Here is a 69,750-nt window from a genome sequence, read left to right as displayed (position 1 = left end):
TGTCCCTTCCAGAGGCTGCTCTTCATGGCAGTAAAGAAATCCAGGTGCTCCAGTCTTGGGAGGAAATCAATGACTGGGCTACCAGCAGCACCTCAGAGCAGTCCAGCCCAGGCAGTGAAACAGGTCCTGCCACACTGGAAGATGTTCTCCTGGAGAAGCTGGATGACTTGGATTATCCCAAATTCTTCATCGACCTCAACGCTGGCCACATGGAGGATGCTGATGTCTTTGACCCCATACTGACCTTCCTCAACCAAGACAGTTTTGTGCCCAGTTTTCAAAGCTTTTATGATCTCAGCTTTTCCTTTCTCCACTCCACTTTTTATGGCTTCTCTGATGAGGATGAACTGGTCCTGTACCTCGAGACCTCCCGGAACTGGGCCAAGAGGACTCGTTCAGTTTGGGCTCACGTCAGGCTCTGTTTCCTCTTGGGAAAGCTCTGCATCAAAAAGGTCAAATTCTCCCAGGCCCGGGTGTACTTTGAGGAAGCCATGAGTGTCCTGGACAGGGGCTTTGGGGACCTGCCCCTGCTGGCAGCGCTGCACGGGAGCCTCGCCTCCATCTACCTGAAGCAGAACATGAAGCACAAGTTCTCCTCCCTGCTGGGGAAGACGGTGACCCTGCTCGTGTGCCTGCCTGGCCGCTCCTTCAGCTCGGAGAACGAGCTGGAGCTCCTCACCTACATCCTGAGGGAATCCATCGCCGTGGGCAACGCCCCGCTGGAGGCCCGGATCTGCTTCCTCATTGTCAAGCTCTTCCTGCAGCTGGGCAGGACCGAGGAGGTGCTGCCTTTTTTGGAGCATCTCCAGTGTCTCAGCAGCACCTGGCTCAGCCCAGGCAGCCGCGCTGGGCCCCTGGATGCCGCTGCCACCTTGGGCTACCTCTACGACAAGAAGTGCCTGCCGAACATCGCGCTGGCCTCCATCAGGTCCTTTGTTCCCAGCAGCACCAAGGGGACGCCGACCCCCGTCTGGCGAGCCGGCTTCATCCTCCAAAATGCTTCCAAGCTCCTGGGGAGGCAGCAGCTGGACAGGAGCAGCATCCCAGCAGTTGCTTGTCTGTACCTCAGGCAGGCTCTGCAGTTCTGCTGCGAGAGCAGGGCCGTGCCCATGCAGAGGACGCTCTGTGCCATCCTGGCCAGGACGTACCTCCAGCACGGGCTGCTGGACGGGGCCGTTCCCTACGCAGCCAGGGCTGCAGCCCTGGCCAGAGTGCTGGGGGAGGAGGAGGCTTTTGAGTCCTCGCTGTGCCTGGGCTGGCTGTACCTGCTGCAGCGGCGGCCGGGCCCGGCCGGGCAGCTCCTGCGGCAGCTGCGGCGCTGCCTGCGCGGCGCGGCCTGCGAGACCCCGCGCGGCGCCGTGCACAACCTGCTGGCCATGGCCCTGGCCGCCCAGGGCCGCCTCCAGGAGGCCGCGGAGAACTTCCTGAGGGCCCTGCACAAGGCCAAGGAGGCGGGGAGCAGGAGGAACCAGGCCGTGGCCCTGGCCAACCTGGGCCAGCTGAGCCTCTCGTGCGGGGCCGCCCAGCTGGCCGAGCTCTACCTGCTGTGGGCCGTGCGGCTCTATGCCGAGCTCCAGGGCCAGCGAGAGCTGGACGCCGAGCTGGCACAGGTGCTGCTGTGGCTGGCACAGGCCATGGTGGACAGGCAGAGGAGGGAAGATGCCAAACTGTGCTACGAGCTGGCGCTGGGCTTTGCCCTGAAGTGGCAGAACCTGAGGAGTGAGTACAGAGGGGAGCCGGGCAGTGTTCCACCCCGCCAGGTTCCCAGCGCCGTCCCCTGAGCTGTCCTTCTCCCTCTCCCTGTCCCACACAGGTCAGCTGCACGTCACGGAGCGTCTGTGCCATTTCTACAGCAGAGTGTGCCCCGACCTGCGGGCCTGCATCACCTACCACGAGCACTGGGCGTCCCTGGCACGGCGGCTGCAGGACAGGGAGCTGGAGGCCAGCGCCAGGCAGGCCCTCAGCCAGCTCTACCAGGCTCTGGGCACACCTGAGTGAGTGCCTGGGCTGTGGGATGCTGCCAGGGTGCAGTGGCTCCTCTGGGGTGTCCCTCGAGCAGGGTGGTGTGGCTCCATCTGCCCCACAGCTCTGGTTCTGAGAGCTATGAGCTGTCACTGTGCTCTGAGAAGGAGCAGCTCAATGTCAACCAGAGCTGGCAAACATTGTGCCAGACAGAGCTGGAGTGTGGCCAAACACAGTTTTCCAGGACACATCCAGGCTTTAGCAGAGTGACAGGGAATTCATTGCTTCCTTTGGAAGCTTATCCCAATAATTAATCACCATTCCTCAGCAAGAACAGGCTCCTTATCAGCTCTTTGAGTAAGTCTGGTTTCAGTCTCCAGTTGCAAAGGCTGCCCTTCCTATATCTGCTGTGATATTGTCCCCAGGGAGGGCCTAAAGACCCACAGGAGGTGCTTAAAACCAGTATCAGCTCACCTTTAATCCCTGCCTAATACTGTGTGGGAGAGGAGAGGAGAGGAGAGGAGAGGAGAGGAGAGGAGAGGAGAGGAGAGGAGAGGAGAGGAGAGGAGAGGAGAGGAGAGGAGAGGAGAGGAGAGGAGAGGAGAGGAGAGGAGAGGAGAGGAGAGGAGAGGAGAGGAGAGGAGAGGAGAGGAGAGGAGAGGAGAGGAGAGGAGAGGAGAGGAGAGGAGAGGAGAGGAGAGGAGAGGAGAGGAGAGGAGAGGGCTGGGACAGGCCACAGACCTTGAAGGCAATCAGATCAAAGAGTGGAGAGCCAGTTCCCAGTCCCAGAAGGACAAATGGGCAGGGCTGTCCCCAGCTGGGATGTTCACCTCCCCAGCCAGGTCACGGTGAGTGCAGGGGGAAGGTATTCAGGGAGCAGATGTCTGTCATGTGAACGGGGCTATTTAGGATCACAAAGCACCCCATTGCCTGGGCTCCCAGGACAGCTGGGACCTGCCTGCCAGCAGGAGAGACACCAAGCAAACAAACTGCCCTGGACACTGCTGGCTCTCCCTTCCCCACAGCTGACTCCATGTCCAGCCCTCTGGCTCATGCCACTGCCTGGCCCTGTGTCCTGCAGTGACCAGGGGCTGGAAAAGGGGCTTGGACATGCTGCCAGAGATCTCACAGGGGACAAACACCAGGAAAAGGTGTGGGTTTGGGTGCCAGGTGCTGTCTGGGACATGTAGGTACAAGCATTCCCTGCCTGTGCTCCCACGTGGAGCTGAGAGTGACTTTGGGACTCGGTTTAGGGAGACAGATTGTGTTCAGAGGTGCCCTGGATGAAGCTCTCTCAATCACCCAGGGGTGAGGAGCAGCCTGAGTGGGACCACTGCTGTCCTGAACTGTCCTAAGGTGGCCAAATGCCCATTAAACCTGAGCATTAACCCATGGAGATGTCCATGATCCTACCAGGACACCTTGCTCAGAGCTGACCGTGTCCTTTTGTCCCCAGCCCATGGTAGCTTCAGGAGGAGAGGGCAGGGGGTCAGTGCCGTGGGGAGGTGGCCTGGGGACAGCTCTGTGACTCCTCTGAGGTGGCTTTTTGCCTGTTGCCATCACAGGGCTTTGAGACAATCCCTGGACTGCACCAAGCAGAGCCTGAGGATCTTCATTGACCTCCAGGAGGCTGTGAAGGCAGCAGAGGCCTGGCTACAGGCAGGAAAACTCTATTACCTTCTGCAGGAGGATGAGCTGGTGGAAATGTACTTCCAGGTATGGGGGAGGTGGTTGGAGCTGTGCCCTGCATTCCCATCACAGCCTTTTGGGGCTGGGAAACCTGGAAAGGAAAGTTCTGAGCACTGTGAACCTGCTGCTGGAAGGAGGAGCTCTTGCCTTACCCTCAGGCACTGAATTTCCTCTCTTTGTCTCCATCCACTGAGTTTAGAGGATTTTGGGGTGAAAATAAGTGAATTAATTGAGTCAGAAAGTGATGTGGGAGTGCCAAAAGAAGCTGGAGGTGCCAAGTGAGCAGTTCCCATTGAAATATCCATAAATAAGGGATAAGTGCTTGGAGTTGAAGACTTCTGGCACCTCTCCATCCCCAGCATTATTTTATCAGCTGAGCTGCAAAGTGGAAGAGCAGCTCCTAAAATCTGAGGTTTATTTAATCACACCAGTGTCTCTGCCTTTCCAAATGTCACTCCAGCCCCTTTTTCCTTCCAGGCAGCCATCCAGACTGCTCTGAAAGGGGAAAACTTCTCCTTGGCCATGGACCTTTATGAGAAAGCAGGTGACACCTTCTTCAATGGCAGCCGGAACAGGGCCCGTGCAGTGGAGTTTTACAGGGTATGGAGCCCTCGGAGCATTCTGTCCCTGTGTCCCCACTCTGGTGGCTGGGAGGGCTTTGCCCCAAGCATGGAGGGTGGAGAGGGATGGGGTGATCCCAAGGGTGCCAGAGTGGGAGGCTTGGAGCACAGGTTTGCAAAAAATCTCAGAGATCTTTTGGGGTTGGGAATGGGCTCCTTCCATTACAAATCCTGGTGGTGTTAAGTGTGAGCTGGTCACTCCTGGGTACACCCAGTCAGAATTCAGGCACCCAGGGAAGGGCAGGGATGTGAGTTTCTGGGTCTGAGAGACTCTGGCATTTAAAACTAATTTTCAAGGGACTAAAACCTAAACCTACAGTGCCCATCTCCAGCCTTGGTCCCTGTCCTGCTGCTCTGCCACCCCTCTCAAGCAGTGCTGATCCTCCAGGAACATCCTGAGCTCACCATTCTCTCTCCTTAGGGAGGAGCTGTGCCCTTGGCCAGGAAACTCAAAGCCACCCAGACAGAGCTAAGGCTGTTCAACAAACTGGCAGAGCTGCAGATCAGCCTGCAGGGCTATGAGAAGGCTCTGGAGTTTGCCACCCTGGCAGCCAGGCTCAGCCTCAGGGTTGGTGAGTGATTTACACCCAGAAGTTACTGGCAATTACTGGGCAGTGGGTGATTTTTTGGGGGAGCCACTGAATCTTGTGGATGAGAACAAGATCCATGTGAAAAGGGGATCTCCTGCTTTCCTAACACTGCTGGATCTGCTCTTACCCGAAGTCATGACAGATTTTTAAGGCCACTTCCCCTTTTTTCAGCTATTGGACAGCAGAGAGTTTTTGTTACCCCAGAGCACAGGAAGTCTGGTGAAAGCACGGGACTCAGCAGTTCCTCTCTGCCCTGGTTCTGCTAGAAACTTCACCCCTTCCCATTACAGAAATAGTTTGGATGGGCAAAATGCCAGCTAAAGTGTCTGGGATGGGATCAGTCTCGTAACAGCCCCTTCCAGCATCCCAAAAAGTCCCCTGGCTGAATGATACTCCTGGGCCAATCTGTCCAGCTGTGGCATCAACCACCCTGCCCATGGCTGTGCTTTCTCTCAGAGGTATCCATGCCCCCAGGCTGCTGAGAAAGTGCATCCAGAGTGGCTCAGCAGGGCTGGGGATGGATTGAGCTGGATCAGCAAGTTTTCCAGGAGATCCATGGCAGGAGCTGGTTAATTCCACACACCTTTTCCCAGATCCATGGCAGGAGCTGGTTGATCCCATCCCTCTCTTTCCCAGGGGATCAGCTGCAGGAGCTGGTTGATCCCACCCCTCTCTTTCCCAGGGGATCAGCTGCAGGAGCTGGTTGCCTTCCACCGCCTGGCCACAGCCTATGACTTGCTGCACATGCACGAGATGGCCGAGGATTGCTACCTGAAGACCCTGGCCATGCGTCCCCCCGTGCTGCAGAGCTCAGCAGAGGCCCTGTACTACTGCAAGGTCTACTGGCACCTGGGCAACCTGGCCCTGCACAAGCTGAAGGTAGGAAAGGAGCCCTCCCATGGTGCTGTGGCTGGGATGGAGGGCTGAGGGTGGAGGTCACATGCTTTTGTAGGGGGGAAGGTGATTTGGAAAGAAGTGCTGGCACTTAGCACCATTCCAGTGAAATCATGTGGCCCTGGGTCCTGCCTGGACCCCCAGGCTCTGCTCCAGCTCCCTCCTGCCCCGTGAGCTCCAGGGAAGCCGCTTCCTAACTCCTGTCCTGTGTTTTCTGCTCAGGATGAACAGGATGCAGCCTCCTACTTCCTGCTGGCCCTGGCTGCAGCCACCGAGCTGGGAGACCGGGAGCTGCAGGCCCTGCTCTGTGCCAAGCTGGGTGCCATCCCCGGAGCCCCAGGGGGACCTGAGGGCACCCCAGGCTGTGCCACGGACCGGCCCCGGTGGCTGAGCCAGGGTGGCCACGTGGTGTGACCCGTGTGCCACCCTGGGGACGCCAGTGGAGCCATCCAGCAGCACCGGGAGAGGTCTGTGTGCCCGCCAGGACCGGCCCAGGAGACTCCTGCACCACGTCCTGAGGAGCTGGAAGGGTTTGGGCTCCTCCTCCCAAGCACTTGGGACCCTGCCTTTGTTTTCCAGGAGCAGAGCTGTGCCCAGAGCAGAGGTGGCACAGCCAGGGCAGGGTGAGGCCCCTGCAGTGGTGCTGGAGCTGGGGGTGCAGCAGGGCTGAGCTCCTGGGAGGTTCAGGAGTGCCCTGCCCAGGATGGGGACTGGGGAGTGCTGCCATGTGTGTGTCCCCACAGCTGCCCCACACCTTGGAGCAGCTCAGCCCGACCCAAACGTGTTTAGAATAGCAATTCCGTCATTTACACCTGGTTTTTATCCTCATCTGCTCCACAAGGTCTGTGGTGACATCTCTGCCAAGCCCCTCTCCTGTAAAAAGCACCACCAAAGCTTTTGGCAGTGAGGGACAGAATTAGGGAAGTGAGGAGGAATAAAGGGGCTGGTCCAGCCTCATCTGGGGCAGAAAAAAACTGCTCAGGGGGAGGCAGAGCCCACCCTGACCCCGGCCCTGCCGCCCAACCTCCAGGTCCCGAGCAGGAACACAAGAACGGGGAGCTGCTGGAGTCCCCATCCCCGGAGGTGTCAAAGCGTGGATGTGGCATTTGGGGACACGGGTTAGTGCTGGGGAACGGTCGGGCTCGATGACCTTAGAGGGATTTCCCGGCCCGAGCGGCTCTCCCGGGCACAGGAGGATGCGCAGCTCTGCTGCTCAGCCCGGCTCGCCACCAGAGAGCAATAAATGCCCATTTTTGCAGCGGGAGCGGCTTCCCCGCATAGCCCGAGCCCGGCTCTCGCTCCGGGCTGGAGCACAGGGAAGAAGGAGAGCTTTTCCCAGCTGATGTCTTTGCTTTGGCAACCAGTGGCCATCTGGGCTTCACAGCCAGACCCTGCTCCCAGTTCCTCCAGCTCCCTGCCCGTGCTGCCCTGCCTGGGATCGTTAAATACAGAATATTTATTTCCTCCCTGCTCTCTACAAATGCCGAGTTCAGCTTCCTCTTGCAGTCCCTTCGCGGCGTTTGTCACCGAGGCAATGGTTATTTACTGCTTGTTTACCGAGCATTCCTGTGCTGCTGCCGGCCAGCCTCACACCCAGCCCGGGGCAGGGGCATCTCCGTCCCGGGTGAAATCCAGCCAGCTCAGAGCTGCCCAAAACCTCCCTGCTCACCCCACCTGATGGGCTGCCTGCTCTCAGCGCAGCTGGTTGGTGCTCACCATGCCAGGGCAGCGTGTTTTCTGCAGTTTTTCAGTCAGTTCTCCTTTTCCTTTTGGTCTAGATGGTCTGTAAGGACCATTCCAACCCCTTAACATCCTGTGGATCTTTTCACACCTTTGTGCCAGGAGGAGGATGGGCAGTTGGAAATCAGGGTGTGGAGAGGAGCTGGGATGGCTCTGGAAGCCCTGAGGGCTTTGTTTAAACACACAGGCTCCGTGTCTGAGCTGGCCTGACTCAGCTGAGCTCCAGGAGTCAAACAGAGACTCTGGAGCTGCTTTGGAATCAAATGTATCCTCCTTAAATCACAGCAAAACAAATTTGTGGTGCCTGTGGTGGGAAAAAAGTCTTCCTCCTTGGGAGCATCCTGTAAAATATCATTTTCCCTGTCCCTCACCTGCCTGCCTGCTCCCACATGCTGTGATGAGTGGGATGAGAGCTCAGGGCGGGCAGGGCTAATTAAAATTCACAATGCAGTGAAATTAAAAGCTCTTGTTCATGTGCAGCAAGTCCTGGGTCGGTGCCCAAGGAAAGATGAGGATATTCCATCCCTCCAGTCACCAGCTTTGTGAGCAGAGAAATGTGGGGACTTTGTGCCAGAGGAGGTCACCAGGTGGTGGCTCAGCTCCTGCAGCTCCCGTCCTCCTCCTCCTGTGGATGGGGAAGTTGTCCCTCGTTCCTGGGGCATTCTGTGGGACACTGCAGGAGGGATGCACCTGAGGGCTGCAGAGCCTGGCCAGGACTGTGCTGCTGCTCCAGGAGAAGGCTCTGGGAAGAGAAGGAATGTGGGAACAGAGGAATTACCTTGCAGAAAGCACCGACCACCAGCGTCCTGCCCCGTCACGGCAGAAATAGGGGAAAGGGAAGGGCTGGATCAAATCTCCTCTGACACCAGCGGTGCCATGGCTTGTGACTCCTGCCCCAGCCACATGTGACTGCCTGTTCCATGCCCAGGCCAGGAGTTTTCCTTCCTCCCTGCAGCCAGACAGGCTGGAAATAGGCCTGGAGGGAGCCACGTGCAGCAGAACGAGCTGCTCAGAGCAGCACCTTCCTTCCCAGCGCTTCCAGAGGGTGCTGGGAGCTGCAGACACATCCCTGCTTTGCATTTGGTGCTCCAGTCCTTGCCCAGTGTGGCCTTCCAGGCACCAGCACTCCCAGTCCTGGCACTGTGATCCTGATGCCTCAGGGGGCCATTTAAGGCCTGGAGTAAGCAGGGGCTGGAGTTCTCTCCCATATGTTCATTCTTGGACAGTGGAAATACCACGACAGGAATAATTCTTGCATCATCTGAGCTCTGCTGTGAGCCTCCCGTGGAATGGGGAGAAAGGAAATGCTGATAAATGGAAATGCAGATATGGACAAAGAGCTGGATTTACTGGGATTTTTGTGGAAATGACTCGTTTCTGCAGAAATGCAGCACCCAACAACAACAGTTGTTATCAGCAGACATTTTTTCATCATTCCTTCGTGGCACACTGGTGCTAACTGGGCTGGAGGAGAGACCTGGCGTGGAGGAGCAGCGAGGCTGAGGCAGAGATAAACCTTGAGCTCAGCTTATCTCAGAGGTGGCTGCTCCTCTCTGGGCAGCATCTCCTGCTGTTGCCTGGCTCAGTAATGAGGAGTTGGTAAACACCAGCTGTTCTGCTAAGCAGAGCTGGGGGGAGTGTGTAAACTGGGTAATTTAGATTAAAAATCATTTATTTGCACAGCAACCTGCTTGTTCAGTGATAATTGGCCTCATAAATATGTATGGAGAGGAGGAGCAGGGGCTGAGGCTGAGCCAGAGCCAGGAGCCACCAACTGTGGCTGCAGGGGCTTGAATAAACTCTCCCTCTGTGCACTGGGGTGTGTTGGGATGAAAACACCTGGAACAGGCCTGGAATTCCTGCAGTGCTGCTGGGCCTGCCCTGAGAGCTCACCTTGCTCCTGGGGGAGGGCAGAAGGGGCAGAGGAGCAGCAGGGAAATGACTCTGGATGGGGAATAGAGAGGCCAGGTGTAAAAATAATTCCCAGCAGGGATTTGGAACTCTTTGTGCTGAGGTGGCATCAGGCAAGGGGCACTCCTGGAGCTGTCACCTCTGCTGGCACTGCCCACCGCCACCTGAGTGTCCCTGGCACTCCCCGCCTGGGATGGGCATTTCCAGGGAGAGCATCCCTGTGGGCATGGAGAGGGCAGGGAGAGCAAACTGGTCAAATGGGGCAGAAAACACAACCCAAGCATCCAGCTGGTGAAACCCCAGTGCCAGGGACATGTGGAAGTGGCTCTGCTGAGTGCCAGGGGATGGTGACAGATCCCTGCTCCTGCCTTGTCCTGGGTTAGGAGGGGCCAGGGTGAACTGGGGGTCACAGGGAAGCTGCTCAGAGCTCCTGTGGGCTGTGCCAGGAGTGACAGCTCCACACAGAAGGAAACAGGCAGGAAAGAGGCAGGAAAAAGGCAGGAAAACTGGCAGGAAAGAGGCAGGAAAGCTGTGAGGAAACTGTCTGGAAAACTGGGAAGAAACAGATGGGAAACAGGCAGGAAATAGGCAAGAAACAGCTAGAAAAACTGAGAGGAAATAGGCAAGAAAACTGGGAGGAAATAGGCAGGAAAAAGGCAGGAAAACTGGGAGGAAATAGGCAGGAAAACTGGGAAGAAATCAGCAGGAAAACTGGCAGGAAAGAGGCAGGAAAACTGTCAAGAAACTGGGAGGAAAACTGGGAGGAAAACTGGCATAAGAGTCTCTTCTCCCCACAGCACTGGGGCCAAGTGTAGGATGCAGCACAAGTGCCAGCAATTCCTGTCACACTGCAGGAGAGGGGAGGGAAATGAAAAAGACTCCACATTTGGCTGTGGAGACTCTTGGAATGCAGTCCAGGAATCAGGATGAATACACAGAAATGAGCTCCTGAGCAGCAGATGGGTTTTGAGGAAGGAAGAATAAATCCTTACATAACCAAACTCCCTCTGTGCTCTGGTTATGGGCTGCTTGTTTTCTTTTGCTGTTTTGTTTGGGGTTTTTTCCTTTCTTTTGCACCTGCTCTGACCGTGGCACTGGGGCCACACAAGAGCATAAACCCACACTGGTGATAAATTCTGTGTCTGCAGGATTTATGGGCTGGTTCTGGGGTTTAATCCTCCCTGGAACACCCTCAGCTCCTTGCAGCTGATTGTTTAATGGCAGCATGACTTTTCTTCCCCTGTCTGGGATTTAAGCCAGGCTTGATCCCAAAGTATTCCTACAATATGAATCAGGTTAAAAACCCCTTCCTCCAGCGCTTTGGGAAGGATTTCATGAATTCCTACATGACTCCAGAGCATCAGGAGTCTCCCCCAGATTTGCCTGACCCATCAGCTGGGTTTTGCTGTTTTTATCTCATGGTGTGGCAGAAGGATGAGCTGCGTGCTCTGTGGTGGTTGTGCACTGAGGGGCAGGGATTGGCACCCAAGGGAAGCCAAACCTGACACATTCAGAGCCATCTCTGTCTCCTGTGCCTGTACAACACCCATTCTGGGAGTTATTTGGTACCCCAGAAGATTTGGGGGGTGTCCCTGTCCTGCCTTCTCTCAGTCCTTTCTTCCTGCATCACCTGAACTCCTCCTTACAGATCCTCTCCTGGCCTTGACAGATTTTCTTGTGAAATCTTCTTGTTGCTGTTTTGATAAACTCCCAGGCATGAGCTGCTTTGTTCTCAAATCCTTTCCAAACCTGCCCTAAAAACTGGCACCAACTACTTTTTGTGATGTATCCCTCTTCTCCCTCTGGATTCACCTCCAGCTGGAAATCCCTTGATCTTCTTGTATTTCCACCTGGAAGGACACAGCAGCCTAAGGGACACTGAGGAAAGACTCTGTTGGACACTCTGCAAATCCTACCGGACCTCTGGTGATTTATTTTTTGGCAGGAAGGCTCTTGCCTGTGGAATTCAGCAGGTGATGCCCCAGCAGCTGAAAATTCCACCCAATATCGCCCTGCTCACACTTTTATTTTGGGTGGCCGAGGTGCTGCCAACACCCTCTGGCCCAAACCCGTGCGAGTGCAGGAGTGCAGGGCGTGGGTGTGAGAGAACCTCGGCTCTAATTAACAGCTCGTTAACATTTCCCGCTCTCCGGGCTGAAGGTCGGTACCTCGAGCATCCTCCCGGGCACCGCAGCTCTCAGCATTCCCAGCCCATCCCTGCCAAACCGCAGCTGCCGTTCCTGAGGGATTTAGGGAAACCAGCCCTTTCCTTTTCCTTGCCCTCAAACAAGGGCGAGAGGCTTGGCTGACACAAAAATAAACAAGAACCACGATGGGGACAAAGGGGGTCCCTGGGCCTGCTGCTGCCGTGGGAGTGCCTGTCCTCCCCTCCCCAGTGAGAGGAACAGTGGGTTTGTCTTTCCAAACCAGCTGTGGGGCTGCTGGTAGATAAAACCAGCTCTGGGAGATAAAAGAAACAATGGGAAGGGTTCCACTGATTGATGAATGGAAAAAGAGATTTGCTTTTACAAATGAACTTTAGGTTTGCTGATAAACGAAATTAGACATTGAGAAATGAAAGGAACAATGAAGAAGAAAAACCCCTGAACTCTGTAAGAATTAAAAATGAAAAGGGAGGGTTGTACATTAGAGGGGAATCTTTGGTATCAGGTGTTTTGGGAAGTCTGAACCCCTCAAGTACCTCAGCCAATGGGGAAAGAGAGAAGGGGAATTGGGATAAAAAGGAGGCTGCATCCTTCAAATATCTGAGAGACCCCAGGGGAATGCCCCATGGCCTCTCCCTTTACTGGAATAAAGCCAGAAAGGCTCCTCTGTCTCCTTTTTGTACGTAAACCTCTGGTGTTTGTGGATTAACTTTCCTAACATCAGAATCTCCTGCAAATCCTCTGCACCCCTGCAGAGTGGGATTTCTCCCAACATCTGGATTTCTGCCGTGGTTTGGGTTCACTTCCCAAAACCTGGCATGGAGAGCAGCACTGCAGGAGAGGAGGGAGAGGGAAGCAGCAGGAAAGGGGGCTGGGGTCACTCCTGGGAGCTGTGTGAGTAATGCCATGATTGACTCTCACAATTAACAGGCAAATATCATGGATATAGGTTAAGAAAAGTTTTATAGATTTATAGTTATGTTGTACCCGCTTGTGTGGTTATCAAGGGACAGCTGGGTTGGGACATCTGGGAGGGCTGGCTTGTCACTGTGGTGACACCTGGCCTCCAGTCAGGATTTGAAGAAGAGATCTCCACCACTGGACAGCCAAGAAGGGGTTGATGGACAGAACTTTGCGAGAGGCTAAAGGGTTAAAAAGGGTAGAACCTCCGGTGTGAGAAATCTTTTGCTCCCGGCGCCTTTTTTCTTTATTCAGTCTTCTGTTGTATTTTTGATAAGGTTTAATGAACCTTCCTAAACTATGAAAAGTGAGGAGCTGTTTCTGACACTGGGTACCCCAGGAGCTGAGCCAGCTGTGGGGAGGGACAGCCCGAGCTGCTCAGCTCGCTGGAGCCCCTTCCCTGCTGCCTGCACCTCCAACCCAGAGCCTGCCTGACAGAAACACGGCCAGGGTGGGCAGGGGTTACCGTGGCAAAGAGCTGCTCCCAGTCCCTGCATCACTTCCAGCCCAAGGTGGAGCCTGCAGAATCACCCCCAGCAGCCAGAGCTGCTGCACGCCCAGGCACACACCAGCTGAACCTGTTAATTCACTTTTAGTTACACAGTAATCACATGTTTATAAAAAAACCAACAGATTAACAAGAAAATCTGATATTCAATGACTGCCCAAGAGACAGGGATCGATTTCCTGCTCGTTAGACAATCTATTATTATGATTATTATTATTATCATTATGCATCATTGGATTGAGTTTCACATACAAAAAGTGATGAAATCCAGAGGGATGAACATGAGATACCTGTAACTTAATTTATGTGGAAGAGCTTTATTAGCTGCAAGCCTGGAACATTCCAGGAGAGTTTTTAGCCACATCCCCCCCAAAAAAAGGGTTTAAAAAGGCCATGTCTCACTGCCCTGAGGAGGGACACACTCCCAGAGAAGAAGCACTTTCTCCCACCCCTCCTTCCCGCAGTGGCCACTTGGGAATGCAGGAGAACCCAGGGGGTTAAAGAAATTTGAGTGTTCCCGAGCGATTCTCACTTTCCAGGTGCTCCCATTCCGGTGTTTGTTACCACAACCCCTCGGAAATGCTGTCAGGGAAACGCCACACTCGGTGGCCCTGTCCCTCCCTGTGGTGTCACAGCCTCATCACGTCTCATTAGTTAATTAGAGCACAGAGGAAGAAGCCGGAGCAGCCGCGGAAGGTGTGAAAATGTTCAGCGAGCTCAGGCAGCAGCGCCAGAGGTGCTGCCCTGGGTGACAGCCACGCCTGGGGCAGCTTGTCCCTGTCACCGGAGATCAGCAGGGACCAGAGGTGGCTGCTGGTGACAATCCGGGGCAGCTCCGGTGGGAACAGCCACCCAGTGCAATGGGAAAACGAGGCGGTGTAAATGAAACCAAAATAACCAAGAGAGTGTCTCAGGGGAGGGACAGAAAAGAGAAAATTCACATTTTGCTTCCAGCAGGCAGAAGGAAGGGATCATCCCCAGAGCCCCCTGTGGCACACCCTGCCCACCCAGGGCAGCATTCCCGGGTGATTCCCGGCTTTTCCAGCCCTGGGGTGCTGCCCGAGGTGCTGCCTGCTCTGCCCCCTTTTAGCTCGAATTCTTCCTTTCATTTATTTGCCAAACCCAGCATTTCCCAATCTCTGCAGGCAGCACAACCAGAGAGCAAAGCCCCAGCTCTTGGCCCCACCAGCACTGGAGGAGGACACAAGGAAATCTGAATTTCCTCTGCCCAAAGCAGCTGGAAAAGTGGAAGATTTGAATTTCCAGCAGCGCTCTCCTCCTGCAGCCCCACCACGGGCAGGGAAGAAAGGCAGGAGCGACTCCTCCGTGGCAAATTCCCAGAATTTGCTTTTCCAGGTCGATTTTTAAAGCCCCTCTGCTGGTTATTTACTGCTGAGCTCTACATTTCGGGAGTATATTGTACCTGACTCATTTTATGGCCTGCCTTGCCTTTTATCTTGCCTGGCTATTAATTTAACCCAGCAAATCTCTGTGTTTGTCAGCTCTGATTCCTGGGGTACCACAGGACTTTGTTTGGAAATTGATTTGTGCTTCCTGATGCTTCAATAAAGCCATTTGGAATAAACACAGCTCTTCATTTCCCTGCCAGTACGTGGGGAACAGGCAGGAGCTGAGCACAAAAATAGACATTTATTTCACAAGTGGACCAAGGGGAGGGCAACAGGGACGGGGTTGCCTCTAAATAAGGTGAAGATTGCAGGGCAAATGAACCTGGATTTATCCAGCAGGACCTGCTGGGTGCAATATTCTGATTTTTTGCTGTCTGCTGTGCCCAGGGAAGGAGTTCTGGTTCTCGCTTGTCCTGGTATTTCCCACACCAGGGAGGGGAAGAGGGAGCTCGATCAGGAATCCAGGGAAAACAAGGCAGAACTGGAAATGGGGTTGGTCCCTCACCTTTGGAGAGATCCCAGACTCCCTGCTCCTTCTCCCTACTGCACAAATCCCAATTTTCCATGTCCTTTTTCTCCATTCCCTTCTCACACCTGATTTCTCACCAGTCAGGAGCCCTCAGTGTGGCAGGAGAGGACAGGCGGGGATAATTTGAAAGGGGTTAATTTTAATTTTTTTTTTCTTTTTCTTTTTGCCAGCACTTTCCCCTCTGTGTTATCCTGCAGGATGCCGAGGCTGCAGCTTGGAGAGCTCCTCATTCCCACCCTGCCCACGTTTCCAGGGGGATGGGGGAGCTTTGGCCAGGCTGGAAGGGACCTAAACCATCCTAAACTTCCACCACCCTTCAAATGAGAGGGGAAATTTTATCATGAAGCCAAAGAGAAGCTGAGCAGAAAAAGGAACTCAAGTGGCTGATTTACCAAAATGCTCAATTTTTCTCTGAAATTAATTAGCTGAACCCTGACAAAACCTGCTATTAAAAGAGCACCCTTGTCTTTTTAATCATCTGAGCTGTTTATAAAGTGCAGCCAGAGGCTGGAAATCAAACCCTCTCCTCCAGCTCTTTTGTTCATTTCTATCTGGGGGGGAAATTCATTAAAAAATTACTGGCAGCCCTGAGCCAACGGCAACAGGCATCTCAAAAAGTCCTGTAATGAACAACTCTGTCAAATGGCCAAATGAAAGGAGAAATAGGACAGCAAACAACAACTCGGGCAGTTGGCTGCCAGCGGGGGTGCAATTAGGAGCTGTGTGATTCACACCCCACACTCGCCCACCACTGCTCTTTAGAGGATGATTCAAGGATTGCATCACTCCAGTTCCCTGGGACCTTCCTTTTGGCGCTGGAAAAAAGGCAAGAAGGGCTGCTCTAAAGCTGCAAATGCCACTGAAAATGGAAAAGTGGAGTTGTGCTGCTTGTTGCGTGGTCCCAGTTCAGCTCAGAGTTCTGGAGTGGGGTGGGCAGGGGTCCAGGGGAGGGGGCTGAGCCTGACCCTGGGAATGGAGAGGGCAGAGGGATGGGGGGAGCATCCCTTGGTCCTGGGTGAGGAGGCACCCGGGGATCAGAGGGATGGAGCAGCTCTGCTGGGAGGAAAGGCTGGGATTGTTCAACTGGAGAGGAAAAACTTTGGGGTGACCCAATTGTGGCCTCCCAGTTCCTGAAGGGGCTGCAGGAAACAGGAGAGAGAGGATTTACAAGGGATGGAGGGACAGGGCACAGGGAATGGCTTCACACTGCCAGAGGGCAGGCTCAGGTGGGATGTTGGGAAGAATTCCTCCCTGTGAGGGTGGGGAGGGGCTGGGATGGAATTCCCAGAGAAGCTGTGCCTGCCCCTGGATCCCTGGAAGTGTCCAAGGATGGGCCTTGGAGCCACAGGGAAGGTGTCCCTGCCCATGGCAGGGGTGGCACTGGATGATCTCTGAGGTCCCTCCCAGCCCATCCCAGCCAGGCACCCTCTGGTGCTGTGGTCTCTGTTATCAGCAGCCCTGAACCTGTGGGCTGTGCTCTGTGCTGCCACAGGGCCCCACACCTACCCAGAACAGCCTCCTCCGTATTTCCAGGGCATGTGGGGACCCTTCCCCGGTGGCCCATGTCCTGTGTCACCCCCGTGTGGTGACATGGCAGGAGTGGGCACAGCACCAATATTCATCTCTCTGCAAGCACAAGCTGCTGCTGGGAGTCACTCCAGACGATTCCCATCGATCCAGCCCCAGAAATGACTCAATCCAATGTTCTCCAAACCTGTGCTTAACAGGAAAACTTGATTGGATTTGCTGCTGGAGATTGGCTTGGTTTCAGTTCCTGGGGATATTTTCCTTTTTCCCTGTGGAACACGGTGTGGTTTTACAAGTGAGGAATTCCCATGTGGCCTTTGCATGGAGCCCTGCAGCTCTGAAGGACTCACACCCAGGGTGACCACACAGCTGGGGCAACACCCGTGCCACTGTCACCTCCAGGTCCCCACAGCCACCATGGGCAGAACAGCCCCTGCAGCTCCTGCACCCCTGCAGTTCCTGCAGCCCCTCCACCCCTGCAGTTCCTGCAGCCTGGGCTGGCCCTGCCCAGGAAACCCAGGCTGGAGCAGAGGGGACAGGACAGGCCCAGCGAAGGCAGAGGATCCCCAAATCCCTCTGCTTGTGGCTGGCATCCCTAGGGACAATAACAGTTGGACAATGTGGTGCTTGTCCTGAGAGAGCTTCCTGCCTTCACAGAGGAATTCAGAAGACAAAATGCAAGAGGGGATGGAGCTGATGTTTCAAATTTCCTTTTGGCTGTGCTGGGAAGAAATCCCATAAACACCAGTGCAATGCAGTGCTCTGCCTTCCAGATTCCCATTGGGAATCCATCCATCCATCCATCCATCCATCCATCCATCCATCCATCCATCATCCATCCATCCATCCATCCATCCATCCATCCATCCATCCATCCATCCATCCATCCATCCATCATCCATCCATCCATCCATCCATCCATCCATCCATCCATCCATCATCCATCCATCCATCCATCCATCCATCCATCCATCCATCCATCCATCCACTGCCCATCCCTCTGCACCTCACATTCACTGTTAAATAAAGATCTCTGCTGCTGACTTTGGGTTTGTTTGCACCTTAATCAGGGCAGAGAAATCTCTCTAATCGTTTTAATGACCACATTTTGACAGTGGGGACCTGGAGCCTGCCCCAGCCTGAGCTCTGTGCCTGGGCAGCCAGTTGGGAGCTGTGGAGATGTTCCTGCTCTCCAATCCCTGTGCCTGAGAGAAGCTGGACAGATAAAAGTGACCTGCAGGTCCAGGGCTGCATCTGGTTGGGCTCAAAGAGATGAAATCCATTTTGGGATCCCTCTCAGTGGTGTCACTCTGCTGCCAGGATTTTAAGGGCACCTGTCAGGGATATTTTGGGAAGCAGAGGCTCCTGCCTGTGCCCCTGTGCACAGAATTCCATGTCAAACGAGGTCTGCTGCAGCAGGGCTCAGGGGAAGGTGTGGTTTAGTGGGAGGCCAGGATGAGAACGTGGCTTCTGAGCCCCTGTCACACACAGGGCCAGCCTGGGCTCTGGGCTGGGCTTTGGCCTCTCCTGTGCACCACTGTGGGGTCATCCAGAGCTCTGCCCAGCCCCAGGGACAGGGAGAGGGCTTTTCCCAGGGATCTGCCAGGCTGGGAAGGGAAAGGAGCTCAGCATCTTCACATGGATCCTGCCCCCAACACGCTGAACCAGCTCCAGGGCTGGGCAAGGCACAACATTCCCACAGAAGTTCCCACCTGACCATTTGAGGTTCAGGGGTGGCTTTGGTGTCAAACCCACAGAGAAGCTGAAACCCCTGGAGCTGCACGGCCTGAAGGACCCAGCCTGGCTCTGCCCCAGGGCTGCCCACCCCCAAGAGCTATTTTTGGAACAAACTCATTTTTTATCTCCTTAATTAGGTCACAATTCCCCTGATTTTTGAGTGGCAGCACCTAAACTGACCACAGGCACCTTGCCATGGGCAGCTGGGCTTTGGCTCCACGATTTGCTTGGATCATGCTCAGGAAATATGGGGAAAAGCACCCACCAGAGGGACAGAGTGTGTGCTCAACCAGAAGCCACAACAGAAGATGCAGCAGCAGGAGGAATCCTGGAGCTGCAGAAGGAGCCTGCTGTGATTTCTGCGTGCACTGAGCTCCTGGGGAGGGATGTGGGTGTGCTCTGCTGTGCAATCAGCAAATCTGGCAGCCAGGAACACATTTGCAGGATTATGTTGCAATTAATGTGATTTAATGTCAGAGCCTCCTTATTGTTCTTGTCCCACTCTCTCCCTGCAAGACTTCATCAGAGCAAAACTTTCTCTTCAGGAATCACAGAATTATGGGATTTTGGGTTGGAAGGGACGTTAAAAATCATCTCATTCCATGGACAGGGACACTTTTCATTATCCCAGGTTATTCCAAGCCCAACCTGGCCTTGGGCACCCAGGGATTCCCTGGCATGAGGGGAATGATCGCTTCCATTAATTTCATTTATTTATAGCAGGATTGAAAGAACTGTTCTTCAGCCCCAAATGCAGCAAATGATCCTTTTGCTTGTAAATTCTCTGCATCAGCAGAAGTATTTGATGTTGCTGAAGGCTGCATTAATCACTAAAAGACAGGACTCCATCTCCCACTGGGATTTATCCCTGTGCCTGGGCAGGGAATGCAGACACAGCTCTCTGGAAGGAAACTTCCCACTCAGAACTCCTGGTGATTTTCCATGGTTTGGTTGAAGACCCCTGAGGATGGAGGGAATTGGGGAGAGCAGGGATGTCAGCGTGGGTGGAGCTGCCCAGGTGCAGGAGGGAGCAGGTGAAGGTCACAGGCCAGGAGTGAGGGACACTTCTGTCACCACAGAGACACCTGGCCAGGGCAGGAGGGAGTCAGGGCACTGCCCTGGGGGGTTAATCCTGAAAAGCAGGTGGAAAATCAGCCCTGCAGTGAGTCTGGAGGGAATTCCAGCTGCAGGTGCAGGGCAGGTGAGCCAGGCTCTTTATCTGCCCTCCGATAGTCCCCTAAGAAGGGGCCCTGGGAGGTCTTGGGAGAGGATTCCAGGGCAAAGCAGAGCTTTGGGATCTCTGGAGAGCCTGGCTGTGTGTGAGCCCTGCAGGGGCTGGAGCAGAGCAGGATTTACAGCATTTAAACGAGAAGGGACAGCCAGTTTGGATTCAAGAAACAGCCCCAAAAAAACCAGGAAGAAGGGACATTTTCTGGGCACAGAAACCCCCACCTCAGAGTCTGCTCCAGAAGAAAAGCCAGGCAATAAATATTGGGAAAAGCCATGAATCATAAACATAATTATTGTTCCCAGTGCTGTGAGCATCTTGCTCTGGACCTGCTCCACCCCATCCAGCCTGGCCTTGGGCACTGCCAGGGATCTAGGGGCAGCCCCAGCTGCTCTGGGCACCTGTGCCAGGGCTGCCCACCCTCACAGGGAGGGATTTTTCCCCTAACATTTTAATCTAAATTTCCCAAGGGCTCCAGCTTGGCCCTTCATTTCCCCCAGAGTTTGTGGCTGAGCAAATCCCAGCCCTCTCTTGAGCATTTGGGGCTCCTTAATCCTCCCTGCCCTCAAGCAGCTCCAAAAATAGCTCTGAGCTCCCTCCAAGGGCAGCCTCAAGGACAGGTGATGCCCTGGAGGGGCTGCTTGGAGCCCTCTGGAGTTTCTGTGCTGTTTTCCCAGCAGGAGCACCTGGGATGCAGCAGAGCTTGGGCTGGAGGTGGCAGGATGGGAGAGCAAGGAGGGGCTCCCCCTCTCTCACCTGTCCTGCCAAAATCCTGCCAAAATCTTGTCAAAGTCTTGTCAAAATCCCGACAAATCCTGACAAAATCCTACCAAGATCTGCCCTGTTCCCAGCTTTCCATGGGATGTGGGATGTCTGTGGCTCCACCCCAGCTGGGATTCTCCCCCTCTTTACCAAAACCATCAAAGTTTGCACAAGGACCAGCAGGAAATACCCAAATGCAGCCACAGCATGGAAGTGCCACTCCACCCTGCTTAGCCACAACTTGGGGATCAAAGAGCCCAATTCCATCAAATCCATCTTTTTTTCTCAAAAGAAAAAAAAAAAAATCTGACTACACTTTTTGGGGGAGGCTTCTTAAACATAGAAAATTTAATTTTGGATTGACGCATTCGTTTCACTTTGCTGTGGGTGATAAAAGAAAAGTGGAAAATTTAATTTCCTCTTTGTTTGCTCTGTCCTGGAATGCGCTTGTGGAGATGATGCCCAGGGTGTTCTCATTTCTCCCCCACCCCCCTCCTTTGCTGTTTAAAACCCATCAAAATCACAAACCCTCTGCAGCTGAGGGAGGGGAGAAGGAAGTGGAGCAATGCCTGGGTCAGTGCACTCCCCTCACCCCTGCAAAGGGGAACAAAGCCACCGTGGAGCTGGGACTTTGTTTTCTAGAAAGAAACCTCTGAAATGGCTTTTCAAAGCTGACAAACAACACACAGACATTTCCCCCAAAGCTGCTGGGTGTGGAATTCCTTTCTGGCTCCACAATTTTTTCTGATGTTTCTTGCCAGGCTCCCAGCCCCAGTGTCCAACCTGGACTTGGGCACTGCCAGGGATCCAGGGACAGCCCCAGCTGCTCTGGGCACCTGTGCCAGGGCCTCACACCCTCCCAGGAAGGTATTCCTTCCCAATATTCAGCCTCAATTTCCCCTCTTTCTTGCACCCATCCGTGTCTGTCTGTCCCTGGTGCAGAACCATCCTTTCCTTTGCTCCTCATTTCCTGACCTCTGCTGAAGCAGGGATCCCTTCGGGTGCTGTTGCTGCCTCTGGAATGTCCCCTCTGCCTGTTTTTATCCTCCTGCTTATCCTTCTTGACCATTCAGACCCTGAGCTTCCAAGACCAGCCTCTTTCCCACGTGGCTTCTGTGACACCTGGGGCCACCTGGGGCCACCTGGAGCTCCCTGCTCTGTTGCCTGGTTGCCATTGCAAACACAGCTCGTTGTCACCTGCATCCCTGGATGCCCATCCAGCCTTTCCATTGGCTTGGGCAGCCTTGGCAGGAAGATTAACCCTAAAACCAGGTGCAGGCTGCAGGCAGAACCTGCAGGAAGCAGTTAATGGTTAACAGCACTGGGTAATTCCCTGCTTTTGCACTTTCCAGCCACAAGCAGCTCTGGATGCAGCATGGATGAAGCAGCTGGGTGTTTGCAATGTCCAGATTTATTTTGATGGGATTTTTTGTGCTTTAATGACCATCATTTCCATTTTTGTAATGCCCCTTCTTCCTGTTTTTCGTTTCCTGCTGTCAGGACACAGCCTGGGCTGGGCACATTTCTATTTTCATCAGGAACTTCACTGACACAGAAAGCAAAGCAGAACAGCCCCATCACACCCAAGACAAAACCTCAGGACTGTGCAATCCAAAGGTTCCTACCCATTTCCATGGAGACCAAACCAGAGCATCTGGGAATTCAACATTCTCCTGTAGCAATCAAAATGATGGTAAATCACCAGCTTGGAATGGTTTAATCCAATATTTGCTGAGATTTGTGCCTTTTGAATGGAAATAAATGTGAATTCAGCTTGTGCCCCAGGAAGGAAAAACCTCAGGAATGATATTGGGGTTAAGGCAGCAGGGAAAAGGAAATGACATCCAGAAGGGAAATAAGGAAATCAGGGAAAGGGATAAAACCTCCAGAGGGGAAATAAGGAAATCAGGGAAAGGGATAAAACATCCAGAGGGGAAATAAGGAAAGCAGGGAAAGGGATAAAACATCCAAAAGGGAAATAAGGAAATCAGGGAAAGGGATAAAACATCCAGAGGGGAAATAAGGAAGGCAAGCAAAGTACCCTGCTTATTTTAAAGCAGGATTTTCAGAGGATGCCAAGAGATAAAGGGCCATCCCAAAGGGATGTGGCTGTGCCTGGGGTGGCCGTGGCTCTTCGAGGGTGCAGCCCCTCCATGCTCCTCCATCCTCCAGCAAAATCCACGCCCAGAAACCACAGGGCACCACAGGAAGGCATCGCACAGGGATGACCTTAAAAATTGCAGCAGCCACAAGAGAAGCCCCTGCTTCCTCTGCAGCCTCTGCAGATTGCCAGGCAGCCCCAAATCCAGCCAGGTGTGGGGTTTAGCCCCAAATCCAGCCAGGTGTGGGGTTTAGCCCCAAATCCAGGCAGATGTGAGGTTAAGTCCCAAATCCAGGCAGGTGTGGGGTTTAGCCCCAAATCCAGGCAGGTGTGGGGTTTAGCCCCAAATCCAGCCAGGTGTGGGGTTTAGCCCCAAATCCAGCCAGGTGTGGGGTTTAGCCCCAAATCCAGCCAGATGTGGGGTTTAGCCCCAAATCCAGGCAGGTGTGGGGTTTAGCCCCAAATCCAGCCAGGTGTGGGGTTTAGCCCCCAATCCAGGCAGGTGTGGGGTTTTTAGGAACCTGTTTGCATCTGGAAGCGATGGGGCTGCCAGAGGTGACGGCGCCAGAGCCTCGAGGAACAAACGGGACAGAGAACAAGAGCCAGGAGTGGATCTGTGGGTGGAAAAGGGGTCGCTGGATTCCTGGAAGGACTAAAGTGCCTCGTAAAAGAGCCTCATTCAGGCAGCAAGCGCTGACATCCCGGCTTAACAATGCTCTTTAGCAGCCGTTTGAGAAAGCTGCTCTCAGGAGGTTTAAAGCTGCCATAATTCATGTCCATAGCTCGGACCATGAAAGGATGAAGAGAGGGTTTATTGCAGCCATGGGCTGCAATCTCTCCTCACAGCCCTTTGCTCTCAAGCTTTAGGAACTCTAGGATGATGTCTGGACACTTGCTGGGCTGTCTGGAGTTGTGTGGGCTCTTGGCAAACAAGGCTCACACTTCTGCAGTCCCAAAACCCAGGGCTGAGCCCAGAGCTCTGCAAATCCAGATGGAAAGGTTGGGAGATGGAGAAAATCTGCCCTGGAGGAAAATCTATCCTGGGGGAAAATCCATCCTGGGGAAAATCCATCCTGGGGAAAAATCCATCCCTGTCTGCAGAGGTTGGGCAAGGCTCTCAGGTGGGTGGATGGCACACAAGGTGATTTTGGGAATGTCCACAGACAGCAGGGATGAGCATTTTAGTGCTCAGTGGCACTAAAAAGCACGGGGATCTGTGCAGTTTTTCAGGCTGTCCTGGGATAAAATTCCCAAATTCTCCTGGCAGTGCTGCCTGCAGCTCCTGCCAGAGCAGTGTGAAACCCCAGGGTGCTGCTGCCTGGAGCATCTTTATGGATCAGGGCTCTCCGGGTTCTCCACTGGTTTTAATTGGGATGATTAATTATCTCGTCATTAATTCAGTTGGAAATGTGTCATTTTGATGCTTTCCTTGTTTGGGGACCGATTTTTCCCCTGCCAAACGCTCCTGAGGAGCTGCAATGCTGTCACTGCCACCCTGCCCTGGATCAGCCGGGGGAACAGCAGGGATGGGGAGGAGGAATTGAGGAGCTGCTCTGAGATTTGGGTGAAGAACCAGCACAGTGCCACAGCAGACTCCAGATTCCTCTGCTGCCATCCCGTGAAACCCTTGGGATGCTCAGCACCTTCATTGCTCTCTTTTCTCCTCCTCCTGTGTTGGTTTGGTGCCTCCTGCTCCTGCAGCCCCACACCCAGTGCCCTGCTGCTGCTCAGCTCCACTGCAGCCTGGCCCCACAGCCCATTTCACCCGGAGTTATTGGCACCCATCACCCACCAGCGCCAGGGATCCCTGCAGGGCTCTGCCCCCTGCCCCTGCTTGTATCCCCCTGGTTTTCCTGACTGCATCCAGCCCCTCCCAAACTGCCCTGGCATTTCTGCTCCCTCCAGCCAGGGGCAGCCCCTCCCTCTGGTGCCAGCTGGGAAAAAGGAGAGTGGGAAGAGCAGCACTTTCCATTCTTTATTTGTGGGAAGGATTTGTTCGGTGACAGGAGCAGAGCTGGGACCCTGCCCGTGGTGCTTCAGCCGCACCCAGAGCTCCCCAGGCCAGCTCCCCGTGTGCCCCCAGCCCCTGCAGCCCCCTGCAGCCCCCTGCAGCCCCTGCAGCCCCCTGCAGCCCTCCTTCCCTGCAGGATTCCCAGGCAGGGCAGAGCTCAGTTCCCCACTCCCCACACGTTCCCAGTACATCTCCACAGGAAAACTGGAGCATCCCCACCGCCAGAGCTGGGGTTGGGCTGTGCTGAGCTGAGCACTTGTCCCTGCCAGGGATTGCTCCCCGCAGAATCACAGAGTCCTGGAATGGTTTGGGTTGGGAGGGACATTAAAGATCATTTAATTCATTAAAGATCATTTAATTCATTAAAGATCATTTAATTCCCACCCCTGCCATGAGCAGGGACACTTTCCACTATCCCAGGTGGCTCCAAGTCCTGTCCAGCCTGGCCTTGGACCCCTTCAGGGATGGGGCAGCCACAGCTTCTCTGGGAAATCCATTCCAGGGCCTCCCCAACCTCACAGGGAAGGATTCCTTCCTGGTATTTTGGGATACGAGTGCTCAGTGCCAACACTGATCCACTCTGGCTCCGTTTGCCCCTTCCCTGCACCCCAGAGGAGGGAGGGAGCAGCAGCTGGGCACTGCCAGGGGCTGGTTTGGATTCCTCATTCGTCACCAGGCTCAGGACAGGGAACAGCAGCAATCAGGGAGCCAGGGAGGGTCTTGGAAGGGGAAGGGGAGCCCTGGTGAGGTGGCAGGAGAACATGAACAGCAGGTGCCTGAGGAGCAGCACGAGGGAAAATGGAATGAAGTTTCCAGGAGCAAACACAGGTGGGAAACTGCCAGCAGCTCCTGCTGTGGAGCACGGAGCCACCTCCCAGGGGACAGCACAAGAACCCGGGGTCAGGGTGCTCAGAAACAGATCCAGCAGAGGATGGAATCATGGAACAAGCCTGAAGGGACAGGCAGATGGATTTGGACAGCTCTGCAAGGCTGGACTCTGCCTTTGGGCTGGCAAATGATTGGAGTTCATCCCTTCCTCTCCTGTACCTGCTCTGGCACATCAGGGACTCGGGAGAAAAGAACTGCCCGAGCCCAGGCATGTCCCTAGGCTGCAAACAGCCCCAGGGGCTGTGTTTCCAGTACAGAATAAAGGACTGGAGCCAGGAGGAATCTTCTGAGGAACAGGTTTTTGTTGGGAAGCATCTCCCTTCATCGGGTTTGGACTAAACCTTGGCGGAGTTCCTCAGAGGGAAAGGAGAAATCAGGTGCTCCTGGGGCAGCTGGGAGCAGTGCCAAGGGATTTCAGGGTATCCTGAAAGCTGTGGGAGAGCAGCAGGGCACCTGAGAGCCCCCCCAGGTGAGGAGCTCTCGTGGCCCTGCACGAAGAAAGTCAGGATGGAGGGGCACTGCTGAGCTCCTGCAGCCTCTGTCCTTCCCAGCAAAGCTCTGCCCAGCTTGCTTTTAGTCCTTGAAAGATGCACATTGCATCCTCCCCCCAGGACAGCAGTCCTGGTCTCAGCTTTGCCTCTTCCCTCGTGTGCCCAGTCCCTGTCCACAGAATCCCAGAGTGGAAGGACCTTAAAGCTCACCCAGTTCCCCCCTTGCCATGGGCAGGGACACATCCCACCATCCTGGGATGCTCAGAGCTCCATCCACCCATCCTTGGACACCTCCAGGGATGGGACCTTCTGTTCAGGTCTTACAGAGCCACAGAATGGCTTTGCTTGGGAAGAACCTCAAAGACCACCAAGTCCAACCCCCCATCCCCAGCAGGACACCTTCAGCAGGAGGTGGCTCTGCTGTGGTGGGAGCTGCCCCTGGGTCCTGCCCCTCTGGTCACACAGGCCTGGCTCTTTGTGGGGAGGGGGCTCCTTTAGCAGCTTCACATCAAGCAGCGAGATAATAAATAAATAAATAGGATTGCACTGGAGGGAAAGGTTCTGCAGCTGGAAGCCCGAGAGGGAAGGTCTGAGATGGGGCTCCCACAGTTCAGTACCAGCACGTCCTGCCCAGGGCTGGGAGCAGCTCAGTGACCACAGAGCTGCAGCTGGGCCACCCCTGCCAGTCCATGGTGCATGTTTTTTATGGTTTCCAGCCAGTTTTTCCTGCTGTTTTCTGCCTGAGGCCGTAGGTGCCTCCATCTCCTTCTCTGCTTAGTGAGTTTTCCACAATCCAAAGTCAGGAGCTCGGTGTGCTCCTTCCCACAGCTGCAGGAGAGGGATGGGTGTTCTGTCACGTTCTGAGCCTCAGGTGGGAAATCTTGGCTCCCAGGGGTGGCTAGTCCTGCTGAAATGTGAAAAGGATTGCCAGGTCCCAGCCTTTCCAAGGCAGGACAGTTGGAGAGTTTTTGGAGCAAGGAGAGAGCAAAGGCCCCATTCCTGCCCCGTGCCAATCCTCCTGCTCCTTGGTGACAGTCAGGGCCCCCGTGCTCTCTAGAGGAGAAGAGGTAGACAGAGAAGACACCAGAAGGAGAAACAAGCACAGAATAAATCGAAGGAATCTTCCATGCTCCTGTCTCTTGGTCTTGGGCAGATTCCTGTTTCACCTGGATCCCCTCCCAGCAGAGGACAGGCTGCCATGAGCACGTCCTGCTGGGCTCCTGACCTGGCCCTGGGACCCGGCTGTGCCTCTGCCAAACCCACACTGGGCCTGGTGCTCCCTTTGGAAAGGCTTTTCCAAGGGGAAAAACCCTCAGCACGTTTGCAATGGTTTGGACACCCCCTCCTTCAGTTCCTGTGGCCTCTTGGTGTCCTCCAAGGCTCTCAGAGCCTCTCCTGGTCCCTTGGTTGTCCTTGCCCAGCTTCTCCTGGAGGTGCTGCGTGGTGGGTGATGGGTTGGGATGAGGACCTTGCCAAGGCAGTCACTTCCCACAGCATCCCCTGGCTCAGGGAAGCGAGGCTGTGCTCCCACTCCATCTCTGCAGAGCCCTCACAGCTCGGGGTGGTGAGGAACACAGGCTGGCTCATTCAGCTCTCCACCATTCCTGGACATCCAGGGATCTCTGTGGAGAACAAAGAGAAAGGAAAACAGCGTTAATTTAGCACAGAGAGCTTGGGAGAGAGGAGGGATTTGGGTGCCAAAGCCAGGAGGGAGATTAGACCTCTTTCCTTGATTGTGGAGATATGAAAGGACTGACAAGTCAGATGAAAAAATGGGAAATTAATTCAGAGATAGAGAAAGGAACAAGTACAGAATATGCCAGTGTTTTTATTTTCTGGAAGTGATATTTTTTAATAAGGACACGTAAAAGATTATCATCTGTGTGTGTAGGAGAAGAAAACAGCTTTAAAGCCAAAATGGATCTGCAGAGAGGGAAAAAACCCCCGTATCTGTTCTTTGGGAACACAATGCCTCTCTTGGAAGAATTCTGGGTATCCAAACTGGAGTTGTATTTCTTGTGCAAATCAAGGATGAAGTTCCAGCGTGACAGGGATGATTTGCACCAGTGTCCCTTGCCAGCATCTCTTTAAAAACATTATTTGTACTCCATCTGCCCTGCAAAGTGTGTTTATCCCTCCTTCCCTCCTTCCTTGCTCCCTTCTTCCCCTCCTTCTTCCTTCCCAACCTGTGCCACCATCTCCCCATCCTCTAAGGGAACAATTTCTTCCCAATATCCCACTTCAACCTCCTCTCTTGATTTGAAGCCATTCTTCCTTGCCCTGTCCCTGCAATTCCCGAGGAAAAGTGGAAATCTTGCAGATTATGAGCTCTTTAGAAAACCCCTGTGTGAAATAACCCTGGCTCTGCAATTCCAGCAATTTCCACAGGCAGCATTCCCCCAGGGCACCCAGGAGTAGCAGTTTGCCCAGGGTGGACAATGCCCCCAGCCATGAAGGATGGATGAGGGGAGCTGTGGCTTTGTGCACTGTGGGATGCTGAGCACGCTGGAGTTTCTCCAGAACAAATCTGGGAATTCAGAGTGAAGCTCCTCTGCCCTTTTTCATCAGCTGGGAGCCCGAGGCCTCTTCTGCAGCAATCCTATAGATGGTGCTTGTCAGCTTCCAAGGAAACCTGAACCTTCCCCAGAGCTCCCAGGGCAGAGCCACTGGTGTACTTCAAGTGGGAAGGACAAGGGGATGCTCCAAAATAATTCCATTTCTGTGCTCAGGGAATAGAGCCACAGAGCTCAGCATGGCTCTGTGTCTGGCTCTGCACCCCTCACCACTGGGGTTGAATTGCTGCTGCTGTAATTAGAGAGTTTGGCTCATTATGGTGGGGCTGCTCATCACCCCCATCCCTCCAGGGGCTGAGATCCTGGTTTGGCTTTTCCCAGGAAAACAAAGGAAGTTGATGTTCCTGGATATTTTACCACAAGATGATCCCAATAATGACTTTGTGGTGTTCCAAATCCAAGCCACACAGTCTGACAGGAGTCCAGAGCCCTTGTCCTGCTGCCCCATGGACCAGCTTCCCACCCAACCTTGTTTCCATGGCAACAATCCCAGTTTGCTTTCCCTCCTGGCAAACTCCACCATGAGCAGAGTCATTCAGTGAGAACAAAACGGGTGGGAAAACGGGGACAGTGTTCTGCTCCTCTCACTGCACCTCCATGGGCACCTTCCAGCTCCCCCAGGTCGCTCTCAGCAGGTCCCAGGTCCAGCCCGAGGTCACCCTCAGGTCACCCAGCTCACCCAGGGCTTCTCCTGGACCTTGAAAGCAGCTGTGCCACACAGGACTGCCTCTCACCCTGGGCAACCCGAGCCACTCTGAGCCATCAAAAAAGTCAATTAGGAACAATTAAGAGTTGGCAAAGCTGGCAGACCCTGAGGTGACCACGGGGCTCTGCAGCTTCCCTAAAAGCAGCCACCAGAATTCCAGGCACTCCTTTGCAAAGTCTCTCTAGAGTTGTTTGGGGAGCCCTGCAGCTTCAAGAGGAAATATCCACTTCATATCCATAATTATTAATATTAATATTCAAGAGGGAATATCCACAGAGAGCTTAAACCCTCAGGCTGCAGGCTGGAGCTACAGCAGAGAGGGGCCAGCACCTCTTCTAGATTCCTTCACTTCCAATCCTTGAAATCAAAGTGGGAAAACCTAGAAGAACAAGCGAGGATTAACAACCTGATTGCTGCCTTCCACAACTTCTTGGGTCCTCCTGGAGGAGAGAAGTGCAGCCAAGAGCAGCATTCCCACCCATGGATCTCTGCCTGGTGGCCAGGGTGTGAGGGCACTGCTGCCTTGCTCTCTGTCATCATCATCATCATCATCATCATCATCATCATCATCATCATCATCATCATCATCCCAACACCAGCCAAGGGGTGGGATTCATCCCTGTGGGGCTCTCCTGGAAGAGTGTCAGGCACTGGGAATAATCACTTTGCACAGGATTTATCCTTTCTTTCAGTAAGGGGCTCTTTGAGGCCCAAGCTGTGCTGAAGCTACGAGTCATTTCCATCAACTTTCACAGAAAGGGTGATAAAGTTCTGGAATGTTCTGCCCGGGGAGGTGGTGGAGTCCCCATCCCTGGGTGTGTTGAACAAAGCCTGGATGTGGCACTGGGGGCCAGGGTTTGGGTGAGGGGTTGGGGCTGGGTTGGACTCGATGATCTTGAAGGTCTCTTCCAACCCAGAGATTCTGTGAATTCAGTGAATTCTGTGATTGCGTGTGATCCTGTGAATTCTGTGAATTCTGTGATTCTGTGTGTGATTCTGTGATTCTGTGATTGTGTGTGATCCTGTGAATTCAGTGAATTCTGTGATTATGTGTGATCCCCTGAATTCAGCGAATTCTGTGGTTGTGTGTGATCCTGTGAATTCAGTGAATTCTGTGGTTGTGTGTGATCCTGTGAATTCAGTGAATTCTGTGGTTGTGTGTGATCCTGTGAATTCAGTGAATTCTGTGGTTGTGTGTGATCCTGTGAATTCAGTGAATTCTGTGGTTGTGTGTGATCCTGTGAATTCAGTGAATCAACTCCAGCAAAACCCCTGGAGCTGCTCTGCCATCAGCGCTGCATCCCAGAGCAAGCCCTGCCTTGCTGCTGAGTGCCAGGACACGCTGAGCCCGAGCTCCTTTGCAGTAAATCAGCAGAGGGATCTGAGATGAAGGAACCAAACTCCTTTGCAGTAAATCAGCAGAGGGATCTGAGATGAAGGAACCAAACTCCCCTTCGCAATTCCAGCGCGGCGCCGACGTCAGCGCGGCCGTCCCGGGTTTATCCTCGTGTCTCTGAGAGAGGATTTAGCCCTCACTGATTTATTCCCCTGTAAAAGTGAGGTGCAGGGGGAGGGGGTTTGCAGCAGGCCCTGATGGAAGGCAGGGCACCATCCCAAGGATTTTTATTTATGGGCTCTGGGCGCGGAGGGAGCGGGGCTGGGAGATGGCAGCTGGAATAAACAGCGCAGCCCTTCTCCCAAACATCTGCCTCGTAAAAGCACAAAATCAGATGTTGTCCTGGAATGCTGCTGGCTGCTCCCAGTGACACGGACAGAGCACAGCTCGCCTGACCCCTTCCAACATTTCCTCTGCCCTGGGAGCTGAATTCCTCAAGGTTCACAAGGCAAAGCTTAATACTCAAACCAGAAGCTGGCTGAGGAAACCTTGCAGCCTCTGGTGATGAGAGGTGCCTGGTCACCTGTGGGAATCCTGGATTCAGCAGGATGGATCAGCCACATCCCACAAAGCAAGGGGTGCACAGCCTTGTTAACAACTCCCCAGCTGGAATCCTCTCCTTCACATTCCCTTCTTTTGGTTCAGGATACTCCTAGGAGAGGTGGAAGCCTGATGACGTTTTTGGTCGTTAGTCCTAATTAATCCCAGGCTCAAGGACAGCCATTGCACAGGGTGAGGAGCTGATGAGAAAGTCAGAATTCCCTTTCCAGTCAATGGGAATGGATTGCTGCCCACAGAGTCACGGCAGGAGCTTGAAACGGCTCCCAGGGGACATTTCCTAAAGGGTCAAGGAGAGGATGAAGAGGAAAACAAATTCCCTGTGGATTGTCTCAGTGCTTTGCACTAAGTGGTTTTGCAAATCAGCAGGAACAGCAGTGACAGGACCGGGGAATGGCTTCAAACTGAAAGGGAGCAGGGTTAGATGGGATGTTGGGAAGAAATCCTCCCCTGGGAGGGCGGGCAGGCCCTGGCACAGGTGCCCAGGGAAGCTGTGGCTGCTCCTGAATCCCTGGAAGTGTGCAAGGCCAGGCTGGATGACACTTGGAACAACCTGGGATGGTGGAACGAGATGATTTTTAAGTCCCATCTAACCCAGACTGTTCTGGGAATCTCTCACTCCATAAATTTTATATTTGCTTCACTCCATTTGAACTCTGTACCCTGTGAAATCTCCAGGGAGCTGGATGTCCATGGACATGGAGCCCTGTGCAAGGCAGCTGAGCAGCTCCTCCCCAAGCAATCCAAGGATTCAGGGTGGAATGAGGGCAAAGCAAGACAGAATTTCCTGCTCCAGCCCTCCAGGAACCAGGAAAATCTGCCAGCCTTGCCCTGCACAGTCTGCCCCTCCACGGGGGTCCCACAGCCCAGTCAAGGCTGGCACAGCTCCTCTCCAGACTGTCCCCCCCTTCCTTTCCTGCCTCTCCAAGCTTTCCCTGGAAACTCCTGCTATTTTATCCTGTTTCTGCAACCTGTCATCCCCCATTTGCCAACAGCTCCTCCTGGAACATTTAAACAGCATCTGCTCCAAGTGCAGGGTGTGAGAGGAACCCCGGGGCTCAGCAACAGGAGAGGAACCATCAGGTGCTCCTGCACAGCTCAAGGGGACAGAAAAACCTGAGAATGCCTGACAAGAAGCCAAGGTGTAGCATAAAAAATAACCCCAGAGTGTCCCAGTCCCAGATTTAGTCTGGTTTACGATCACTTTTATCTAGGAAAGGAAAAATTCCAGCTCACCCCTTCCAGTTTGCTGTGCCAAGCCCAGCACAGCCCAGCTGGGCTCTTGGTCCAGCAGCCACAAAGCCAAGCTGGGACACAAACTCCCAGTCAGTTCTTAGCACATGTCCAGCTTTCCCCACGAGCCAGGCACCAAACTAACTCCACATATCTACTGCTGGCTGTGGGATCAAACTTCCCTGGAGATCCACGTCCTCTGTGCCCTTCACCCCCACCTGGAGGGTCTCAAAGCTACCTGAGGGAAGATCCCTGGCTCCCACACTGGTGCAGTTCCATCCCTAAACCCCAAACCTGGATTTTCATCTCCTCTGCTGAGGAATAATGTCCCCATCAAGTGATGGGTTTGAAGGACTTCTTTTTTTCCAGGCAGAGGATCATCCAAGCACCTCTGGAAAGCAGCCAGGATGGGAACAGCTGCAAAGCAACAGGCTTTTAAAAGCTCTGTCATCCCAATTCCCTCTCCTTCCCTTGTCCCAGCTTCTCTGAGGAGTTTTTAATTCTGTTCAGTTTTGGGGAAGTGGAAGGACATTGTTTGCTCTGGGTCTTGTGGGGTTTTGGAATCATTTAACTGAATGAATGTTTTTCCTGACAGAGGGAGCAGGGACCAGGGATAGAACCATGGAATGACTGGGGCTGCAAGGGACCATAAAATCATCCAGTGCCACCCATGCCATGGCAGGGACACCTTCCACTGTCCCAGAGTGCTCCAAGCCCTGTCCCTGAACACTGCCAGGGATGGGGCAGCGCTCACAGGGAAGGATTTAATCCCAACATCCGACCTAAACCAAAGCAGCCAACACCTTCCCTTGCTTTGTGGCAGTAATTTCCTTTTCTTGGTGTGATGCCAGCAGAGTGTAGACTTGTCCCTAAGCCTGGCTGACACCCAATTTCCTCTGCAGATATTCCAGCTAACACAGGACTTAAACCCAAGCCAAACAAGTTAACAATGAGCAGAACAACCTTCTCCCTGGAGGAACAGCAGAGCCCCTCCTCCACCTGCCTCTGGGCTGCCCACAAAGGAAAATCTGAGATGGAATTTGGAATTCTCCACCTGCCTTTGGGCTGCACACAAAGGAAGATCTGGGAAGGAATTTTGAATTCTCCACCTGCATTTGAGCTGCACACAAAGGAAAATCTAGGAAAGAATTTTGAATTCTGCACCTGCCCTTGGGCTTCTCACAAAGGAAAATCTGAGATAGAATTTTCAATTCCATCCTCCACCTGCCTTTGGGCTCCTCACAAAGGAAGATACGGGATGGAATTTTGCAATCTCTCCTCCATCTGCCTTGACTCCACACAAAGGAAAATCTAAGATGGAATTTGGAATTCTGCACCTGCCTTTGGGCTCCTCACAAAGGAAGATCTGGGATGGGATTTCAGCTCCCCCCTGCCACAATCCAAGCACCAAGCTCTGTCAAGCTGCTCTCCCTGGCCCTGCTGCCAGCAGGGGATTCTGGTGGGATGTTGGGATGATCTCCAGGCTTCCCTCCCAGTTCCTGCAGCCCTGGGAGGCAGGAGCACTGCTGTGTGCCAAGCTCAGGAGGCCGTGGAATGCCACAAGCATGGAGACACCACCAAATCCTCCCAAGAAAATAGCCAGCAAAATCCTCCAGGTGGGAAGGAGCCAGGGATCTGACAGAAGAGGATTATCAGCAGGTGCCTCTGAATGCCTGGAGGGGATCACACCAAAAACATCCCACGCTGTAAGAAAGCAGCACTTGTGGACATTTGGATTCCAGCAGTGAAAATCCTCCCCCAGACTCGGCGTCATCGCTTGTGGAATTCAGCTCTGAGCTCTGATTTCCTCTGACTGCCCCGAGGAGTTCTTGGAAAACTTGTAAATGGACTTGGGGTGGTCAGCTTGATTGTTTTATGTAAAATATCTCAGCATCAGGGGGAAATGCAGAAGGATTTTTATTCTAGGAAGTCCAGCAGTGCCTGGAAAATGAGTGCTCAGACAGGGCTCTGCTTCCTAGCACAAAACCCAGGGACATCCTCTCCATTTGCTCGTGCTGCTGTCTCCCACCTGGGGACAAGGAGAAAATCTTCTTTTGCAGCCTGAGCAGCGTGTTCTGCCCCTCAGAAATTCTCTGCCCAGGGTGGAGCATCCATCAGCTCTCCTCCCATCCCCTCCTCATGGAACTTCATGGATTCCAACTGCCCCTGTTTCTCACTTCCCACAGGAGCAACCCCAGAGCAAACACATTTATTTCAGCCTGGAGGAGGGGCAATTCCTGCAATTCCTGGCAATTCCAACTCGTGGTTCAATCACTGGATTTTGGAGGATGCTGCTCCCGAGGAGTTTAATGGATCTCCCATCCCAATAAATCAGTGACAAGCAGGTCAGAAATGCACAATTACAGGGGCAGGGAGCGGGACAGAGCCCCAGCTGGCCTCTTGTGCAACACATCCCCACTGACAGTTTCCAAAGCTGCTCCAGAGCTTAAACCCCATTCCCAAAATCACCTCAGGCAATCACTCATGGCAGCAGCTGCTACTCCGTGAGAGAAAATCCCAATTTTCCCCCGATCTTTCTCACCCACATCAGAGGGTGGAGCACAGGAGCTGTGCCAAGGCCTGGCAAACCCTCCCAGGGCTGATCCCGTGTGGGAAAGGCTCATCCAGCACAGCTGGGCTCACCCCAAGCTTTGGTTTGGTTTGGTTGGGCTCACCCCAAGGTTTGGTTTGGTTTGGTTTGGTTTGGTTTGGTTTGGTTGGTTTGGTTTGGTTTGGTTTGGTTGGGCTCACCCCAAGCTTTGTTTTGGTTTGTTGGGCTCACCCCAAGCTTTGGTTTGGTTTAGTTGGGCTCACCTCAAGCTTTGGTTTGGTTTGCTGGGCTCACCCCAAGCTTTGGTTTGGTTTGGTTTGGTTGGGCTCACCCCAAGCTTTGGTTTGGTTTGCTGGGCTCACCCCAAGCTTTGGTTTTGTTTGTTGGGTTCACCCCAAGCTTTGTTTTGGTTTGGTTTGTTGGGCTCAACCCAAGCTTTGGTTTGGTTTGGTTTGCTGGGCTCACCCCAAGCTTTGGTTTGGTTTGGTTTGGTTGGGCTCACCCCAAGCTTTGGTTTGGTTTGCTGGGCTCACCCCAAGCTTTGGTTTTGTTTGTTGGGTTCACCCCAAGCTTTGTTTTGGTTTGGTTTGTTGGGCTCAACCCAAGCTTTGGTTTGGTTTGGTTTGCTGGGCTCACCCCAAGCTTTGGTTTGGTTTGGTTTGGTTGGGCTCACCCCAAGCTTTGGTTTGGTTTGCTGGGCTCACCCCAAGCTTTGGTTTGGTTTGCTGGGCTCACCCTAAGCTTTGTTTTGGTTTGGTTTGCTGGGCTCACCCCAAGCTTTGTTTTGGTTTGGTTTGTGGGGCTCACCCCAAGCTTTGGTTTGGTTTGGTTTGGTTTGGTTTGCTGGGCTCACCCTAAGCTTTGTTTTGGTTTGGTTTGCTGGGCTCACCCCAAGCTTTGTTTTGGTTTGGTTTGTGGGGCTCACCCCAAGCTTTGGTTTGGTTTGGTTTGGTTTGGTTTGCTGGGCTCACCCCAAGCTTTGGTTTGGTTTGTGGGGCTCACCCCAAGCTTTGGTTTGGTTTGCTGGGCTCACCCCAAGCTTTGGTTCAGCACAGCCCAGCTGGGCTGGCAGAGTGCTGATGCTATCACAGACAGACACAACACCCAGCAGGCAGGCAGGCAGGCAGGCAGGGCAGGCACCCAGGGCTGTTTACCCATCACACCTGGGCAAACACAGCCTGTTTTCACAGCCCAGCTCACGGCACCAGGGCTGGGCTCTCCTGCTCTGCTCCCTGGCAAGCCCCCGCTGCAGGGCCCGAGCAAATGGATCTGCCAGGGAGATATAAAAAGATTTCCCTGCAGGGTGGAGCTGGTGGTGGTGATCTCATGGCTCCAGTCACGGTGACCTGCTGCACTGGATGGATGCAGCCCTTGCTCTGTGCCCCTGCCAGCAGCAGCCCTGCTGGAGCCTGGGCTTGCCTTGTCCCTCTGTGAAAAATGTGTATTTTATGATTGGCTTTTGGCAAATATTAAAATGAATGTTATATGTGTTGTGTTAGAAAGTGATGCTGTATTAATTAATTCTCTTAAGCAGTGTGTTAAATGTAGTTTTAGATTATAACAAAATGTTAAAATAGAAACTATGCTATGTAGGATACTTTTTATTCTAAAGAAAGGACTTGCACTGAGATAGCAGCCACAGGACACCCAGATCTTTCAGAGAAAGAGAATTTACTGCTCCATTATCACAAGAAATGAACTTCTTCCTGCCTTGCTCAGCAATGAAGAGCCCTCAGGATTCAGAGGAAGGAGCTGATACTGCCCAGACAGAATCCTGTGTGTGAATGGAATTGATGCATCATGGATGAGCTGTATGAATATGCACCAAGTTATTGTTTTTAAGGGTTAATCCTCTGTTAACATGGGTCCTTTTTCACACTTCTTTTGCCCAGAAAAAGGTACCTGGACTGTCCATAACTCTTTGTTTCTGTTATCTCATATTGTCCTAATTCAAATTGTCCAAATTATTATTACTCCAGTTGTATTGCTATTTTTATAACCATTTTATTACTATTGAACTTTTAAAATTTTAAACACAAGTGACTGGCGTTTCTCACGCCCCCTTTCCAGGGCAAATCCCAGCTCTCAGCACAGCAGCAGGGCCAGCCCGTCCTCCTGACCCCCAGAGACGGGGCTGGCAAGGAGACAGACACTCCCTGCAGGAGGAAAAGTGCAGGAATGTGCCAAAATGGCAGGGGCAGGATGCTAAGGGGACACAAGGTTTTCATTTTGGTGGCTTATTCACTGTAATTTCCCTCCTGTTTAGGAAGGTTGAGAAGCCCAGCTGTCACCTGAAACCTCACTTGGAATTGCGTGGTCCCAATGCCTGTAGGAATGGGAGGAGAGTTCAAGGAGCTCACTACAGCCCTCTGAGGGTCTGACAGGGAGATTTGCAGGAGTGTTTTATTTTAAATCAGCTTCATAGTTATGTCAGCACTGAAATCTGAAGGACCCCAGAGCTGGGGGAATTGTCTGGCTCCTCCACACCCGGCCCTGTGGTTCCAGGGCTCACTGCAAGGCAGGAGGACAGAGCAGGACTCAGGATCCCGTAAAATGGCCAAAACCCCCTGTGCTGTGCAGTGAGAGGGTGATTTCTGTGCATGGAAATCAGCAAGAGGGGTGTGGGAATGACAACTGAGCTTCCCATAAATTACTGGAGCCAAACTTGAGCGAACTCCATGTATGGAAGATGAAAGGAGGAGCGGGTGGGATTTATTCAGCTCCACACATTTATTCAACTCCATTACTCTCACCTCCAAAACCAGTCCAGCAGCCCTTTAATCCCTCAGCAGCTCATCTCCAGATTGTCTCTATTATTAACAACAAAGTGCTCCTTATTGCCATCACCATCCTTTGAAGGAGCCGTGGGTGGAGGTGAGGATTCCTGTGGGGTGGGGCAGGAGGCACAGACTGGGGAGGGGATGTCCCTCTGCCTTGTCCCAGACTCTTTTATCCATGCAAGAACTGGACACCTCTCCCTTCTGCAAAGACACAGCCTGAAAAACTTCCAGGCCACTTCTGAGCAGGATAAACCACCCCTGGCTCTGCATTGGAGCAGAGAATCCCTTCAGAAATCCACAAGTTTCTCTTATTAATTGTAACAAAAAGGAGTTGGAACTGCTGGCTAAACCCACAGGGGATTTATTTCCTTGAGCAAACCCCAGCGTGGACCTGGCTCAGCTGTTCCTAGAATTAGCATTTGCACAGAAATTGCCATTTTCAGCCCCATTTGCATTGGTGCACCCTCGATGAATCACGCCAGGGGAGGGGAAGGAGGAAAGTTGCTGCAAACACAACCTGTGCCATCGGGGGGAGGAGAATTCAGCAGGTACTCAAGGTTCGTGGAACCAGCTGGCAGGGACTGCAGTCACTTTTAGGTTAGGATTACTCAAGACTAAAAAAATATAACAAAAAATGGTTTTCTACTACGATCTGCACGTTTGGAGTGAAGGACTGTGTCTGATCCTTTGGGGGTCCAGCTCTGAGTCTCATCCCCTCTGTGATCTGGAAGATCTCATTGTCTCACAGCCATCCCCAAAAGCAGCAAAGGAAGAGAAGGGTTTCACCCTAAAAACATACAGCATAAAATGGATTTCTACTGCTGCCAGGCAAGGATTGCACGTTTGGAGTGAAGGATTTTGGGGTGCAGCTCTCATCCCCTCTGTGATCTGGAAGATCTGGTGGCAGCTGCCTCGCAGCCAGCTCAAAAGTGGCAAAGAAAGAGAAGGGTTTCATCCTAAAAAATACAACATATAATGGCTTTCTGCTGCTGCCAGGCAAGGATTGCACGGCAGGTCCTGGCAGGGGCAGTGGCAGGTCCTGGCAGGGGGCAGTGGCAGGTCCTGGCAGGGGGCAGTGGCAGGTCCTGGCAGGGGCAGTGGCAGGTCCTGGCAGGGGCAGTGGCAGGTCCTGGCACGGGCAGTGGCAGGTCCTGGCAGGGGCAGTGGCAGGTGGCCCTGGGCTGAGCTGTGAGTCACCAGGGCACAGACTGGTTTCTAATCTGGGCCCTGCTGTTTGTCACCACGAGCAGGGTGACACCTTCACGCTGCTTTTCTCTCTTCCTGCCACTGACGAGGCTCAGACAGGACTGAGGAGGTCCTGAGGAGTCACAGCCAAAGCCTGCAGGGATTTTTGGCCTTTCAGGTCCCGTGTGTGTGTCAGTAACTGCACAATCTCTGCCCAGGGACTGCACAACCCAGGCAGCTGCTCCTCAGGGGTGGACCTGGCCCCTGGACAGACACCCCCATGCTCCAAGGGCTCCTGGTAGTTATGGCACTCAAAGCTTCCTCACTTAGCAAGGGTTTTTCTCCAAAACTTCATTTTGCTTGCAATAATTTGTGTGCTGGGTAACGAATAGAACACTTGAAAAATTTAACAATGCAGGTTGCAAATCATCTGAATTTTGCAATGCCTAATCAGGGTAGGTTTTTTTTTCAGGGGAAGAAAAACCTATTCCATTATTTAAAAAGGATCTCTTTCAGAAGGGTCCCGTTGAAAAATGGACATTTGGAGCATGGTTTGCATCCCTAATACAGCCAGGGTCCCTCCCAGGCCCCCATCCCGTGGATTGCCACCTTCCCATGGGAAGTCTGGAATTCCCTGGGGCACAGTGAGCTGTGGGTCCCTCCACTCATCCTCTGGGGCTGCCCATGGGTCAGCCACCTCAGCAAAGTGACAGTGACAGTGACAGCTCGTGTTCCAGGAGCACTGGAAACAGCAGGACCACAGCCTTGGTCACAGGGGGAAATCTGCACGATGGACACACCAGCAGGGGTGTCAGCGCTGACCTGTCCCTTCCAAACACACCACAGCTCCTGGCTGGCTTTGTGGAGACCTCAGGGTGACAAACAAAGAGCAAATTAAGACCAGCAAAACTCCTGGGAGTGACGCTGATGCCAAAGCCCAGCAGCATCCCAGGGACCCGACCCCTTCCCACAGCCCTTCCACGGGAAAAATCCCATTTCCCCTCCGACTCTTCTGGCTGGCAAAGTGGTCAGAGGGTGAGCTGGATTCTCTGAGAGGTTTTTCCCACCCTCAGTGGCTCTGTGATTGCCCATTCCCACCTCCTTATCCCCAGGCCAGCGGGGGACAGGGCGGCTGTCCTGGTTTGTCTCCATACCTGTCACACACTCACTGCAAAGGCATCCCCAGCTCCAGAATGACAGGAACGCCTGCCCCACGCCCTCCCAGCCATGCCTTGGCAGGCAGCAGGGCTGCTCCGAGAAGGAAGCAAAGCTCCTGCTCATTCCAGAGGCAACCATCATCCCCCAGAGCCCCGGGAGCAGAGAGGGGAATGGCAACGTGGGAGGGCAGGGGCACCAGCCAGGCTGCCTGGCCTGAAACACAGATCCTGCCCTGAAACACAGATCCTGAACAGAAACACAGATCCTGGACTGAAACACAGATCCTGGACTGAAGCACAGATCCTGGACTGAAACACAGATCCTGAACAGAAACACAGATCCTGCCCTGAAATGCAGATCCTGCCCTGAAATGCAGATCCTGCCCTGAAACACAGAACCTGCTCTCTCAGCATTTCCCAGCTCTGCTTCCTCTTCTGCAATCCTTTCCTTCCTTCTCCCTCCCTTTCAGGGGATCCAGCCTCTTGAGTTTCCTGCTGGTGCTTGAGTCATTTTCCCTCCTAGGACTGGTTTCTCATCTTTAATTGTTTCTCCATCTTTTTACACTCTCCTTGGGCTGTATTTTACTTTGTCTCTCTTATTTGGTTGCATCCATCTTTCCATGTAACAATTCTCCATAGATTCCTTCTCCTCCCACCACCAGTCTGTGCTGGATTTATGACTTTCCTGGCAGAGCTGATGGGAGCCTCGTTGGACATCCAAACCTGTCCTAAAAGAGTTGCCCAGTTCTGTCATTATCTTTCCCCTCCAAGTTTTGAGTGCTAAGGGAATTCTTGGGCAGTGAAAGAAAACATTCCTAAATCCACTCTGAATTTATTGATTTGTAAATCACATAGAAAGGAAAATTCCCAAAGCTGGGCCATGTGACAAACTGAAATCCCAGCCTGCATCCATCCATCCATCCATCCATCCATCCATCCATCCATCCATCCATCCATCCATCTCCCTGCTCCCAGGGGTGTTCATTCAGGCCTGGGGCACTCTCCTGGAGCACTCTCTCTATAAATAAACCCCTATATTATTCCCTATAATGAATTCCCATAAACAGGAATCCCCAGGATCCCCTTTTAGGAAGGGGCTGTCTCTGCAGCAGGGAGCCCCAGGGGTCAGGGAGCACAGAGCCAGTCCTAACTGAGCTGTGCACATAGTGCCACTGAGCCATGGCCTTGCTGTGGGTCCCAAACCTTCTCCCTGGGGCTGTGGGTGCCAAACCTTCTCCCTGGGGCTGTGGGTCCCAAACCTTCTCCCTGGGGCTGTGCTTTCCCTTTTCCCTGCCCTCAGAGCTCCCCTTTGCCTCGGTGCTGTGCCAAAGGGGTTTTCTCTCTGTAAAGCTGTTGGTGCATCTCATAGCCTGGCTTGAGATGTGAAAAGCCTGGCTTTAGTCTGTAAAGCTGTTGGTGCATCTGAGCCCAGCTCTGAGCCTGGCTGGGCTCTCTGAAGGAGCTCACGGGCCCCTCTGGGGCCAAGGCAGGGCTCAGAGCAGGGTCTGGGCTCAGAGCAGGGTCTGGGCTCAGAGCAGGGCTCAGAGCAGGGTCTGGGCTCAGAGCAGGGTCTGGGCTCAGAGCAGGGTCTGGGCTCAGAGCAGGGCTCAGAGCAGGGTCTGGGCTCAGAGCAGGGTCTGGCTCAGAGCAGGGTCTGGGCTCAGAGCAGGATCTGGGCTCAGAGCAGGGCTCAGAGCAGGGCTCAGAGCAGGGTCTGGGCTCAGAGCAGGGTCTGGGCTCAGAGCAGGGCTCAGAGCAGGGTCTGGGCTCAGAGCAGGGTCTGGGCTCAGAGCAGGATCTGGGCTCAGAGCAGGGCTCAGAGCAGGGTCTGGGCTCAGAGCAGGGTCTGGGCTCAGAGCAGGGTCTGGGCTCAGAGCAGGGCTCAGAGCAGGGTCTGGGCTCAGAGCAGGGTCTGGCTCAGAGCAGGGTCTGGGCTCAGAGCAGGGCTCAGAGCAGGGTCTGGGCTCAGAGCAGGGTCTGGGCTCAGAGCAGGATCTGGGCTCAGAGCAGGGCTCAGAGCAGGGTCTGGGCTCAGAGCAGGGTCTGGGCTCAGAGCAGGGTCTGGGCTCAGAGCAGGGCTCAGAGCAGGGTCTGGGCTCAGAGCAGGGTCTGGCTCAGAGCAGGGTCTGGGCTCAGAGCAGGGCTCAGAGCAGGGTCTGGGCTCAGAGCAGGGTCTGGGCTCAGAGCAGGGCTCAGAGCAGGGTCTGGGCTCACAGCAGGGTCTGGGCTCAGAGCAGGGTCTGGCTCTGCTGAGGCTCAGCCCCAGGCCAGGCTGGCTCAGGTTGGTCTCAGCATCGCGGGGCTGGCCGTGCTGCTGACACTTTTCCTCCCAAAAACCACCATCAGCAACAAAACCATCCTGCTTCTCACCAGGCAGAGCTCAGCTCAGGGGGCTGGAGCAGAGGGGGACAGCCTGATCCCAGCCTTCCCCAGCAGGTGAGGGCGATGAGAGGGAGGAAGGCTCTGAGCAGGGAGAACAGATTCCCCTGTGGACTGACCCAGTTCCCCAGCCTGCTCCCCCACAGATATTTTGGGGCTGCCCCCAGCCCTGCTGTGTGCAGACACACTTCCTCTCACTACCACCCTCAGAGAGCACACACAGCTCCCACTGAGATGTTTGATTTCAAGGCCAGACTGCAAGAAACTTATTTAGGTCTCCAGTTTTTCTCAGAAAAAAAGCCACACATTTCCACTCACGTGTCAAACGCAACAGGGTGGGACTTTCAGGCTCTGGAATCCTGAAACCCCAGGGATATTTTGCACTGCTTCTGAAGCCTTCAAGGCTGCCTGACAATGTGCTGTCCCCTGGGACCTCCATCCAACAGCCACCAAGGAGGTCATGTCCTGACAGGCGCTGTTTAATCTGATTCCAGTGTGGCTTTGGGGGTGATAAGAAATGTTTTCAGCAGCGTGGTTCTTGCTTCAGCTGCAAAATATCAAGATGAAGCTGTTCCCACCCAGGGATGAACAAGCATTTCCTTCAGCCAGGCAAAAAATAAAAAAAAAAGAAGATTAAGGAGAGGTTTTTCACACTCGCATACACTTAAGAGGAAAAAATATTTACATGAGGGAGAAAGGACTTGGCAGGGCCTCCCCAGAGGCCATTTGCTGTTTATGCATTTCTCAGGCCTGCAGAGCTGAGCCTCCCTGAGCCTCTGGGGGATGGTTTTAGGGCTGGGAGATCCCCAAAACCAGTGGGGTTGTGTTTGTGAGCCCCAGGCTCTGCCACTGTGGCTCCCTCTGGCCTTCCCTCTGCCATTCCTGGGGGCTCAGAGCCAGGAGGGGATGCTGGCATCCTCGGGGAAACAAGGCTCTGAGCACCTCTTAAGCCCAACCACCTTTCCAGGTGAATTATTCCCTGTCAGGAATGTCCTGTCACAGCAGGAATGGGGAAAGGTGGGTGGCAGCTGCTGCTCCCCCACGGGTGCTGAAGGTCTGACTGATTTTTTCCTCCTGCAGTCAGCCCTGGCTGGGGCTCTCCATCCCTTGAAAGCACAAATTATGATAATTTGGCAGCAAGTGCCTGGTGCAATCTCCCTGTCCGAGCCGCACAACAATTCCCTGCTGTTGTTTCTGGAAAGGAGAAGGCTCAAATTGTGCAGAGCACAGTGTCCTCTGCTGCCAAGGCTTCATCCTGGGCTTAAGTGGCACAGAGGACACAAAATCCTTGTCATTGCCACATTCTGGGCTGGCATCCTGCTTTGCATCACTCCTGCTCTTCCCTCAGCCTCACCTGAAGCAGGAGTGCTGCCACGGGGGCACAGGAGCCAGCCCAAACAGAGGAGCAGGTGGGTTTTAAACCCCTGTCTGCAGAGCAGAGAGTGCTGAGCACCCACAGCCCCCTCCCCACTGCCAGGGCTCAAAGCACTGGAATAAGAGATAAAATAAAATAAAATAAAATAAAATAAAATAAAATAAAATAAAATAAAATAAAATAAAATAAAATAAAATAAAATAAAATAAAATACTACTAAGTAATAAATAATAAATAATGAATAATACTTAAATAAATAATAAATAAAAAAATAATAAATAATTGAGGAAGTTTTTGTCCACACTGTGTTTCCTCCCTTCTCCTTGAGGTGTTGGTTTTCTTTAATGAGCCCTGAAAGATTCACCAGGAAGATGTTGGGAAATATGGCAGAAATGGCTTTAAGCAAGGACACTTGACTGCAGCATAAATCCCATAAATCCTCTTTATTTCAACACGTCAGCCAGTAGGACCTGCAGTAAATACTCCGAGTTTTGAACATACAGATCTTCATCTCTGTACTAACCTGGCACAGCAAAGCCTTTACATTTCCTTGTTTATGTACAGCTCTACGTGTTGCTGTGTATGGATAATGGGTTTATACACACACACATATATCTGTATGTGCACTTGTGCAAAAATGTCCTCACCAAGGACAGGAAACAAGTGAGTATTTCCCAATCCACTCTCCCTGGCACTGGAAATACTGCACAGAAACTCAGCTGGATGCTCCTGACAGAGGGAAAATGGCAAAACTGAAATTGCATGCATGGACAAGCAGCAAATCCACTTTTATTCATGATGGAGAGAGTTAAAAAAAAAAACCTCAGTGCCCCTGTAAATGCTGTGCTTGATTCAGCACCTTTGCACACAGCAATTCCAGCTTCCAGGGCCAGGGGGATGGGGGTTTCCACACTCCTAATCCTTGGCCAAATCCATTTTCAAACATTTGGGGACATTTAGGAACTGAAATCTCTGCCCTCCCTCTCTGCTGTGCTGGGGCCTCACCTCCACCTGAGCCCCAGGGTGGGGTCTGTGGGAAATAGTGAAGATAAGCTGATTCTGTGTGAGTTTTTCCCATCTTTCATTGTCTCAGCCATGCAGTGAGGCTGATGCTGCAATGGAAGCACAGAGAACATCCCCCAGCAGCCCTGTCCTGTTTGAGGAAACCAGCCCCAAACACAGGGTCCAGCTCACAGGTGAGGCTGGGGCAGGCACAGCCCTGACAGTGCCAGATGCACCTGTGGGCAGGGCTGGGCTGCAGGAATTGCTGAACACTTTGGGATATGAGGCACTTGGGGAACAGCCACTCCTAAAAAGGCACTCGAGCCACACTCCCAGGTGGGGATCTGCACCCAGACCCGGTTCTCTCCTCCCTGCTCACTTCCACACCTCCCCAGGGCCACAGCAAGCAGCATTTCCAGCCCTGGCTGCCCAGACAGCCAGAGCTGCCCAGGGATGCTCCCAAGGATTGGTGTAAGCCAGCAGCTCTCTGTCCTGGGGATGGAGCAAAGGCAGCCCTGGTGAGGAAACTGCAGCTGCCCCAGCCCCAGGCAGAGCCACAGCCAGGGCAGGACTCTGTAACAACGCCCGAGCTGTGTTTGTGGATTTCACTCCACCACGACTTTAAAAACAAAACCAATCTGTTTGGCCAAAGGGGATAAAAGCAGTGCAGGTAGGGCCAAGCAGCACCTGGGGTTGTGTCCCCTCTGTGTCCCCACCTCTGTGGCAGTGGCACTAGGCACAAGCCAGCAGCACAGCGTTTGCTTCAGCCTGCTCTGTTTGCAGGAAGAATTTAATGTTTGTCACCGATTTCCCCCAAATGAAGTCACCAATGTGTGTTTTATCAGATGTGTTTAACCTGAGTCACCTCTGCCAGTGTGAAATCCTAAAATTCAATTTAAACAGGGACTCCTGACTCCAATGCTCCATTTTTTAATATGTCTATAAAACTTTTTAATAGAAAATATTTTAACAGGGAAAAGTTGGGGTTTTTTTTTCCCAACCATGGAAAGGTTTGGCTTTGGTGGTGCCATAATATTTTTTCCTTCATTATTTCTCTCTTTTGATTCCAGCTTCCCCCAGAACTGCACAGTTTATATTTCACCAGTTTTAGTAATGCTGCCTTAGATGAAAGAAATCAGTTCTTCAACACCTAGACTCCAGTGCAAGCTTGAGGTCTCCTGGCAGTGCAGCTGAGCTTTGCAGCACCGAGGTCATTTGTCCAGTGCAAACAGCCCCAAATTCCCTGTCCCTTCCACACCCACGTGCTCTGGGTGCTGGAGTGATTCTGTAAATAATCACTTGCTCATCTCTCAGCTTTGGCTACCCACAGCCACAATATTTGAAGTAAGAAGAGGAAGCCAAAAAAAGAGAACAATTATTTGGACAACAAACCCTGCTCCGCCAGCGCTACCGAAATGCAAATAATTCATCATAGCGAAAACACAAACCACAGCAGAGATGTGGGCATGGGAACTCCCCGTGCCACAGGGTCCTGCCTCCAGCTGGGAGATTGGAGCCTGCTGGGGGCTGGCCTGACCCCCCAGCACTGCAGGACACCTCGTCCCTCTGTGCCACCCTCAAAGCCACAGTGCCCTGGGCATTGCAGGACTGGCAAGAGATAGAGAGAGAGAGGAGACAGAGCAAGGCAGAGATATTGATCTCTGCAATCAAGAGGTTAATTCTCATTTCCCCTGAATGCTGTTTGGTAATCACAGCCTGCAAGGAGCTAAATTGCATCTGCAGCCCCAGAGTGAGTGCCTACACTGAGTGTGCACCTGCACTGAGTGTGTACCTACACTGAGTGTGTACCTACACTGTGTACCTGCACCGAGTGTGTTCCTACACCACCTCCCCACCTCGGCACAGCCTCTGAGCTCTCTCTCAGTGCCAGTGCAGCACGGAGCGAGCAATGCCCGACTGCCAGCCCCTCTCCTGCCCTGCCAGCCCCTCTCCTGCCCTGCCAGCCCCGCTCCTGCCCTGCCAGCCCCGCTCCTGCTCTGCCAGCCCCGCTCCTGCCCTTCCAGCCCCTCTCCTGCCCTTCCAGCTCCGCTCCTGCCCTGCCAGCCCCGCTCCTGCTCTGCCAGACCCGCTCCTGCCCTCCCAGCCCCTCTCCTGCCCTGCCAGCCCCGCTCCTGCCCTCCGCCTGTCCGTGTTTATCCGCGGGGCTGCCTCTCACGCCACAGAGTGTCACCGTGTCACCGCACCCTTCCCTGGCACTCCGGGCGCCCGGGGCACTGCTGGCAGCCCTGCCCAGGCAGCAGGCGAGGGCACGGGCGGGCAGAGGGCGAGGGAAGCGCTCCGGGCACATTCCCTGTCCCTGCAGGGCTGCGAAGGGGACAAGAGGAGCCCAGTCAGTCACAGCGCCTGGGGAGCACAGGGCTCTTATGGCTGCTCCTCCTTCCCAGGCAGGATCAGCAGCACTTTAGGAGAGAGGAAAAGGAGCAGCAGGAGTTCCCGGAGCGCTGCGTTTTGCCCTGAGAGCTCGAGCAGTTTGTCCCCACACCCGGAGCAGCAATGTCCCCTCCGTGCTTCCTGCCCGGCCGGGGGATTCCCCTCCAGCCCTGCCGGCACCAGCGCTCGGGGCGAGTCCTCAGAGCAGCCAGGGGACTGCCGGGGGTGTCGGTAACCAGAAACCCCGCTCCACCCCCGGGACGGGGCACGGCGCTGCCCCAAAGCCGCTCTGCCTCCGCCCGCACCGGGACTCAGCCCCGGGTGCCCACTCGCCACCCACGCAGGTCTCCGGGACACCCAGCCAGCCCCACACCCCCAAACTGACCACAACGACAACGACAATGCCACCAACACCCCGTGGTGCGGGGCGAGCGCGTGGAAATGCGGGGGGTCCGCACGCCCGAGCATCCCCCGAGCATCCCCCGGGACACGGCGGCCCGAGGGGTCCGGGAGCAGCTTTTGCTGCCCCTTTCCCGAGGATTCCTGAAAGAACCCCGCACTGCACACCCTCCCGGCCGCGGGTCCACAGGGCTGCGCCCCCAGCCCAAATCGCTGCTCCCCTCCAGCCAGGGACTGTCCTGTCCAATCCTGTCCCGTCCTGTCCTGTTCTGTCCTGTCCTGTCCCGTCCTGTCCTGTCCCGTCCTGTCCTGTCCTGTCCTGTCCTGTTTTGTCCCGTCCTGTCCCGTCCCGCAGCTCACCCTGCCCGGGGACACCTGGCAGAACCTGGCACACGGGACAAAACCCCCTCCACAGCCATCCCGAGCGACCTGCAGCCGTGCCGCGGTCGGAGCGGCGCTGCCAGCGTGCCACGGAAAATCCGAACCTCCTCCCGTCCCACCTCCCCGGGCTCGCTGTCATCTGAGCCTCGCAGTTAAACAAACCGGGCGCTTTACAAGATTTGGCCGGGCTGTGACTGTAGCCGCGTGTCACCCGACTTCCCCAGTGCCACATTCCTGAGTCCCACAGTCACAGGCTCACATTCTAGGCAAACGCTCCGTTTATTTCTATCATTATTTTTCTTTTTTTTTTTTTTTTTTTCTACAGAAAGTCGTGTAGCACTTGGCAAAACTGCATTCGCAGTTCCTGCGCCGTGATCAAACTGTCCCAGAGCCGGCTGCCCCGAGCCCGCCCCGCTGCCTGCATCCCTTCCCCGCCGGTTTGTCGCAAATTCAGGGGTTTCGCCACCTCCGCAAAGTGCCCCGGGCCGGACAATCCCGCCCCCCCCGCCCCAGGTGCCCTCCTGCCCCGGAGGGCTCCCGCAGCCACCAGCGGGGTGCTGAGAAGGGGACCGGCAGCAGTGCCACCCGTGCAGGGGGGTCCAGCCCCGCTCCCAGCTCCCAGCAAGGTCGTTCGGCCCCAGACCAGTTCAGTCCCGGCCACGGCCAACAAGTCCCTCCGGGGACGAGCACTCTGCACAGCCCGGCATCCCCCACCCCGCTGAGGGACCCCCGGGCCGTGCCCCAGACCTGGGGAGCTGCCAGCAGCCCCTCCGCCCTGCCAGGGGCCAGCCCCGCTTTGCAGAGCCTGAGTTTGGGGTTTCTCGCAGCTGTTAGGTTTTAGGCACTCTCTAAAAAAGAATCGCTATTGTTACCAAAGGAGGGTGATTTTCCTTGAAAAGGCTCCTCTGTGCGACCCCCGCCCGAGCCCCCAGCACCCTCCCCGGCGGGCACAGTACCTTTGCCGTGCAAAAAGTCCTCGGGGCGAGGGAAGGAGCCCTCCTCGCAGAGCAAGTCGCAGGTTTTATCCGGGGCCAGGGGGTAGCCGTTGTCCTCCTCGTTGTAGTCGCTCCTGCCGTTGCTGTTGGAGTAGCCGTTGGCGTACATCTTGAGGGCGGACCTGCGCAGGCACAGCAGCTCCTGGAAGGCGTACCTGAAGTCGGGGCTCCGGCAGTAGATCAGGGGGTTGAAGGCAGAGTTGACGTAGCCCAGCCAGTTCAAGAGGATGTACAGGTACTTGGGAATGATGTTGTCCTGGATGACGTGCACGATGTTGACGATGAAGAAGGGCAGCCAGCACAGCGTGAAGGTGCCCATGATGATGCCCAGGGTTTTGAGGGCCTTGTGCTCCTTCAAGAAGAACTTGGAGGAGCGGCGGTGCCCGGCTCCCCCTTTCTGCTCCTGCTCCTTGTTCTGGGTGTGAAACCTCCCCTCGCTCCTGTCTATCTTCTGCAGCTGCTTCTTGGCCACCTGGAAGACCCTGGCGTACACGAAGACCATGACCACGAGGGGCAGGTAGAAGGAGATGATGGAGGAGGCGATGGCGTAGGCTTGGTTGGTGAAGAAGTCGCAGCACATCTCGTCCTGGTAGCAGCGGACGGCGTCCTCGTGGTCTGCCCGGTACCAGTGCATCTGGATGGGCAGGAAGGAGGTCAGGCCCGACACCACCCACACCACCAGGATGACCACGCGCGCCTTGCCCTTGGTCAGCAGGCTCTGGTACTTGAACGGGGAGGTGATGGCGAAGTACCGGTCCACGGCGATGACGCACAGGGTCTCGATGCTGGCCGTGACGCACAGCACGTCCAGCGAGGTCCAGAACTCGCACCAGAAGTTCCCGAACTTCCACATCTCCATGATGATGTGGCAGGCGCCGAAGGGCACCACGGCCAGCCCCATGACCAGGTCGGCGCAGGCCAGCGAGGTGATGAAGTAGTTGGTGACGGTCTGCAGGCGCTGGAAGCGGGCGATGGCCGTGATCACCAGCACGTTGCCGAAGACGATGGCCAGCACGATCAGCGACATCAGGATGCCCATGCCCACCACCCACACGTCCCGCGACACCGCGGGGTCGGCGGCGCTCTGGTTGGCGCTGGCGTTGCCGCCGGGCAGCTCCGTCCCCGCCGCGGCCATGGCACGGCGACAGCCCCGGGGCGGCGGCGGGGGCTCGGCTCCGCTCAGGGCTCCGCGGCCGCGGCGCCGCTCCGGGAGCCGCGCATACGGGACAGGTGCGGGCCAGGTGCGGGGCCGCTCGGCGGGGGCACCGGGCACCGCTCCGCTCCCGTCCCGGCCGTGTCCCGGCCGTGTCCCGGCCCGTGTCCCAGCCCGTTAGGCGCCGCGGAGCTTTTTAAGTGACAGCAGCCCGTGACATCAGCCCGCGGCAGCCAATGGCAGCCGGCACCGCACCCCGAGCCCCCCCGCACCCCGCGGCCACCCCCGCCTGCCCCACGCGTGTCCCCGCCCCGTGCGCTGCATCCCCGCCGTGTCCCCGCGGCCGCTCCGGGTGCGCTCCCGTCCCTCGCGGTGCCCTCCTGTCCCCCGCCCCGGGGTGACCAGAGATCACCTTGTGTGCTCCTTTCACTGCCGTGTCCCCGCAGCTGCTCCGGGTGCGCTCCCGTCCCTCGCGGTGCTCTCCTGTCCCCCGCCCCGGGGTGACCCGCGCACTCCGCTCACCGCCGTGTCCCCGTGCCTCCTGCCCGCAGTGCACTCCCTACGTCACCGATGTCCCCAAGCTCCCCGCCCGGAGGTGTCCCCACCCCACCCGTGCCCCCCGTGTGCTCACCAGCCCGCACAGCACCAGGAAAATCCCGAGGACCCTGGGGGTCCTGGCGGTGAGGACCCCTGGCACCCCCCTGTCGTTGGTGGCACCTCGTGACAGGATGTCACCCAGGTCCCCATCATCCCTGCCAGTCCCCAGTTGTGGGGGGCATCCAAGTGAAGCAGCCACAGAAATTCCAGAGCTGGTCAAGGGTAGAGACACCCCTTAAGTGTCCTGGGAGCACTGACCAGGCAGGGAGTGACCACTGGACACTGTGGCCAGCCAGGCTTGTGGTCAGAGCCAGGCACTATCACAAGCATTCCCCTCCAAAACAAACAAATTGGCTAAATAAGGGCTAAGGAATCCTGGAAACTTCCTTTCAGCCTGACAGGAGATAACCCTGCCTCTGGAGTTTCATTTCTGCCATCCCTCTGAAGCAGCGCTGCTCTCCAGAGACACACCTCTCTCTCTGCTGGCCCTGGCTGCTTTAGAGGTGACAGCTGAAAGCTGTGGTTCTAAAACTGCCCTGTACCACAGAAAGAGAGAAAATAAAGAATTGTTTTCCCCCAGATTACCCCAATGCCCCCAGCAGCAGCTGCAGGTCAGCCCTGGCTGGATGCAGCTCTGTGGCCCTCCCGTGGCACAGGCAGGGCCAGACTCCTGCCTTTGTCAGCAATTAAACCCTTACCAATGGAGAACCTTATCTGAAACTCATCAGTTCTTGGGCTCTGATACTTTGTCATGGTTCTGCCTCAATTTTCCTGCAGTGCCAGGGCCAGGCTCCCCACTTTTTGCTGTCTTTGCCCCACTGCCCCACACCACAGCCTGCTGGGTGCCCATGTCATGCCCCAGCTGTGCTGGGGATATTTATTTATGGGGAAAGGAGGAAGTTTTGTGGTTTAAAGCAGAGGGACAGATGAGGTACTGGAATCAGGAAATGAGAGTAAAGCAGTTAGGAAGTGTCTGTCCTGCCCTGAACCAGCGGCTTCCCTGCCCTTCCCACACTCCGCCTCTGCATCCACACACTTCAGAGGTTTAAAAATGAAGAGGCAAGGGACAGAAGATCCAGAAGTCACCCCCCTCCCATTGCAGACATCTGCCAAAGCAGGGACAGTGGGAGGAGCTCATGACCTGAGCTGATCACCGGGACCTTTCCCTGCTGTAAGATAAATAAGGTAAAAAAAGGGGCATCCTACACTCACACCAGGCAGAGCTGGGACCTGCTGGGTTCAGTTTGTGACACCCAGGCTCTCACCCAGCAGGGCTGTGGCCCTCAGGGAGCCCCAGCTGGCTGCAATGTCCATTCCCACCCTCTGCCCCAGGCCAGCAGCGCTCACCTTGCAGGGAAGCCATGGCCAAAAGCTCCTGGGAAAGCAGGGATATGGAGGAGATGCAGTGGGAAAGAAAAAAACGGAAGGAAAAGCAGAAATTGTGGGAACTGCACCTCATCCTCAGCTCCCTGTTCCCCTTTTTTTGGTAAGAGCTGATGTGGCAGCTCCAGGAAGCACTCGAGTGTCAGGTAGTGACCAGATGGGTTTGCTGGGCTGTTCCTGAGTGTTCTGACCCCAAATCCAAGCATTCCCAAAGAATTAAGTCCCCTGTCCTAATAAACATCCAGATGTTCAGCCTTGCAGGCAGCACTGGGCCCTGGCAGGAGCAGAAGCAGATTTGGGGATGTGGTGGGAGAGAGAGACAAAGGCTTCAGCAAACACTTGTTTAAAGCAGAGTTCTCTCTGCAGCCCTGTCTCTGGCATTCCCCCTCCAGAGGCAGCTCCAGGGCTCTGGAAATCTGTGCCCAGGGTGCAGGGATCCCATTCCAGCCTAGTTTCCAGCTCAATATTTTGAGTTTGTTGTACTCTGTTCGAAGAAATCTCTGCCTGGGCTTTGGTCAAGAGGCTGTGCCTGAGGAAGCAGGGCAGGGCTGATTTTTGTTCCTTGGTTTTCTCCCTTGGTTTCCTCTTTGGCAATCTTTGCTCACCTTTCAGGGTGGGCACAGGGCTTGAGATGATTTTTGTCTTTGACTCCACAGCCCTCAGTGAGTTGGACACAGGTTCAGAAAAAAGGCAGGAATTTGCCTGACATAAAAATAAATCCCATCACCCCAAGTCCCACTGGCTTTTGAGGTTTGCATGACTTTACCTGTGCTTTTGAGTAATTATTAGATTTCCATAAGGTTCAAGGCTTCATATTGGAACAAATACCACACCAAACCTCAGAGATGTTATGAACACAGCTCAGTTTGAATGTTTTGGAGGGAGAGAGCCCCAAAATGCCTCCTTCTGGGTTCCTTGCACTTTAGGGTGTCAAAACCAGACAGATCTCACTTGTTTCATGGCCCACTGGCCCTGGTGCTTTGTCATCAGGCTGATCTTTCCCCTTTTCATAATTGGATGTGCTCTCCCTCCTCACTGAGTGACATTTGAAGAGCAGCCTGTGGGATCAATGAGAAAGCAGGGCTGGCAGAGAGAAATAATCACTTTTATCAGCCCAACTGACATAATTGGAATAAACAGCCAGGCTCTGGGCAGGGAAGACTTTCCTGTAGGAGCAGCGTGCTGGCCCCACCGTGCCTGCTGGACACGAGGGGTGAGCCCAGCACAGAGCGAGGCTTTGTGAGGAACCTGACACTGCTGGGGCAGCTGGGCACCAGGGATTCATTGTCTGTGGGCCAAGCACGAGCTGCTGGGCATGGAATTCAATGATCTTTGAGGTCCCTTCCTCCCAGCCCATCCCAGGATTCCCGTTCAGCGCTGACCCTTCAGCCAGCCCGGCTGTGGCTGCAGGTGACAGAGTGACACAACGGGAGGGCAGCAGAGGAAACCGGGGCTGGGAGAGCCAGGGCAGTGACAGCACAGATAAAAGATGCTTATCAGGCCTTTTCTTCCCCTGGCTGCTTTTCCCACAGCTGAACTCGCTTTCCACAGAGCGCTGTCTCTGCCACTGCCCCCTGTGAAAAACGCCAGTCACTTGTTTTTAAAATGTTAAAGGTTTAATAGTAATAAAATAGTTATGAAAATAGTAATACAATTAGAGAAATAATCATTTGGACAATTTGGATTAAGACAATATGAGACAATAAAAGCAAAGAGTTATGGACATCCAGGTACCTTTTCTGGGCAGCACAAGCCCGAAAAAGGAACCACGTTAACAGAGGATTAACCCTTAAAAACAACAGCCTGGTGCATATTCATACAGCTCATAAATGATGCATCAATTCCATTCACACACAGGATTCTGTCTGGTCATCGTCACCTTCTTCCTCTGAGTCCTGACAGCACCTTCGAGACAGGAAGAAATTAATTTCTTCTGATAAGAGGGCAATAAATTCTTCTGCTCTGAAAGATTCAGGTGTCCTGTGGCTGCTATCTCAGTGCAAGTCTTTTTTTTTTAAATTATCCTACATAGCATAGTCTCTATTTTGACATTTTTTTTATAACCTAAAGCCGTATTTAACACATTCCTTAAGAGAATTAATACAGCATGACTTTCTAACACAACACATATAATATGCATTTTAATTGTGAAAAGCCAATCATGAAACACGCACTGTTCACACCCCTGAGCCCGTGCTGGTGCCAGCAGTGTCCCTTGTCCTGTCCCCAGATCTGCTCTCCTGGCAGGCTGTGAGGCTGAACCAGGGGAATTTGCCACACCTGGGGGGTTTTGGGGTGGTTTCTGCCCCACCACCCCACCCAGCAGCTCGGAGGGGACCCCAGCCATGGGCAGGGGGGTCACCTTAATGCAGCCATAAATTCCCAGCAGCCTGAGCTGGAGTTGTACACTGGTGGTGCGAGCCAAGGCTGATTCCAAGACAAACACACCAAACTGAAGGGTCCTTCTGATTTAGAACCTTTACTCTGCCTTTCTGAGCTGCTCAGACAATCCTCAGTGTCATTAAGCAGGAGGCAAATGATGTGTCACCTCCCCTGGAGTAAAGCTCTGACTCCCATAAATAATGGCCATGGACACAGGAGATATTCCATGAAAACAGCACAGGGACCTCTGCCCTCTCCCCCTCTCCATCCCAGAGGGGCTGCTGTGCCCTCAGGTGAGTCCTGGGGCTGAGGACACAGGTCCCTGTGTGCAGGGAGGACAGACCTCCATCCACCTCACTCCTAATTTTAGAAGGCTGCTCCATGAGCTGGTAGGAAAAGGAACTCCATGTGCTGGAATATGTGCAGAGTCCAAGAGGAAATTTGGTTTTTCCTGAGAGCTTTCTTATCAAATCTGCCTCGTATCGAGCCCAAAATAGCTGAGTGGCTGCTGAGCTTTGCCTCAGCTCCGAGGGGATGGACTGAGGAGGAATTGCTGCAGGGTGGGATGTGCTTCATCTGGGGCAAACCCAAGAGGCTTTAATTTGGTTTAATCACCTTTTCCTCCTGGATCCCATGTTGCAGCCATTGTGCCCATAATTTTCTGTTTTCCCTCACTGAAATGCAATCAAAAATTCCTTATTTCTCCAGGTGTGTTAAGAGGACATTCCCTGGTGTCTGTTCTTTAGGGGCAACTTCACAAGATCGTCCTAAAAAGTTTGGGTTTCTCTGTGGCTGCAGCATGAAGGGTCCCATCCTTTCCCTAAAAACCTTGCTGGAAAAAGAAAATAACAATTCAAAAGGTTAATTGTTGGGACTCTTTGTAAAGCCTCAGCCTGTTCCATTGTAACCACATTTCTCTTCACAGAGAAAAGCAAGACACAACTTCCCAAGGATATTTCTGGGATTCACATTCTCTGAACTTCAGGGAAAGAGAAACCAATTTTTATTTCATTTGCTGTTTCTGTGTTGTTCACAAGTAGAATGCATTGTAGAAGATGGTTTACTTGAAGAGAATTAGTAATTAGATGCTGGTATGAGTGTTTTGATTTATTGACCAACTGAATCCAGGTGTGTGTGTGGAGACTTCAGCTGACAGCCACAAGATTCTGTGCAGTTGTGTCCTTGTGCAGATTCACTTTAGATGTAGTTGTTAGGAAAATTAATCCACAAACACCAGAGGTTTATGTACAAAAAGGAGACAGAGCAGTCCTCTCTGGCTTTATTCGAATAAAGGGACAGGCCATGGGGCATTCTCCTGGGATCTCAGATTTTTGGAAGATGCAGCCTCCTTTTTATCCCAATTTCCTGGGCACATTTCCCTTTTCTCTTTCCCAATTGGCTGAGGTACTTTACAGGTACAGAATTCCCAAAATGCTCTGATACCAGAGATTTCTCTCTCATGTACAACCATCCCTTTTCATTTTTAATTCTTACTGAATTTAAGGGTTTTTCTTCCCCATTGTTTCTTTCATCTCTCAATGTCTAATTTTGTTTATCAGCAAACCTAAAGTTCATTTGTAAAAGCAAATCTCTTTTCCCATTCATCAATCAGTGGAACCCTTCCCATTGTTTCTTTTATCTCCCAGAGCTGGTTTTATCCACCAGCAGCCCCACAGCTGGTTTGGAAAGACAAATCCACTGTTCTTCTCATAATGCAATATAGTATAGAATAATAGAGCATAATAAAGTAATTAATTAGCCTTCTGATAAGATAGAGTCCTCCTCGTCCTTCCTCCCCCTCGTCGGGGCTGCCCTGCTTTCCCTGCATTCCATCACTCATTTCACACAGACCCTGGATAGTTCCAGCAGGAATTGTCGCAGGGATTTTCCTCTGAGCACAGGAGCGAGTGGATGCCCTAAAAGGAACTCACCGGCTGAGTTCTGCGAGATTTGGGGAGTGGAGGATCCTTAACAAAGTGACTGGGCTTGAGAAAAAACACCCTGAGAATCCCCGCAGACCACGCAAAGACAGGGGTTTAATTGCCCACCATCAACTAATTTGCTTAGCTGGGGGCCGGGTCTGGTGGCGACAAGGGTGGGAAGCACGAAGCTGCCAGGGTGAGGGGAGGGACAGACAGAATTCCCCCCGGCTGGCTCCCTCTCAGCCCGGCCGCGATGTGAGCCCTGTCTAGGAATTCCCTTCTCCGGGGAGCTCCGCAGCCCATTCCCAGCTGGCCTCTCACACCCCACCTTTTGTACTCCTTTTGTCTCATTTTCTCACTCAGGAACTGAAGGCAGAGCAGCCCCTGGAAGGGAAAGGCACCGCCCTGGGAGGAATTTGGAAGGAATCTCAGACGGGACTTCGGGGTCGCTTTAGATGATGTGATTTATTTTTCTTATCCTCAACACAGGCAGGAAGGGTGAGCTCGGCTCACGTTGGCTCAGAAGGTCACAAGACCCCTCATTACAAGATTTTAAAAGTATTTATTAAGTAATAAAACACTGCTAAGAAGGATATTTATGCTTTTGACTCAATCTTTAAATATTTCAACTTGTGGACTCATGCTGCAGTGTGAGCTTTCTTAGCTAATCATGTTAGGACACACAAACTTACAGTGCTGTACTCCGCTCTGGAGGAAGCAGGATTTTTTGTCTGTCACCTGTTTATAAATCCCTTATTTTTGAGGAAACAAGGACAGGTCCTTGGCTTTGTCTCCTAAACTTTCTTCTGCTTAACTTAACGCGTCTCTGCTTTAAGCTATAAATCCACATTCTCGCCTCTAGCACCTCAGTTTGGAGGCTCTTTTTAAGGTCTCTGATCAAATCCCGTGTTTAATTCTAAGCTTTGGCTTCCAGGCCCAAAGTTCTGAGAGTTCTCTGCATTTCAGATTCCAGCACCACCCGGGCTCCTTCCCCACCTCAGCCCCTCTGGAATGTGAGACCAACCCTATTTAACTCCTTAAACAAACCTTATTTAACTCCTTAAACAAACCCTGTTGAACTCCTTAAACAAACCCGATTTAACTCATTAAACAAACCTTATTTAACTCCTTAAACAATGGCAGTAATTGCTTTTAGATGGGCTATTGTGTGCGGCACCCACCTCGGAGATGGTATCTGGGAGCGGGGCTTTGTGCGGTACCGAGATTTAATGGCACACCAGATTACATCTCCGAGCAGTGTTTGTATTTGCTGCGCGACGGTAATTGGGTGATTTTAATCTGGGCTTGATTTTATTTTAATTTTTCTGGATGTTGCCAGCCCTGAGGGAAATGGTGTAAGGCTGTCTCGTGCTAAAATTAGCCCTGGCAAGCTCAAATTCGCCCCTTCCGCCAGCTCCCGGCAGAATATTTGGGATAAAAAGCGGCTCCAAGTCTGACCAGAGAACCTGCAATTCCCACCTCTCCTACTCCCGCTATTAACCTTTTCCATGGAGGCACAGACTCAACGTTTTTAGGACTTTGCATCCTCCAGAATTCCTCCCCATTCGCCGGAGAACAGGAATTTTCTCCCTGAGTTCACCAGATAGAATTAAAGGCTCAGCTTTTTGCCTTAAACATCCACCCTCGTGACTGTCTGAGGACTTTTTGGTTGCATCCCTGGAGATGCTGCTGCAGAAGAGAAATTCTGCAGGAGCCAACTCTTGTGCCTGCAGTTTTCTCTCACAGTCACACGTGCCCATCTCTGAGTGCAAGAAATCCCTGAGAGAAGTTTTCTCCACTACATTTCCAGTTCCAGGAATATTTCCCTCCAAAAAAAAACTTTATCTCTTGGCTTCCCTCCTGCAGCTGAGCTGCTCCCCAGGGCAGGGCAGAAGGCCAGGCCAGGTAAACCAAGATAATAATGAAGATTTGAGTGGTTGAGGTGAGCACAACACCGTGCTGGCTCCCTGCCTTCTCCCCAGAATGAAAGAAATTCGTGCAACTTTCCTGCTGTGCCCGTTAAATATTCCTGCAGGGAGCTGAGCCATTGATCCCCCCCTCAAAGGTCAAAGCCATTTGGTTTCATAATCACTTGTGTAACCCTCTGGGGCAAGTGGGAGGTTGGGAAAAGTGTCCTGGAGGAGCAGGTGGAGCGAGGAGGGAGATGCTGCATTGCCTAAATGCAGGGCTGGGTGGAAATGTGGATCTGGGGTGGGATTTGGGAGGGGAAAAGGCAGAAATGCCACTGTGATACCTTGGGAAGGCTGAGCCAGAGCAGAGGCCAGACAGAGCTAAAGAATGAAGCAGGGATTTATTGAAAGGATCCACCTTGGGCAGCACCAGAGCCCAGCCAGGGCTGCACCCAAGATGAACCAAAATGGCCCCAAAATGCCCGGCCGGGCACGGGGTCTCTCCCTGGGATCAGCTCTGCTCCATTTGCACCTTGCAGTTCATTGTCCCATCCCAGCTTCAGCCCCTGCAGTCCCACCCTGCTTGTTTTTCTCTCTGCAGCCCACGGGGTTTGTGCTCTGGGGCAGTTTTTGATGAATTCCCAAGCTGTCCCAGTTCCATTTGGGGTGTCACCAGTGGGATGTGTGAGCTGTGTGGGTGCAGGACTGGGTGCACCCCAGTGGCTCCATTCCTGCAGGATCAACCAGGGGAGGGTGGGACAGGACCCTGGGGACGTCCCAGGGCTCTCAGGGCAGCTCTGTGTCCCTTCCCCAGCTGCTGCTGTGGTTCTCAAGGCCCAGCTGTGGTCCAGCAGCAGCACCTCCATCCTGGAGCTGACAGCTCAGGGACAGGGAGCAGGAATTTCTGCCATCCACCTGTTTGTAAATCCCTTGTTTTCTGAGGAAACAAGGACAGATCCTTGGTTTTGTCTCCTAAACTGCTCTTGCACTGCTAAAGAAAGAGATTGAGGAGGTGACAGCAGCACAATGTCCCCATTAGGGCTGGGGGCACATCTTGTGGGTGACACTCAGCCGGCCCAAGGCAGGGCAGGAGCTGTCACCACCAAGAACTGATGGCAGCACCAGGCTTTGTCCCACAAAAACAAGAGGTGACTGCAGGGAAGGATCTCTTGTCCTTGTCATTTGAGAGCAACTCACTCCTTTAGTTTCCACAACATCTTAAATTGCTTCCTGAGGGCCCGGCTGAGGTGAAGATTTACAGGGATTTTACAGGCACAGGAGGGGTAGATCCAGTGTCTGATGCCAGGCAGTGCATCCCAGACTTTTCATCTGGAGAAGAGCCCTGTCCTTGTCCAGACTGAGAGTTCCAGGGTGGCTGTAGCTGACAGACCCTGGTAAGGAGCACTTTGTAGGAAGGTTTGCATTCCCTTTCCCTGGAAATCTCTGCTCATTCCTATTGCATGAGTTCAGGCAGCTGCCAAGTTCAAGTGGGTGCAGTTTTAAAAGGGAAAATCCTGCTCGAAGCCCAGAATAAATAATTATGGATACAGCCATATGAAAAATAATTAAAAGGCTTTAAATAAGCTAAACTAAAATAAACAGCACTGCTCTCCTTTACCTGCTGGCAGCCTGAGCCCAGCATTCCCAGCCATGGGTGTGGATGGTTTCTTGGAGCAGGTAAAGGAGCTTGGAGGGGCTGCATCCCTCTGGAATGTGGTGCCAAGGGTCACAACCTCCTCCTGCAGAGCAAGAGTGGGAGCAGGAGCTCGTGGGGCTGGCCCCAGCACTGTCCCCACCAGCCAAGTCACCCAGGCCTCCCTTTCCCCCAGGGCTTTAAAGCTCATTAATTCCCCAATCCTCACAGTCTGGGTTATTGTTGTCATTGCACACGAAGCCAGTGGGAGATGTGGGAGACCCCAGTTCACAGGAATTTCACTCTGGGGGGAGGAATTCCAGCGTCTGGCAGAGCCAGCCCTCAGCTGTTTGATGTTTCCCTGGAGATAAAATCTTTCCAAATTTGTGCAGGGCCTGGAGCTGGGGGATTCAAATGCTGCCAGTGCCACAAGAGAGGGCAAGAAATAAAATGTTCCTGCCTGGAGACACCATCAAAATGGGGCAGGAACTTGGTTCTGAGCCCTCCAGCAAGCAGAGGGAACAGCTCTGGAGTGCAGGAGGGATCTGAGACCCATGCCCTGGGCATCCCTTCCCCAGGAGGGATCTGAGACCCATGCCCTGGGCATCCCTTCCCCAGGAAATTCCCTTTAATCCCCAGATTCCTGCTCCTGGGCCAGCAGCAGTGCCATCAGAGATGCTGTGCATGCACAGCCAGGGAGCTGGGACAGCCACAGGGCAGGGAAAGGTCTGGAAGGCACCACGGCCATCCTTCCTGCAGCTGAGGAATGGGGAAATCCTGGGGCTCTCCCTTCTAGGCAGGGCATTCCTGAATGCTCTGGACTGTCCTGGTTCATTCATCCACTTTTGCACATTTTAATTCCTTAATGTCAGCAAATCCGTGCCTGCCTGCACCCAAATTCACAAACCACCCCTTGGCCCCTGGTCCCTGCACCTCCCTCTGCTCCAGGCTCAGCAGAGTTGGGAGATATGGATTAAAACCCCTTTTGTTCCTGCAGTTCAGGAGAGCAGAGGGATAAAAAGAGCAGCCTAAAGGGCTTTTCCTGGAAGAATCACGAGATCTAAGAAAACCAGGAACCCCCCAAAGGGTGAACATTTGTTTGATGGTTGCAGAGCTGCAGGGATTGGATCTGAGGGGACACTGGGGTGGCTGAGGGGGCTGAGCAGCACAGGCTGGAGGAGCTGCTGTGGCTCTTAATGAACCTGCTCTACTCCCCAGGGAAAACCTCTGCGCCTGGACATGACTCAGAACTGCTGGTGGGAAGGAAAATTTGAATGCACTGTAAGAGATTTTTTTATTATCCCTGCAGTGCTTCAGGAGAGAAAGGAAAATTTGCCTTAGAATGGAGCAGAGACTGCTCTGAGTCCCTTTTAGAGCTTTGCTGACAACTGGCTCTGGAGCATTGTAATTAACTTTAAACCATGTTAATGAGGTAAAAAAAAACCCAAAAAAACAAAGGGCAAAGAAATGAAATAGCTGCTGCAAAAATGTTTTAACCTGCTTCCAAGAGAGGAGCAGCTCTTTCCTTATTGTTTTGGAAGGGATTCCTCCCTGTCAGATTAAAGGTTCATTTTCCAGCGCACAGGGATGGGATGTGGGAGCTCACAGAGAGGGAATTGTGAGATAAATGTTCCCATGGATGCAGCCAGAGGAAAAGGTGGAATGAGAGGGAAGAAGCAATGTGCAATTAGAAGGAATTTTTGCACTATTGACAAGCCAGTGCTGTCTAATAATTAATTTAGGCAGCACCTAGAATGACAGGACATTCAAACTTGTGTTTGCCTGCTCCAGAGCTCCTGTTCCTGGTATTCCATGGGGATGAACCCTGTGTTCCCCTGCCTGGGAAAGGTGATTCCTCCCAGCTCCTGTTACAGCTTCCTGTCAGGCAGCAGCAGCAGGAGCCTCTCAGGGATCCCTGAAATCCCCAGCCAGAGGGGCTGGGCTTGGCTCTGGGCTCAGGACAATTCTGTGGGGTAAAACCCAGCCCATCCTCTTGGATTTGCATCCTGCACTCCATCCTCAGGCCCTGGGGAGTGCTCGGGCCATCAGCTGGCACTGCCCCAAGCAGGGAATTGTCTTCATATCTGACCATGTAGGGAATGAAGGTCCAGAGTCCCAAAGTGTTTTAATAGGAAAACAACAGAAAATCCACATCCTTCATCCAAGGAAGGGAAATCCTTGTCCTGCATCCAGGGAGAGTTTGCATTTGTGAGCACTGGGAAGAGCTCAGGGCTGCTCAGTGCCCTGAGAAATTGCTCCTTTTATTTTTGCTCCTTTTCTTTTACATCCTGCAGCATTTCAGAGTTACAGCTCAGAGAACTCCTGGAAATCCTAACTGGGAACTGAACTTACAGGTAATGAGGAAAAGGACCTTTTGGATGTCTCTGCTTTTCCTAAAGAGACAAAACACTTAATGGAAAAGAAAAACAAAACTCAGTTATGATAGGGGTGATATCTCTTCCTGTTTGCCACAAGAAAAGCAAAGTCAATGGGTTCTAAGGGCCAGGAGGAAAATTTCATAATCTGAAAGGTAAATCCATAAAAACTGGGGATTTCTGACTTTAAAGACAAAATTTAAACAGTAGCACTAAGATAAATCTTTATGGGGAAAAAGACCCAGTTTTGTTTTCTATATAAAGGCAAGATTTAAAAGGCATTTACTGATTCCTGGTTATGATATGACTGACAAACACAGAAAGATTTTTAGTGTTGACCTCCTCTGTCCAAAACTTAATTTAAAGGAGATGGAAACAACTCAGTGAAAAAAACAAAACCAAACAAACAACCAAACAACCACAGAAAAAAAGACTTTTCCTCCAGTTCCAGGTGTGCAGAACACCTGGGTAAAATTTCCCCACTGTCCATGGAGGTAAAGTTTGGTAAAGTGCTATAAAAACCTCCCTGACATCCTTCTTTATGTCCCTTCTTTCTGCTGGGAGGTGTTTTCTGGAATTCTCCTTTTTCTTTCCCACTGAAGGCTGATCAGAAGAAGACAAGACAAGACTTGGTAACGTTTCAGATGATAAAAAAATAAATTAAAATGTCAGTCCAGTGTCAAGGGGCTTTACACATCAAATTCCTGCTTTTCCAGGCTGAGGAGGGTGGGAATGGGGACCAGGGTAATTAAAGCTCAAACCACAAGGAGCTTCTGGAAGTTTCCTCCTCTCTCACTTGGTGGTGCCAGCTGGGAATAAGGATGGAATTAGGAGCTGCTCGTGCAGGATGGATGTTCCACTGATGGTACAGGACATCATCCGTGGTTTATTCCCCTTTTTTTTTTCCACGTCTCCTCGATCCTGAACGTCTTAAATTCATCTGGAGACGCCTGGAACGTGCAGGAAACTCTGGGATTTGTACAGCTCGTTTGGCCAAGCCCCTGGACAGCATCAGCCTCATCCCAGGGATTCTGGGAGCTCCCCAGCCTGGTGCAGAAAGGCTGAAGAGTCTTTCTGACGTAAACAGAGCCTCTCACCACGGAGAGAAGACCAAAGGGAATTTCTGGCACAATCCAGAGTGAGACATAATTTTGTGATGACCTCTCTCAGCTCCATCCCTTTGCTTGGCACCAGGTTCAGTGTCTGACACATGAATTTAAATTTCTATCCATCTACAGCACTCAAAGAGCAAAAATCTCTCCAGGTCCTGGTCCTCGCTGCTCCCTGCAGAAGCAGAGGAACAGAATCGATGCAATCTTTTTAATCCAAGAGAAGATGAAATATGGGAAGGTCATGCCCAGGGGCACACAGGGAATCAGCAGCACAGAAATTCCCATTGCCCAGATTCTCTCTGTGTGCTCTGAAAGGTTTTCTCCCACTGCCACAGGACCTGGAGCAGTGAGGAAATTCCATCCCAACTCCAACCTCTTCCAGCTGCAGCTCTGCCCTGTTGGCTCACTCAGTTTCCCAGGAAATTAAGCTCTGGAATTGAACAGCAGCTGCCCTTCAGTGACAAGCAGAGCTCCCTCAGCAGCACCCCAGAGCTTTGCTGGGGTTTCCATTTATTTTCTCCAGCTCCATCCGGAGTGAGGCCAGGCTGGGACAGGAAGGGGCTCCTGGCACCTTGGAGTCACCTGGAAGGGAGCAGCAGCAGGAGAGTCACTGGGAGCAGCTGCTGCAAACAGCTCCAGGGAATTTGTCTGCCCTGAAGGGTTCTGGTGTCAGAGGGAGGGCTGGGAAAGCCTCAGCAAAGAGGGGTTTGCTTGTCTTGGAAGAACCTCAGGGAATCAGAGGGAAGCTGGAAGTGAGTGAGTGGTGGGAATGACCCCATCCAGCTTTCTGCAGGATCCCTGTGGAAGCTGTCACTCCTCCAGCTTCCCTGGACAAACCCTGAAATGCAAAGGTCTGGCTCCATCCCTGGTACATTAATCAGAGCACCCAGAGTGCTTCCTGCTGGAAAAACGAGGGAGTTCCACCAAAACCAGAGCACAGTCAGGCACAGGGATGCAGCTCTAGTGTTTATCCATGTGTTTTGTACACTCACTTTAACTTGCTCAGACAGGGACACCTAAAATGTCTTTAGAAGTCCTTTAAGTGCTCCCAGACCTTCAGAAGGTCAGAAATGTGCATCAGACCTGGTCTGGAAGTAGGAAACATCACAGAGGGACTTGAGAAAGTTTGCAAAACTTTGGGATGGGGGGTTTGGAACAGCCTAACCCTCATCCACAGTGTGAATTCTGTTCTTCAAGGGGTTCCTGTTAGCTTGACCTTTTCTAGAAAGCTTTTCCTGCCAGGGCCCATCACAGTTTGTACCCAGGAGAGCCCAGATCTAGCCCTGGAATGTCCCTGGAGGGCTCTGCAGCTGCAGGCCAGCACAGAGAGGCTCTGACACCTCTGAGCCCCAGCCCAGCCTTATCAGCCTCTTCACCCAGATGACTCAAAGGAAATACCAGCAGCCTTTGAAGCTCAGAAGCAGGCAGGGAAGCTCTGCCAGCTGGGCACAGCTCCAATCCCAGCAGGAAAAGAGCAGGAGCACAGCTCTGTGCCCAGGGTGAAGCTTTTCCAGGCATTATCCCAGGCATTTGGGTTGGTTTGCTGTGCAAACCCAGGGCACCACAGGGAATATTTCTCTGTCTGCTCTGGGGTGCCCTGAGCCCCAGGGGAGCCCTGACTCTGACCCTCATTCATGGAGAAAGTTTCCCAGACTCCAAGATAGACTGGAATCCACAAAAGTGTGAAATAGATTGTAGAGAGCAGTGAAGTGTGTCACTGGGTGAGAAATTCAGGGTTTGGGGTTTTTAGTGTGTTGTGGAGGGTAGCAAGGTGGAGGGCACAGGGTGTTGTCCTGGGTTTCTTCTTTGTGCTTCTTCTTCCTCCTTCTGCATGGGTTTGGGTGGCATTTTGTAACTGGGCAGAAAAGTCCCCATTGCAGCTCTGTGGGATCAGTTATTGGGTTAAAAGGGAAAATAATCCAGGTGTCAGCTCTTAATTGGACAGTTTAGTCTTAAAAGCCCTTGTACCCAGAGATTGTTGGCCATTTGTGCCTTCTAATGAAAGGCTGCAGAACTCCCAGCAGTGAGACTGTTTTAGTGATAAAGAATAATAAACACCTGAGTCCCAGCATGAACTGCTGTCTCAATGCCTTCAGTCCAGCCCCAGGGAAACCCACAGCTGGCACCTGGCAGCTGGGACCCCCCCAGTTTGCTGCCCTCAGGGCAGGCCAGCAGGATCTGGCTGTGTTTTCTGGGATTCCAGGTTTGTCCACAGCCTGCTGACGTCAGGAATCCATCGTGGCATGGGCTGAGCCCACGGGAAAACCTCCGGCAATTCATCATCCCGGCCTCCTGCCTTATCAACACCCTGCCCAGGTGGGGAGGGACCAGGGGAATGTTTGGCAGGGGATTGTTTCACAGCAGGGGCACTGCTGGAGCAGCCCCAGAACGCTTCACTGCCACGTCCCCACTTGTGTGCCTGTGGACTTGGAAAAGTCAGGAAGAAATTCCTTCACATTGAGAGGAACAGTGGGTTTGTCTTTCCAAACCAGCTGTGGGGCTGCTGGTGGATCAAACCAGCACTGGGAGAGAAAAGAAACAATGGGAAGGGTTCCACTGATTGATGAATGGAAAAAGAGATTTGCTTTTACAAATAAACTTTAGGTTTGATGATAAACGAAATTAGACATTGAGAGATGAAAGGAACAATGGGGAAGAAAAACCCCTAAACTCTGTAAGAATTAGAAATGAAAAGGGAGGGTTGTACATTAGAGGGGAATCTTTGGTATCAGGTGTTTTGGGAAGTCTGAACCTCTCAAGTACCTCAGCCAATGGGGAAAGAGAGAAGGGAAATGTGCCCAGGAAATTGAGATAAAAAGGAGGCTGAGTCCTCCAAAAATTCAAGGGATCCCAAGGGAATGCCCCAAGGCCTCTCCCTTTATTGGAATAAAGTCAAAGGACTCCTCTGTCTCCTCTTTGGACATAAACCTCTGGTGTTTGTGGATTGATTTTCCTAACAACATCTTTAAAGCAGAAACTTCTGTAGATCCTGAAGACCAAGTAATGCAGGGATAAAGGAGAATTTTTTAATGTTTTTTTTTTCATTTCAAATGGGTTTGGGCAATATCCAGCGGGTTTTGGCATTAAAAGGAGAATGAACAGAAAGTCCATGCAAATAAAATTCATCCTGGCAGAGTCTTTTGGATTAGATCTGAATTAGAACTCGTTAATTAGAATTAGAATGTGACACTTGTGTGTGTTGGCATTAAATGATGCCAAGGCTGTGTCCCCATGTGTGGCTGCCACACTCAGGCTGATATTCCTGCCCAGAGCTGGATCTGGATTCACAGCCCCAACCTGCACATTCCCATCAGTTCCTGGGGGTTTTCCCAGCACCCACAGGCTCAGCAGCACCAGCACTGCACCCCTGGGGCTGGAGCTGGCATGGCCCCACTGCTCTGGCCTGAGCCTTCAGCTCTGGCACCAACTCCATCCAGATCCTGCAGCTCCTTCAGGAAGGTCACAGTCGTGTCACCCCAAAGCTCCTCCTGGCCAGCTCCACCTCCACCAGAGGGTCAGTGATTTTTTTGCTGTTTCTGTCCTGGCTGATTGGAAACCTTTCACCTTTCCAAAGCAATTATGCAGCTCCCAAATGAGTCAACAACACCAAATCTGGGAAAATCAGCCAGAAGTTAAGTAAAATAAATTGGCTCTTGCTCTGGCTGGTGATGAGCAGAGCAGAGTTTGCTGGAGCGTGGTGGGAATTGTCCCTGGGGAATTGTCCAAGCCCTGTGCCTGCCCCACACACCTTCCCCAGGGAGCCTCTCTCCTCACTGCTGACTTGGACTCCCAATTCCCAGCGTTGGGAAATTCACATTATTGTGTAAATCAGTCCTGCAGTGACACCTCTGTGTGTGACTCTTCTCAGGCAACCTTCAGCACTGCTCCCAGGTGGCCACAGGAATTCAAACATCCCACAGGCAGCTGGATTCAGCAGGCTGGGAAGGAATTTCCATCCAGGAAAGCCTCCTGCTCCAAGGTCTCAAAACAACACAAGAAATCTTTCAGAAGCCCAGGATTATTGAGGTTGGGAAAGATCTCCAGGATCATCCAGTCCAATCTGTGCCTGATCCTCGCTTTTTCACCACCCCAGAGCACTGAGTGCTGCCTCCAGTTTTCCTGGGACACAAAGATGTGTCACACATCAAGGAAAACCAGGATGGGCTGAATTCTCAGGGAATTTTCCTGCCGGTGTGGTCTGAGACAGTGGGCACTCTTGGCAAACTTCAGGACCAGCCCAGATTTTCAGAGCAGTCCTGTGTTCATCAGGGATGGAAGCCAAGATCTGGAAGTGCTGTTTGTCTCCTGATACCAAACTCCAGATCAACACAAGCTCCCTGTGCTGGGAGTTGATGACCAATTCTGTGATATCCAGAATTCCACAAGTTTTGCTGGGATTTCACCTCTTTTCCCATCCCCGTGGCACAGGGGACTTTGAGAAAGGAATGGCAAGTGGAAATCAGCTCCAGCTGAGCTGGAGAACACCAGAGCACCCATCCAGGCAGGCAGCAGCTTCCTAGACAGGCAGTTCCAGGATCCAAGCTGGCACTGCTCACAGGAGTAAATGAATCAGAAAATGACTGCGCCTTCCAGGGAGGACAATAAAGATAAAATCAGGATTTGAGGTTGTTTGGCTTTTTGTGAACTTCAGGAGAAGGAAGGGTTCGAGGCAAACACGGTCAATCGGTGTTGGAGATCTTTCCATGGCTGTTTTATGCAACCAAAGGTCTGTGCCTGACCAGGAGTTTCAAGGAATGAAGGATTCCTGTGGTGAAGGCTGAGTGGAAATTTAGCTGTGTTTTATGGACTTGAACATCGTTATTGTTTTTAAAACAACTGGGACAAGAGCAGAGGCTCTGATGGAAGCAGCTCAGGCCTGGGCTCTTGCCAGGTCAGTGGTGGATTCTGTGTTTGACTCAGGCTTGAACAGCTCAGGAAATCTCATTTCGAGCTTGTTCCACAGCCCTGAGCTGCTCCCACTTCGGAATTATTTCCTGACATTCAGCTGACACTTTCCTTCAATTAGTCATTCCATTTCTCTTAACGATCCCCCTAATTGCTTTCCTTTCCTTGTTGGTGTGTGACCCTCCTTCTGTTTGCAGTGTCCTATTAGTCACTGCCTAATTTGTGCCACTTCCATTTCCCTTCATGTGTCAGCAGCTTGAGCCTTCCCATTTATTTCCATTTATTCCAATTATTGTGTTTCTCTGGCCTTCTTCTCACTGGTGTCTCGAAGGTCTCACAGAACCTTCCAGTGCCTGCTCTGTCTCTTATCCCGCTGTCAGCACAGGCTCAGTGACACCCAAAAGTGGCACTTCCCAGAATTCCAGAATCATTTACCTTGGAAATGACCTCCAAGCTCATCAAATCCAAGCTGTGCCCCATCCCCACCCTGTCCCCAGCCCAGAGCACTGAGTGGGACACTCCAGGGATGGGGATCCAACCCTCCCTGGGCAGTTCCAGTGCCTGAGCTCCCTTTCCATGGGGAAATTCCTGCTGTGCCCACCTGAGCCTGCCCTGGCCCAGCCTGAGGCCGTTCCCTCTCATCCTGGATGCCCACCTGGCTGTCCCCTCTGTCAGGAGCTGTGCAGAGCCACAAGGGCCCCCTGATCCTCCTTCTCTCTGTTGTGCTCACCCCCAGCCTTGCATAAAGGGCTCACAGGTGCTCCCAGCTCCATTCCTGTGCTCTATTTTGGGTAACAAAGGAGAGCTTGGTCTGGGTGCTGCCAGCCAGGGATGTCCTGGGTGCCAGGGCTGCCACCCTGCAGAGTTTTGCTTTCAGCCTTTAGCACGGCGCTGCAGGGAAGTGGAGTGTGGTGGTTTCCAAAGGGATCCTGCCTGCCTGAGCCACTCCCAGCTGGTTCTCACAGGTCTCAGCCGCAGAATCAGCTCCTGCTGCCCTGGAGTCACTGCTGGAGCTGATCTCAGCTAATCCCCAAACCCAGCTCCACCCAGATACCAGTGCACAGCCTTTTCCTCTGTGCTCACCTGGACTGGTTTCTGCCAGGCTGGATTTAGCTTGGATGAAGAATCCTTGCTCTTGCTTTTGATGTTTCACATGTGAGGACTTCAGAATAGAAAAATTTCACCCTGGCAGCTGGCAAAGAGGTGTCACTGCTGGGGGGATTTTTTAAAATATGAATCTGATGCCAGCCTTGGCACCAGGCACACCCAACCTCTCTTGGGGGACATCAGGAACCCAAACTCCCTTTTGGAGCTGGTTTTGAGCCTGGGCTGAGGCACCTGATGAGGTGCCACAGGCAGTGTTTTTCCAGGGACATCCTTTCCCAGGCTCTCTCCATCACCCCACTCCTGTTTTGCTGTGTTCTCCCTCAATCCCACAATGATTTCCCTCTAAAGTCCAGTCCCATTTACAGACACATGTCCAGGAATATTTAGCTAAGATCTCTACAGCCTTTTCCTCCCAGCAGATGCTGCTTCAGAAACATTAATCTGCTTTTTTTTCTTGTCGCTCCCCTCGAGCTCTGTCCTTCCTCCCT

The 69,750-nt window shown here is 53.0% G+C and overlaps 2 protein-coding genes across 2 annotated transcripts in view; one reads left to right on the top strand and one right to left on the bottom strand.

Annotated features, from left to right (window-relative positions):
* Window positions 1-6,872, top strand: part of SH3TC2 (SH3 domain and tetratricopeptide repeats 2) — a gene marked incomplete at its 5' end in the record, with an annotated part of 15,223 nt that extends 8,351 nt beyond the window's left edge. The window contains 7 exons of the mRNA XM_084215613.1: window positions 13-1,719; window positions 1,814-1,994; window positions 3,528-3,678; window positions 4,129-4,251; window positions 4,693-4,843; window positions 5,544-5,740; window positions 5,978-6,872. Of these exons, the coding sequence (XP_084071739.1) occupies window positions 13-1,719; window positions 1,814-1,994; window positions 3,528-3,678; window positions 4,129-4,251; window positions 4,693-4,843; window positions 5,544-5,740; window positions 5,978-6,169 (2,702 nt within the window). The 3' untranslated portion in view covers window positions 6,170-6,872. The remainder of the gene's footprint in view (window positions 1-12; window positions 1,720-1,813; window positions 1,995-3,527; window positions 3,679-4,128; window positions 4,252-4,692; window positions 4,844-5,543; window positions 5,741-5,977) is intronic.
* Window positions 6,873-27,266: 20,394 nt separating this feature from the next.
* Window positions 27,267-49,918, bottom strand: ADRB2 (adrenoceptor beta 2; the record flags this gene model as incomplete). The annotated part of the gene is made up of 2 exons (XM_084215640.1): window positions 27,267-27,344; window positions 48,745-49,918. 2 exons carry the CDS (start codon window positions 49,916-49,918, stop codon window positions 27,310-27,312), a joined length of 1,209 nt encoding a protein of 402 aa, XP_084071766.1. The 3' UTR covers window positions 27,267-27,309.
* Between the last annotated feature and the right edge of the window lie 19,832 nt (window positions 49,919-69,750).

Source organism: Fringilla coelebs, assembly GCF_963513975.1.
Source record: "Fringilla coelebs genome assembly, chromosome: 15".
Classification (NCBI taxonomy): Eukaryota; Metazoa; Chordata; class Aves; order Passeriformes; family Fringillidae; genus Fringilla; species Fringilla coelebs.
The sequence above is the reverse complement of the archived record's forward strand: the minus strand, read 5'-3'. Positions and strand labels throughout refer to the sequence as shown.